A 72089-nucleotide genomic window follows, 5' to 3' on the forward strand; every position below is an offset into this window, starting at 1 on the left:
TGATGGCATGGCTAAAGGTAAAACTACTAGGGAAGATAGTTCCCAATTGAGTTTTATAAAGTTTTTTAGGAGGTTGTAGGTCCATGCTTGCTTCTTGTCTGGAAAGAAAGTCTAGAATAGCAACAACTTCCTAATCACATCAACGGTGGGATTATTAAATTAATCCTCAAGAAAAGAAAGAGAGAGATATTAGCAACTAGAGGCCTCTCACTATGATTAACTAAAATTACAAATCATTTGCCAAAGCCCTTGCCTTGATAATTCAAAAGAAGATGGATAGTTGGATACTACAATATCAGAAAGGATTTAGCAAGAGGAAGCACCATCTAGAGGCAATTGTTAGTTTGTTAGAACGGTTTTAATATGCCATTGACACGAACCAAGATATTTGTTTTCTCAATGTATATGATAAAGCTTATGACAAGCTAGGCCAGGATTTCCTCATCCAAATGCTTTCAGGACATGGGCCCAGCTTCATCTCTTTTATGAAAACACTTCTCACAAATGCCGTAATCAAAGTCTATGTCAATCGGGAAATGACTCAGCCCTTCTTGCGGGTGGACAATTAGACAAGCTTGCCCCATTGCTACCCCTCACCTTTTGCTATTGCAATTGACTCTTTTGGATGGCTACTTTAGGACAAAGTGCAAAGGGGTATCCTAAAAGATATTGAACTTCTTTTGGGAAAAAACTTAATCAATCAACAATTTGTAGATGACACAAATCTAAGTCCACGAACATTTATCAAGATGTTCAGAGGTTATTGATTGCTTAGAACTCTTTACAGGGCCTTAGGATCAATTATTTATTATCTAAAATCTAGGTATGTGGCACTTAAATGAGGGGATCCATGGATTTTAGACCAGCTTGTTGGCATTCTAGTTTTCTTACTCCCCAATGGTTAACTTATGAGTGCTCGGCACATTGTGAGTGAACCATTAACCCAACCATGTTCCACGCTTGGACGAAGATGCTTAATCTTGCAATCCTTAGTGAGTTGTGTATGTGCATGATTGGGTGTGATGAAGGCAGATGCCGACAAAATAACTCGGATGTCGAGGTTGGTTTTCTGAAGGTGAAACCATATGATTAAGTTATTAATAGTGGAACAAATAGAATAAACCAAATAGACAAATTGCAGTAAAAGCCACACTTGTATTGAAGGAAGTCTATTACAAACCAGGCCGCCTTGGCTTGAATTAAACACTCAATGCTAGCTCCTAGCCTAGCAAGCTAGATGAGAGAGAGAGAGAGAGAGAGAGAGAGAGAGAGAGTTTTTTACTTTATAGGAACAATCCCAAGATGCACACAGTAGGTGTATCCGAAGTCGACCACAAGGATCGAACACACACACACAACGACATGAACCAGAGCCTCAACCACCAAGACCCACATGGGTTTTACAAAACTTGATGGGGAAGGATGGCTTATACACGGTGAGAGAGAGAGAGAGAGAGAGAGAGAGAGAGAGCATGAATCACAACATGTCACTCGACTCTTCTTTGCATGTTAAAGTGCTTCTACTAGGGTACTATAGAACCAACTTCTAAAGCTAGTACACTCAGCTCATTAGACTACTACTCACCATTGGTCTATGGCCCTTAGTTCTAGATTGTCTCTACTTTAGACACGAGGTCACTGCTTTGTGTTGTTATTACTGCTTGCTATTCAGAAGTTAACTAATGGTCACTACTTTTGTTGATGCCCGCCATTCAAAAGTTAACTAATGATATGCTTCGCCTGATCGCCAATCACGATTGCCATCCACTCTTGCACCTGTGTTGGTAAATCTTCCTGTTGGCCTAACCTAAGTGATGATCGGTCCCTCATGGTTCAAAGCTCCCTTGAACCAGGCATGGCTCAAATGATGATGCTCAACGATTGAATCCTTGAGGTCACCATGTAGGATTGCACCTTTGCAGTGGGGCAGTAGAGGAAGGGCCAGCAGAGGAGAGACCAGTAGAGGAGGGACTAGGGACGTCACTTGGAGGAGCTAAAAAGGAAGATTTCTTGGGTGATGGGGGATCAAACGGGTTGAGCCTTTGGTACTGATCCAAGGGAGGCCACGAGTACAAGTCAACCGGAAGGCACTCAGGGTCCATCAACTAGTCCACCAACCAAATCTCAAATAGTGGGACCTCGATGGGATTAAAACTCACTCTAAGAAAGTCTGTATAGCCACCTCAAAAACTTATTCCAAAAAAGAGACACCTGGACATCCGTCTCAACAAAAGTGGTGTGGGTATGAGACCCCACATTAGCTTGGGACTTGCTGGCTATGCTTTGGTGTGAGGGTATCTAACAGTATCAGGGCCTACACCATGTGGTTTTCTGCTAACTTGGAATTCCCTAAACTAATCACCATGCTTCTAGTACTGGATGTCAATTTCTAATGATCAGTTGGGTTTGAGAAATAGTCTAGGAAAAATGTAATGGCCCGGTGTGATCTGCTACCGAGTCATCATTGTCAGGATCCTTTTTCTTAGGAAGCTTCTCTAGATGCTCATCTAGTGCATTGAGGAGCCTAATGCTAGATTAAAGTTGGGCATATCACACAAACTTTACTTGGATCTGCTCCTTCTCTGCTTTGAGGCCCTCCACCTCTTCCATGGCCTGGTAGAGCTGTGTTTTTGGATTAGAGGCTAGCCACTTCATCCTATAACAGGCCTATAATCTCTCCAAGGGTTGTTAGTCAGTTCAGGCCTTCTGTGCATCCTCTAGTTCTAACTATAGCCGAGCAACCTTGGCTGCCATTGTGACTTAGGAAGCTTGCGTGGGTAGTGCCAAGCTTCTCTACCTCACTCTAGAGACTTCTGTGATCATGTTGTAACTCAGTGTGAGTGTGCTAAAGGTTGCTATGATTTTGAAGCATCTCATTGTAAGCATTATTTTTATCTCTATCTACTTTTGTAAGCTGTGCCACTTTGCACTAAGGACACTCTGTTGTTGCCTTAGCATGGTCATGTTCTTCTCAAAAAGCCTCAGCAATTGCTCCCAATATTGTGCGTAAAGAAACAAATTGTGGGCGAGCACCTAGGGAGGGAGCTAGTGATTTGCCAGGTAGTCTAAGAACTGGGCTACTGTGAGCACGTTCTCCCTTAGGCAATGCCACTGGGTTTTAAAAAGTGGCATACCTATCATGATGATCATCCCGGAGTAGCATGGGTTCAAGATGGAATGGCTCAGGTGGAAGCAGAGTTTGAAGAAAATCGAGAGGCACCAATGTTGTAATGGAGCTAGTGGTGACCACTTCATCTAATTTTGGCTCCGGTTGTGAGACCGCTCCTTGATCATGTTGTTGGGGCTCACCAAAGGGCTCTTGCACCCATTGGTCAGACATGGACTTATCTGCCTCCCAACCACTCGTGGCTATCGAGTTAGACTCAACATTGTCTTCTGGCTTAGAATTTCCACTTGAGAGGAGGAGCCTCCATTATCATTATCTCCACTATGGACTTTTTCTTGCATCTACACGTGCTCCTTGGACAACTTCTCACTGCCTTTGTCTTCAAACCTTTAACCACTACTCTCTTCTTTGGCACTGTTGGTGCCAGTTGGCCCTGCACCACCACCAGGTGTTGGAATGGTATTCGACCACTACACTTCATCAGAGTGAGCCAACGATGTATCATGCACAAATGAGGTCCCAGTTTACAATGTTCCTAGCCCATGATCATAGCCTTAAGTTGTGTTTCAATAGCCCTATCAAAGGTAGATAGATAGTCCACCTCTTGGCTATCCTCCAAGGTTGAGACGATACACACAATGTACTGCCAGGGCACATAATCAACATTGTTCTTTAAGCCAATGAACTCTAGCAGAAATCTGTAAACTACTTGAAGGCCTTCATATGGGGGGAGGAGTAGTTGTCTTCCTCAAAGTAGTAATTACAACGTTCATTTGTGGCAACGGTCCTTGTGCTGCCAAAATCATCATCTAAGAGACTTCTCCCAACAAATCTATAAATAAACAAACATGCACATCTTGGATTGTGACACTGCGGTCTTCATTGTAGGAGTCTAGTATCTTTTCCACCAAGGCCTCGTTCCATCCTCTACCCGTGGAATCTTAGCGAACTTTGAAAGTTTTTGGCACTTCAGGATCCCTTTGATGACATTGTTCAAAAGGTCTGTGATGGGATGAGGGGACACAACCTATGAAGTCGCCCTGTGCCTCTTTGGATGAATAGTTAGTTTGGGCTATGCATTCTCCTTGATCACCTGGATAGTGTATATTGCAATGAACGAGAGTAGAGATGGGAGTGAGGGAAAGGAAACCTGAGAGGGATATAGGAATAATGAGGAAGCGATGCAAAAGGGAAAGAGGGTAGAAATCAAATGCAAGTGTAAGTGACAAAGACGACGAAGAAATAGAGTTGAGTGTAGATGACAAATGGCTAAAGATGGACATCTAGTCACTTGAGTGCTTGCATGATTCAATAACATGCCCCCTTCTTGGTATGATCAACAAAAATTAATGCCCTCATATTCCCCATACTGCCACATGGCTGCATGCAAGTTATTCCCTCTACCATCACTAAACAGCTTACTGGCATACTTTCTAACACACATGGCACAACCAAGGTAGTCTCAAATGAGTGACTTGTATTCGAGCCCTGTGTTATGGAGGAGCTTGTTGCTTGTTATGGTTTTACTTTCTCCCATTATATAACTTGGCGAACACATTTTCTTGCAAATCCTCAAGCTGTACGGTCCCATTAGGAAAAACTTCAGTTAATATATAGGGTCCATTCCATTCAAGCTTGAAATTTGTTTTAGGGGTCCCCACCAGCTTGGCATTATACAATTACACCAACATACCTTTTTTCAAGTGTTTAGTAACAATGTTCCTATCATGCCATGTTTTCCTTCTCCTCTAAATCACCTGTGGTGACTAGGCTGCTAAGAGGTGTTGTTCATCTAGGTGGCTTAGCTCATGCAATCGCCCCTTGATTACCTCAAATTCACCTAAGTGATGTTCAACTGCCATTTGGAGACTAGGAACAACAATTTCCAAGGGCGCTACTAATTCCAACCTAAAACCCATTTAGAATGGAGTTAAATTGTGGTGACCTTAAATGTAGTTCGATAAGCCCATAGAGAAGCATGAAGCTTAGTATCCCAATCTCTCTTATGAGGCTATATGGTCTTGGTCAAAATTAATTTGATAATCTTATTTATAGATTCAACTTCTCCATTACCTCATACATAATAAATTGTAGAGGCTATGTGCATAATCTTGAACATATCCTTTAGCAACTCCATAACTTCATTCAGAAAGTGTAACCCTTGATCATTGACTTTGTATGGGGCACTCGTATTTGTGATATTTTCAAAGACAAACTTAGCTATGCTCCGAGATGAGTTATCTCAGAGTGCCTTAGCTTCTACCCACTTGGTAGCATAATTAGTAGCAACCATAATATACTTACTTTGTGTAAACCTACTAGGCTTGAAAGGGCCAACAAAGTCCAATCCCCATCGTTGGAATTCTTTCCAAGGATGAGGGGGTTTGTAATGGCATAGACTGATTTGGCAAAAGGTGGCCAATACATTGGCATACAGCTCATCTTTTCAAGCCTTGAAATACATCAGGCAACTAAGTAGTCCATTCAAACTTGGCATCCTTCTTAGTTAATTTATATAATGGGACTATAGTCTTGGCAAACTCCCGATCAAATTCCTATAGAAACTGATAAAGCCTGCAAAAGAAAGTAATTGGGTTAGATTCTCAGGCTCTAGCATTTGCTGAATGGCATGAATTTTACCTGGTTTGGTTTGGATACCATCTTGTGAAATCACATGCCCGAGCAAAATGCCAACTCGGACATAGAAAAAACTCTTATCTGGATTAAGAAAAATTCTTGCTTTCCTACATCTCTAAAATCCTTTATCTAGAAAGCAGAGATGATCTTTATCTATAGAATAGACACATAAATCATCCAAATAAATGGCTATAAATTCAATTAGATAGTCTCACAAAGTCTCTACCATGAGCTTCTAAAAGGTTAATAGTGCATTTCTCAAACCAAAAGGCATCATCCGGGTTGCATAAGCACCCCATTCTCTATAACAAATGTATTCTTAGATTGATCTTCTAGAGCTATAGTGATTTGATTGTAGCCATTGTAACTAGTACCCATCAATGAATACATTTCATGTCCTGCAACTTGATCTAAGATCCCATCTATAAATGGTATCAGGTACAGTTTGAGCATTCAATTTTCAGTAATCCACACATACTTAAAGTTTATCATTTTTCTCGGGAAATACACAATGGGAAATAACCAATCGCTATAGCATAAATGAATGACTTCCCAAAGAAGTTGATCTAACTCAGCTTTTATTTACTTAGCATAATTTGGATCTCATCTATAAACGGTATTGGAAATGGATCAGGTACAACTTGAACATTCAATTTTCGGTAATCCACACATACTAAGAGTTTACCATTTTTCTTGGGCACTACACAATGGAAAATAACCAATCATTGCAGTCAATAGCATAAATGAATCCTGCCCAAAGAAGTTGATCTAACTCAACTTTCACTTAGCATCATTTGGATTCATTCTACACCTTTGCCGCTAGATTGGTTTTGCATCTAGTATAAAAGGAATTCTATGTTGACATAACTCAGGGGGAACTCCCCGAAGATCAATGTAATTCCAAGCAAGAACATCTTTATACCTGGTGAAGACCTCTTTGACAAGTTGCGCGGAAGAAATATTGGCACTTACCACCACCATTGTAGGCTTATCATCCGTGCCAAGATTGAGTGCTTGAGTTGGTTATGGAACTAGCTATTTAGTTCCAAGATTGAGTTGGTTATGGAACTAACTGTTGGTTATCATCTATGCCAAGATTGAGTTCTTGAGTTGGTTATGGAACTAACTGTTTAGTTTCAAGGCGTGTGATAGTGACTAATGTCTCTACCAATTCTCTTTCTCCTTCAATGTCTTCACTGAAGTTACTTGAAGACAAATCTTTATGTTTTCTATTTGCTCAATCTTCAATTTCTGCTTCATAAACAACCACTTACAAAATATCAATTTCACCCACAAGAAGGATTTGCAATGCATCAAGTGTGACTGCAATTTCCAAATCTTTAGGCCAACAACTGCTCGGTACCTTTTGCGGGTTAGTCGGGGAATGCACACATCTGTATCATCAGTCTTAAGGATCATTTCCTTTGACCCCCAATCATGTAGTACCTTTGTACTCTTAAGTCAAGGTCATTTTCTTTTTAGCATCAACATGAGACTTGAATTCACCTGATGGCTCTGACACTCCCTTTAGAGACAGTTTTGTCCTCTGTGATCACACATGGTATAGCTACTTCTTGACTTTAACAGTGATAACTGGTACTTCTTCACCCACCACAGGTGTGTTGATGATAGGAATAGTAACCAAAGAATCAACCTCCTTTAGTTTCTCTTCAGATTCCTTGTCTTGTGGGGCAAAGTATTCACAGTAATATGGGGCTATCAGCATCAATAATGTAGTGATGATTTTCATACTCTTGAATATTCATGCTTGGGCTAGCTCCATACTACAAGTTGATGGAGCACTCAGTTCCTATTCCACACTTTGTTTATTAGACTTTAAGGACTCACCTCGTTTAGAGGAGAGTGGTTGAAACCACTCAAAAGGTATTTCAACTACCAGTTCCTTGCCCTTTAATTCCTTGACAATTTTAGCAGCTATCTTCTTTTGTGCCTTCCAATTAACATCTTTGTCAAATACACCACTATTTGTACAGGTTACAGAGCTAGACCCTTTGACTTGGTAACCACTTGGGTTTTCATTGTGTGGTGTAACTTGGCTACGACTGCTTGGCACTCTGGATCCACTTCTTTTCGTGAGCTTTTCATTCCATATTAGTTTTAAGGAACTTCAGATGTTCAGCCTAAATTGGATAGTCAAAATGAAGATGATTCTCTACACAACAAAAACCTCAGATCTTTGAAGGATCTGGATTCTTCACCTTACCATTTTTACCTTTACCTTTATGCTACTCGGGATGCGGTGGTTTGCTAGTTGGTAAGCCGAGTATCAGTTGTCACCTAATTGGCAGATACTTGGCAAGTTTTGCCATTGAACCAACAATCCGATTCATCATTCCCAAAGTTCCAAGTGTCCATTCCTAGACCAATTGCTCCATTTTCATTACTGCCTGGCTTCCCTAGAATGCCCAATTCTTTCAATGCCTTTTTCAACTTGAACTTGAGCTTATCTTTATTTGCTAGTGTTTCTTCAATGTCACTATCTGCATCCTTCTTCTTTATCTTACTCTCAAGGCCTTCACTCTTTTCCAGAGCTACAACTCGATTAAGAATTTCCTCATATGTCGTAGTTGGATTTACTATTTTTGACTTACGCAATCATTAGGAAAAGGAGGAGTCCACTTTGGGGCTTTTTAGGTTAAATAAAATATAGATATCCTCTAATGAGACAGAAGCAACGTTACATTAGAAATGCTTTTTTTTCCCAAAAAGATAGACTGTCTCTCTCTAGAGATGCTTTGAAGTTCTTGCTCTTGTTTTCTAGTGTTTCATAAATGCTATGCCAAATCACAAAATAGATAAACTGACATTTTAAAATTCTCGCTCGAGCATTTTTTCTATCATAAATGCTACCTCCAAGGATCCAAATGGATTTCTACTATTTTAGTGTAGAATTGTGGTTTTGGCATCTTCATTGTGTTAAAGAAGGCGCAAACCCAAAAAAACTTTTATATCACTAAATTTGGTCTCTCTAAGGGGTCAAAATGACCAAAATAGGTGCCTGATAGGAATGTGCTTAAGCAAGCGATTTGGGCACTTTGCCTAGGGCCAATTGCCTAGATTGCCTTCTTATGCACAGATGACTTTCTAATTTTTTGGTGCGGAATTTGGTGGTTTTGGCATCACGATTGTGTCCAATTCGCTTTCTTAAGGACACTCCTGTCAAGCGCTTATTTTGGTCATTTTGACCCCTGCTATTACAAGAGGCCAAATTTGGTGATTCAAAAGTCATTTAAGAGGTTTTCACCTCCTCTGGATACAATGGTGATGCCAAAACCACCATTTTTCAGCTAGGAAGTATTTTTGGGCTCTATCCAACAACGAAAAAAAAGTCAAAATTTTAAATATTTCTGCCCAAGCTAGCAAGTCCTCTTAGAAATGAATAATCTGACCTTTCTTGTAGCTTCATGTTCCTTAAAGCACATTGAAGAAAAAAATTGTGTGTCCAATATGCATAACTTACCATGCAAGGGGCATTTGTGACTACTAGTGAAAGAGATTTTCAAAATTAGCACTCCCTATCTTTGTGATTACTAGTGAAAAAGATTTCCAAGATAGACATTTGTGACTACCAGTGATCCCCGATTCCTTGCTCCCAGATTGCAACCATATAAGCATTTATGACGGCTTTCTCCAATGGGGCGCCATTCTACCTTGTATGAACTATAATCATTCACTATCAAGGTTTACCATCCTCCTTGAGAATTGATAATGAAAGGAAGTTACTCTTTTGGAATTTCAATTACATCAAGCCTCCATGTCTCTCTTTCCAAATTAGGGAAAAATAGTCTTTCACTTCCTTGCCCATCTCTTGTGTTGAAGAGCTACATAATGCAACGAAGAAAACATACTATCACTTGCAAAACCATGGGCCTTCAACATTTCTAAAGGCTCCACAAGTCCTTGCGCAAGAGAGGACATGCTTGCTATCATGGTAAAATGCTAGTGGGGTCTTTACACATCGACATCAAACAAGATATACATACAATCCCACCGCAACCTCCATTATCAAAATTGTGTGGATAATATGTAAATCTATTCTTCTTATTAGTGCATCCAAGTCCAATAGCAAATCAAATCCAGATCTAGTCTTGAGGATATTTGTCTAACCCAACATCACTTTTAGCCATCACCTACCATAGCACCCGCCCAATATCTCTATCGATGGCTCAATAAAGTATCTAAATATGATTCTATGCACCAAGTTAGGAAGCATCTATGTGCACATTCAATCCCAGACCTGATTTGGATGTTTTGAGACCTTTAAGAAAAAGCTTCTTGATGTTGTTATGGTTTCTTTTTTTATTTTAGGTTAAAAGGCATATGGATAAACTTAACAGCTGAAACTGAAATTCAAAGCCTTGCAAAATTAAATTTTGACAATTACATTGACTTAACATTTGAGTGCATTGAACCCTAAAGTTGAAGGAGGGAGAGAAAGCAATCTAAAAAGGAGAAGGAGAATTGCTCTCATGCTTTAATAAGTAAATACTGGGGCTTCTATAAGAGGCATATGCAAATGTAGGTAGTACACTGTAGTCTTTTCAATTTTTGAATCATTAATTCCTTCCTAAGCACCTTTGTGTTGTGCTGATAGCCTTTCCATCCTCTAGGTGGCTTGTAGTACTATAATTTTCTATACCTATCTTTTTAGATGGAAATTTTTTTATTTTAAAAATGTTTGACAAGAAACATTGTGGACTTTAATCTTTATGACAATATTTTGCTAGATTAGTAGAAGTTCAGTCACGGTTTATTAACAAATACAGGGCACAAGATTTAAATAGTTGTAAATAAGACAACAAGATCACAATGTTGCATGTATGTTCTAATCCCCATAACAAGGAAAGTGGTGTGCACCCAAACTTTACATTTCTCTGTTTCAACTAAACAGAAAATTAGGTCGACATTTGTACAAACCACACAAATTGGAAAGCAAGCCTACACAGCTTTTCAAAAGCTCACTTCCTTTGATGTAAGCTGCAAGGACTTATGAGATATTAAACCATAAACTAATCTTAGAAAAGCCACTACGGGTTGTCTAGATCCACATATGATCTCAACTACCTGATGTAAGTCCCTCCCCTATAACAGATTTGATATACATCTCTGCAATTGCAGCATTCAATGCAGACCCTGTAGCCAAGGTATCCTCATCTAAGCGGAAGTAAGGTGAGTGAAGCATGTGATTTCCTCGAGGATCTTCATTCCCCACTCCAAAAAAACACATAGCACCTGGTATTTTTTCCAGATAGAAAGAAAAGTCTTCCCCACCCATTGTGGGTTCAGCCGCCAACACGTTACTTTTTCCTAGAATAATACTTGCAACTTTTTCCATGTGATGATACATTTTATCATCGTTAATTAAAACAGGTAAGAAAGGATTACTTTCAAAGTCCAAGAATGCCCGGCAGCCATGTACAGCAGCTTGGTTCTCAATAACCTGCAGGGAAGTCATAAATCACTTATATATAATATGCCCTTTGCAATGTTCTAAACTTGCAGCTAAAAGAAAAGGCTAATGGATTATGGAAGAATCCAAGCACCATGAACAAGAAATAATTCAGAAGATCAACCTCTCCCTAGAAAAAATAAAAGATTATTTCTCAGAAAAGGGAGGGTTGCAGCAGCACGTCCAGAAACCCACCTCTTGTATTCGTTGCCTCAGCTTATTCCATCCCTCCTTTGAAGTCGTGCGAAAAGTGCCTTTGATGGTCACTTCCTGCGGGATAACATTAAAAGTATCCCCGCCCTTCACAGACGTTACAGAAACGACCTGTTCAAAATCACAAAACAATTTCAATGGACGGGAAAGTGTTCTAATTTCATGAAAAAGGATTTCCTGAGCCAGTAGTCTATTCTTTTGAGAATATTTATAAGAAACCATATCAGTTCAAGTTTTACAAATTCGAGCATACTTCCTCTTCATTAAGACATACAAAAACAGCCAATGACACAGACTGTAGCGAACCAAATTGAAAGCTATTCAAGATGCTTTCAGCAATCTTTTGTTATGTTATGAATGGCACTAAGGGAACATTGAGAGAAAAATTCCCACACAGTGCAGGGTGGGAAGCCTTTACAATCATTTGTATAGGATGTATGGGCAGAGAAGAGGGTGGGAGGGGAAGGATGGCAAGGGTACAGAGGCAAACGAAAGGAGGGGAACTGAGGTGGGTGGAAAGGGATCTAGGTCTCTACGACCTGACTCTAACGATAGCTGTCCTCCCTTGGCTATGCTATAGAGAACCAGGTATGGATCAATATACGCAGCTCTAAAGAGAGCTCCGAGAGACACTCCTGTTCTAGAAAACTGGCCGAACCATAGAGAGTGGTGCACTATAGATCTAGGGTCTTCCTAATCCCTCATGCCAACATTCAGATGGGTATGTCAATCCCCTTGATCACCCCTCAGATGTGACACTGCCTAAAGCCACTCCCCCATCTGCTCGGGAGGCATCACCATGTTGATTGTACAGCCAACACTTGATTTGGAGATGGGTTACCCTCCCGAGTTGAAACTGTAGTCTGACCTTGTTTCGAAGTAAAGCATGTTTTTAAGGACCAGTTCAAGCCTCATCAATAAGAGCTACAAATGGTGTTCCGAACAGACACGTCCTGAGTGAAAGTGGCACAGTTTGTCTGTTGAACCGTCCTCGGAGGGAAGAATGGAAGAGCCGCAGCCTCTGATAGTACCAGTCGGACTGTTTGCTTGATGGAGGGCCAAGGGCATCATAATACCATCAAGCTTTCCCTGTCCCATTTCAAAGGGAAACGTCAAGACGATCCAGATAACCACATTATGGAGTTCGAATCAGTCTGTACGGTCAAAGGAGTTCAAGATGACGAGGGATGGATCAATCTATTTCCTTGTATGCTCAAGAGGAGCACTATGCAATGGTATGTGGGAATGATCATTTCACGGACTGGGATGCCCTGAAGTTAGCATTCCTGCAAAGATTCCAGAGAGGATGGTGTAGTCACTTCAGAAGCTGTACAAGATCTGGCAGGGCAAGCATGATTTGGTGGCGGATTTTGCAGGGAGACTGCAGATTCTCCTGCAGCAGATCAAGAAGGCGGGGAGGCCAGCTGATCAATTGTGACGGGTGTTTATTGCAGAGAGTCTTATCCTTGCACTGACGAGACTGCTTGGCTTATCAAAAGATGTGTAATGAATTGGGAAAAAGGGGCCAAGTTAGAGGTCCTTTAGGTGGAAAATGTGGAGGGACTATATAGGTCTCCATCCACCCCCTACTATGCACTTTTTGATGTGACTTCTAATCCTATGTACTCTCCCTTTCTCCTTCCTGCCTATGCTCACTCACTCTCTCTCTCTCTTCCCTACTCCCCCTCAATCTCTCCCTCTCTTTCCTACCTCATTCTCTCTCTCCTACCCCTTCTCCTCCCTTCTTCCCCTATCTCTCTCCCCTTCTGCTAGTCTATCCCCCTTTCTCCAAATCTGGCCATACCAGCTATCAATTGCGTGGACACTACTAGCGACCAAAAAGCCTCCATGCCCACCGGTAGCCATCCATCGACGGACCAGCAGCCTTGGTGACGAATTAGCTGCTCATCCCGTTTCTCCGTTGCCTGTCCCTTGCCGGAACACCCATGCGGGCCTTCCATACTACCACCGAGGCTCGTTGATAGCACCATCTTCAACGGCGCCGTCTGTGGGAAATCCAACATCATGGTCGCTATCCTAAAAGCCCCCCTCATCCACAAGTTCCACTTGTGGCGCCTCTTCGCCTTGCTCTGTGCTTTGCCGCGCCTCACGTCATTTTGTCGCCGTCCCTCAACCGTCATCGCGCCATCCATCAGGCTAAGGTCAACCGTAGACTCAATTAATTCCTAGGTTAGCTTTACTCTGGGTTAGTTTTGGGCTAGGTTAGTTGGTTGGGTTAGATTTAGTTAGTTTGGTTGGTTAGCTTAGTAGTTGGGATTAGGTTAGGTCAACCTAATTGGGGTTCCATTATAGGGTTAGGTTGGGTTAGACTAAGTCAGTGTCCTAACTATCTTAGCAGTCTTAGGTTAGGAGTCCTAACAGCCCTAGGTGACTTAGGCCCCCCCCCCCCCAAAAAAAACAAAAAAGAAAAAAAAACAAGAGGGTAAAAAGTTCACTTTTCAACCTCTTTTTAGGGGCCTTTCACAGCCCGTTTCGAAGCTTCTTCGACGACCTTTCTTCCGAGCCTCTCCATCGACATTTTCGTGTTTCCACGCACTATCTCAGATGCTCATTACGTAGGGTTTTGCTATCCATTTCTCCTTGCCTACATTCGAGCTCCTCTCTCTAGGACCAGTCACCATGCCACCGAAGCGTGCCCCAGTGATGAAGTTGCTCAATATGAGCAAGTGCCTGCCACAGGCAGCAAGATGCCATATGCTAAGCCATATAGGTCATTTGATGCTAAGCCAAGAGCTAAGCCAAGTGTTGGACTTGAAAACTCAGAATTTAAACAACACACGAGGGCTATTATGGACAGCAGAAAGAGGGCAAACTTATGCTTTAAGTGTGGTGAGAAGTGGACTCTTGCGCATCAGGAAGTTTGCAAAATGCGTAACAGTGGTACTGCAAAACTCAGCATGATTATTGAGATATCGGATGATGAGGATTTGATATATGCTTTTGAGACTTTGGATGCCACTCATGATGATTCAGAGGGTGCACAAATCATGGAATAAGCTCCAGATGTTGGAGCCACGAAGGGGGCTAATTTTCCCTTTGACCCCGGTGGTGCTAATAAACATAATATGCATTCTGATGACACTCAGCCCATATGTAACATGCGAGGCAGTTGGCCTAAAGTCTTTCATGTGGAGCATTAGGTTGCTATGCCTTTTCTTGCGTGAGAGGATGCAAATGGCAATGCTCCTGTGGACGAAGAGGAGATCTATTGGGATGCGCAACAAGCCATTTATGATATCTCTTCTCATGCCTTGATGGGTGCCAAAAGTGTTGAAACTGTCAGATTGAAAGAACAAATTAATGGCAAGGCTGTTCACATGCTTGTGGACAACGGTAGCACTCATAGTTTCATCAATTCTAAGAACTTACAGAAGGTGGGATTGATTGCTACTGAGATTGATCATGGGCTGAGAGTAGTAGAGGTGGCAAATGGACAGCATTTGGTCAGTAAATTTTGTTGCCAAGATGCAAGGATCAAGCTCTCTGAGGATTATGAACTTGCTGGGGATCTCTTGGCATTGGATATGGGCCCAATAGATGCTGTCCTGGGCTGCGATTGGCTGAAATCTTTGGGTAAAATCAGCATGGATTTAAAAGCCCTATCACTCAGCTTTATCCACAAGGGTAGAACTGTAACACTGCATGGCATTGCCACTCCTAAATTGCACGTCATTTCAGCAAGGCAGTTAGCCAGAGAGCTCAGGAAGTGCCCTCTACGCATTGAACGTGTCAGTATCTCAGGGGGGTAGCATTCCCCGTGTTGAGGATTGTGATACGCAGCAGTTGCTATCGGAGTTTGGTGATGTATTTGCTGATATGCCATCCCAATTGCCTCCCAAGAGGGATGTGGATCATGCCATTGTTCTAGAGCCTGGCAGTAAGCCCATTAAAAAAGCCCCATACCGTATTTCTAAGGTTGAGCGGGAGGAAGTGGCAGTACAGGTGCGGGAATTGCTTGAGAAGAACTTTATCTCTCATAGCACTTCTCCTTTAGCCTCTTCGGTGCTTCTGGTGAAGAAGAAGGATGGATCATACCACATGTGCATTGATTACAGGGATCTAAATAAGGCCACTATCAAGAACAGGTTTCCAATCCCCAGGATAGATGACATGTTGGATGAACTCAAGGGTGCTTAGTTTTTCACGAAGATAGATTTGAGGTCTAGTTACTATCAAATCAGGGTGAAAGAAGGAGATGAGCACAAGCACAGAACGAGGCTTGTATGAATTCAAGGTGATGCCTTTTGGATTGACTAGTGCACCGGCCACCTTCCAGGCATTGATGAACAAGATATTACAGCCACTTCTTTTCAGATGCGTGTTGGCTTTCTTTGATGATATCCTCATTTGCAGCAAGGATAGACAAGAGTACATTAAGCATGTGAAGCAAGTGCTGGAAATTTTGAGGATGCATCAACTTTATGAAAAGCCAACAAATGCACTTTTATGGCAAAGGAGGTTGAGTACCTAGGGCATATTGTGAGTAGACGTGGCATTCGGCTGGATCTTGCAAAGGTGAAAAGCATCAAAGATTGGCCACAGCCACAAAATCCCACTCAGTTGAGAGGATTTTTAGGTCTTGCTTCCTTCTACAGGCGCTTTATTCGCAAATTTGTCAAGAGGGCAGCTCCTCTTATTGACGGTGCTTTTAGGTGGTCAAGGGAAGCACAATGCAGCTTTGAAGACCTGAAATTTTCTCACTCATGCACCTGTCTTGGTATGCCCTGATTTTTCGCGTCCTTTCATTGTGGAGGCAGATGCCAGTGGTAAAAGGATTTGGGGCTGTTTTGAGGCAGGAACACAGAGTAATAGCCTTTGAAAGTAGGAAGTTTGATGCCAAAGAACTCAATTTCCATGTTTATGATCAAGAGATGCTGGCTATCTTGCACGCTTTCAAGAAATGGCACCACTTTCTGTACGGAAGTAAAATTAAGGTGAAAACTGATCATAGGACACTCAGATTCTTCCTCACCTAGCCAAATTTGTCATATAAGTAGAAGAGGTGGTTGGCTGCGGTCCAATCTTATGATTTTGACATTGAGTACAGAAAAGGGAAGGAAAATATGGTTGCAGATGCCTTGTCCAAGATGTGGGCTTGCAATTTGTAAGCTCTCTCTACCATATATCAGGAGTGGATTCATGGCATTCAGGAAGAGTATATGCAGAATTCTAAAGCAGCTCTCATATTTTCAGATTTGCGGAAGCCTTCTAGTCAAGGTCATCCGGATTTCAAATTGCATAACGGGCTGTTGTGGTGCCAAGACAGGATTTATTTAGTGCCAGACTCAAAATACCGCTAGCTGGTTTTGCAAGAAATGCACTCCTCTCCCATGGCTGGACATTCACGTATCACCAAAACATATGAAAGAATCAAGCAGAGCTTTACCTGGGAAGGCATGTGGAGAGATGTGGTTAAATACGTGGCTGAATGCTTGCCTTGCCAACAAAATAAAGTGGACAGCAAGTTACCTGCAGGCCTCTTGCAGCCATTACCCATTCCAGAGGGGGATAGAATGACAAAACAGGCCCATTTCATACCCACTAAGACCCGGTATTCAACATCGCAAGTTGCTTGGCAATTCATTGAACATGTCTTCAGTGACAGAGATGCAAAGTTTATGGGTCACTTTTGGCAGGAGATATTTACAGCAGCGGGCACTTTACTCACACCTAGCACTGCTTACCATCCTGAGACTGATGGACAGTCGGAAAGGGTGAAGGAGGAATATTTGAGGCATTTTTGTCATGATACTCAGAAGTCTTGGAATAAATGGTTGTTACTTGCTGAATTTTGTTACAACAGTACCAAGCATCTCTCCATTGGCATGAGCCCGTTTGAGGCAATGTATGGATGCAAGGTTGGGATGCCGTCTTCAATTGGTGACATGGCTGTGAAAAATCAGAAAGCACGGAATGACTTGGAGAGGATGGATACCCTTCTACAGTTGGCAAAAAGGAATATGCAGGATGCCTAAGCCAAGCAGAAGAAATATGTGGATGAACATAGGAGATATTTGTCTTTCAAAGAGGGAGATTATGTGCATTCTCCGTAAAAACCGTTATGCCTTGCTGAAAGGTAATACCAACACAAAACTTGCTCATCTATGTATTACGGTCCTTACAGGATCATCCGCAAGGTTAGAGAAGTAGCATATTAGTTGGAGCTACCCAGTACCTCCAAGATCCATGATGTTTTCCATGTGTCTTTGCTGAAACCACATGTTGGACAGCATGTCCATGTTCTTCCAGAGTTGCCACCTATGGATGAAGAGGGCCACATCCTCTATGTCCAGGAGCGCATCATGGGTTCCAGAGACCCCGTACTCTCGAACAAGGCCTACATAGAGTATCTTATCAAGTGGTGGGGACTCCTTGAGGATGAAAATTCATGGCAGCTAGAAAGCATTATCCAAGACCAACCCGATCTCCTACTAGATTGATTAGTAGTTGATGTTGCTGCACTTTTGGACAGCCAAGTTGTGAAATTTTGAGGGAAAATTTCTATGGGAAGGGATGGCTGTAATGAAGGGGGAAAAGGGGCCAAGTTAGAGGTCCTTTAGGTGGAAAATGTGGAGGGACTATGTAAGTCTCCATCCACCCCCTACTATGCACTTTTTGATGTGACATCTAATCCTATCTACTCTCCCTTCCTCCTTCCTGCCTACGCTCGCTCACTCTCTCTCTCTCTCTCTCTCTCTCTCTCTCTCTCTCTTCCCTCTCCCCCTCAATCTCTCCCTCTCTTTCCTACCTCATTCTCTCTCTCCTACCCCTTCTCCTCCCTTCTTCCCTTCTCTCTCTCCCCTTCTACTAGTCTATCCCCCTTTCTCCAAATCTGCCTCTACCCCCTTTTCTACAAGATGAGATTTCTTGATGTGAACCTGGAGGACCAACATTCTAGGCTTGGATAGCCTATGCCAACCACAATGTCTCACTCGACCTGATGAATCTCTTTAGACAAAGAAGGGAGGGTGTCAATTGCAGCAATATCATTTCAACCTTCTGACTTGTGGTGCAGTTATACTCATCAACTTTTATATTTCATTGCTGGTTTTGGTCAACAGTTTTGACATTTACTCCCCAGTTTTGCCATGTTTAAATCATGAACTCTTGTATATATTTCTTTTCATGAATATAACATACCCATTATTCTCACCAAAATAGAAAAATAAGCAAATATTCTAGAGTTTAACTCTAGAAGGAGGTGATATCCTTTGAACCCACTACATTGTTATAACTTCTTTATTTTTCTGACACACTCACTATGTGAATCTTGAAATTATTGTTGTTTTATCATTCAATTTAATAGCTATTAGAGTTTCTAAGTATTCAGCAAGTTAAAATTAAAAAAAAAAAGCTTCAACTATGACATCTCTAGACTGTATATGTTGACCCTCCACAGAGAACCAGTGTCAAACTCTAAGTCCAACAGTTGCTCCTGTCGCCATATTGGAAAGAGCATCCCAACCAACGCTACCTCTTGTGAGCAAAGAAAGTAGCTCAATGCCTCTGAAACAAGGAAAAAAGACAAGATGTTGTCACAGATGCTCCTCTCATGAATAGGGCCAGTCTACGTGTCATGGATGCTGTTACATAGGAGAGGACATGGGCGTAAGCTCAAGGCCTTGGTGAAGATTTAATAGACTGTGTCTAACAAAGTGTTTAGTCTCCATAGACAAATGTGAGTCCCATCTCCCCCCTTGGGGATCATGTATACACTTAGTGAGATAGACGAGGGCATCTAACCTAAGTAAAATATCTCCTAAAATGCAAGGCAAAGTGGCATGCCTATCAAGGCCTCACACATCTCATTGTTTGTGAAAGTGCCACAATCTGAGGAGTGGGCTCCTAGTCTAGGAGCTGCTAACTCTAGAAGAGGAAGACATCTCCACAATCTCTCAAGGCTTCTCCAAATACATTTGACATGTCTAGTCTCTGCAATGTTGAAATTGAGTCCTCACTTATCTAGGTCCTATGGTATGAATTGTCACATCATCCTATTCCACTATTGAACCCCATCTGGCCCAAGACGAATGATATGAATACTCATTGCACCTAGCCTTTGTAGCTTGCAGCTCCAACCTCACACACTCGTACTAGTCAAGTAGCCACCATGACTTTGGTTGTCCTTATTGCACCTCATCCCTCCTATAGTCCCTCCTCCATCTCAGACTCGACAAAGATCTCATTTTTAGTGAAACCTTTCTTCCAAAGGGTCACCAAGCCTCATCTCGGACAGCCGCATCCTTGTGTGTTGAGATTTGAAACACGAAAATCCCAAAGACTCGCCTATCTCCCTAGAGGTCAAGGCAATGATCCTTCATCCGGGAAAGGGTGGCATCATAGAGTAAGTTGGCAGTGCATAGCAGCCACAGGAAAGAGCAATGGACCGTGATGCTTGCTGATCTCTAGATGAGGGCCCAGAAGATTGAGATGCCGGGTGATTGGTCGGCCCTTCAAGGCCAGAGCTTATGACTTGAGTATGGAAACAAGACTATTTTCCATATCACTTTTTCACATAATAGGCCAAGGCTTGGGCACCTCAGGTCTCCCATGTTTGGGGGATTGTCACCTCAACATTCAAGTGAGCATTCTTGTATTGAACTAAATCTGGATTTCCATGTCTAGATCTATTGAAATGGAGATAGCAAGGTTGGTAGGCTCTCCTAATGAGAGTGAAAGCACTACCGCTCAAGTCTAGCAAGTGTGGTGTATCCCCTACTCAATCGAGACTGCATCGTTGGTTGCATCGTGGAGATCACCAGAGAAAAGAACCCCCAAGTATGTATAGGATGCAGGCAACCTCTAACGGTAACCATCCAGCATAAATTGCTCTCTGTGCATGGCTACTTAGGATGTGTTGAAGATAATGACCTTAGTTTTTCCAAGGTTGACCTTCAAGTCATGTGTCTCATAGAAGGTATGAAGTGCATCCAAGTGTCACTGGAGACCCTGTGCTGAGGATGAAAGTAAGACCACATCATCTGCGTATAGGAAGATCTGAATCAAGGAGCCGATGTGAGAGAACAGCCTGCCCCCCCTAGTGTTCCAACGAAAGTTTCGATCTTGTCTATGTGGAGACGAAACAAGGTTCATGATAAAGGGCAACATTGCTTGACCCCAATAGTGCTCATGATCTCCTATGTCCACCCTGCACTTGTCCAAACCCTGCCTGAGACCCTCTCCTAGAGTGTCATAACAGCCCCAAATGACCTCCTGGAGCATAACCCAACTCCTTCAAATGCCCGATGAGGCAAGCTCTTGGCATTGTGTCAAAAGCTTTGCGGAAATCCACAAAGCAACAATAAACCCTCTATCTTCATGCTCTGACCTCCTCAATGACACCTTTGAGTGTGGCTATTTGATCTACAGTCACATGATCATCCCCAAAGTCTGCTTGTCCTCGATCTTGAGTCCCTGCAGCTCCATAAACTAACTAACCTCTGTATCGAGTACTAAAGCATAGAACTTAGACATAACATGCCCAATCATAATGGTACTCTAGTTTTCTAGGCTCATGGGATCCCTTGACTTGTGGATGGGATTAATTGTATTAAGGGTCCAAGTCTGAGGAAAACAGGTGTAAACCACTTCATTGAAAAGCTTCGCTAAGATCAAGGCCATAGCATTTATTCCATATACAATGAATTCAATACGTAGTCCCTCATGATCTTTAGCCCGGTCACTCTATGAAGCTTTAAAGCTACATGTTTGATACTACCGGCTATGAAAAGACTGCAACAGGTAGGACGCGTTCAGTATGAGAGGCCAGGTGATGGCTGGTAAGGAATGTCATACAATATGTGTACATAGGAATGCCATAATTGAGAGTGCTCTTAACAATAGAAGCGAAACAAAAGAGGGTGAGAGAGATGGAGAGCCAGAAGAGAGCCCCACAAGTTTTGGTGGATGCAGAACACCCTAATCTTCTATGTCATCCATATATATATATGTGTGTGTGTGTGTGTGTGTGTTTGAGTATTATACATAACCGGGGTTAAGGCAGAGTGGCCTTTAATCCCCACAACCTCCCCATGTAAAGGCCGATGTGCCTTTAAGGGAGAACAACCAGTGGACATACTATCCAATGCCCATCAATACATAACAATACTCAAACTGCTAACTAGGTAGACTCTTCATCAGCCTATCAGCACCGTTATAATGACCTCAATGTGTTTGATCTTTGCATATAAGACCGGATTTCGTGCTAGATGAATACCACTCATGGAATCACTATGCAATGTCGGTACACCTGTATGAATCCCCAAATCTCCCACTAGCTGATCAAGCCATATAGCCTCCTTACAACCCTTTGTAGCTGCAACATAGTCAGCCTCTATGATAGACAAAGCAACGCACTTCTGTGCACGAGACATCCACGACACTGCACCACCTGCAAAGGTGAACACATAATCAGAAGTGGATCTCTTGCTATCCACATGCCTTGCATAGTCTGAATCTGTGTACCCAAGTACACACATCTCCCCTCTGTCAAAGCAGATGCACATCTCCTTGGTACCCTTCATGTACCTCATGATACACGTAACTGCCTCCCAATGCCTCTTTCCTAGATTAGCCATATACCGGCTAAAAACTCCCACTTCAAATGCAATGTCCAATCTAGTAGCTAGATGCATAAGAAACTTTGGCCATCATGGCACTCTCCTCATCTGATTTGGGAGAATCTTGTTGACTCAATTTCACATATGGAGGCAATGGGGTACTTACAGCCTTCCCCCCCTTCATATTGAAACACTGCAATACTTTTGTAACATACTCCCTCTAAGAAAGCCAAAGGAGTTTCCTACTCTGGTCACACATGATGTGCATACCAAGAATATGACCTGCAGGCCCTAAATCCTTCATGTCAAAGGCCTCAAGAAACTTGGCCTTCAATGTATCCGGCTCATAATTGTTTTTTCTAGCCAATATCATATCATCTATATAAATGCCAGGAGTATCAGGCTATTATCCTTAGCCCTTTTAGTGTAGAGGAAGTGATCAATTTCACTTCTTCTGAAATCCTGGGACTGAATGAAAGCATCAAACTTCTGATATCATTATCTAGGCGCTTGCTTAAGACCATAGAGACTCTTTTTTAGCTTGCAAATCAAATGTTCTTAGCCCTTTTCTTCAAAGTTGCAAACCAAATGTTCTTCGCCCTTTTCTTCAAAGCCTTCCGACTGTACCATGTAAATTTCCTCATGCAGATCTCCATGCAAGAAAGGTGTCTTAACATCCATCTGCATAAGCTCCATATCCTCTACTGCCACAAGTCCAAGTACGCATCTAAGTGTGATCATCTTCACAACCGAAGAAAAGATCTCATCAAAGTCCACGCCCTTCTCTTGCTTGAACTCTTTAGCAACCAAACGAGCCTTATACTTAGGCACATCATCACCTGTGACCTTCATCTTGTATACTCATTTACATGGCATTGCTTTCTTTCCATGTGGCAAAGAAACCGAGTCCCAAGTCTTATTTTTCATGAGTGAACTCATCTCTGATTGCATAGCATACTTCCACTTGCACTAATCCTCGCGCATCATAGCTCTCTATAGCAAGAAGACTCCCCACAATTAGTAAGCATCACATAGTCTATCCCAGGGACAAATCTCTCAGGTGGTCTAGATACTCTAGCTGATCTTCTCAAGGGCATTTCAGCTTGTTGTCCCGCCTGCATATCAACCACATTTAGCTCATCATTTCTACTAATAGATGATTCATCATTTGCCCTTGATTGTGTATCTATGGGAGTACTTGGTGGCACCATTTCCTACACATTCGGTGCATATACAACTTACTATCTATCGATTCACATCTTGGAAAGTGATTCTCCTCATTTCCACATCCCTCATGGGTATCTTATGCAATCTTCTTCTCATTGAAGACCACATCACGGCTTCGTATGATCCTCTTTGCTTCTGGATCCCAGAAACAATAGCCCATCTCTCCACTTTTCCCATAACCCAAAAAGATGCATTTCCTAGACTTATGATCTAGCTTCTTACGAAGCTCTTTTAGCACATGTGCATATGCCTTACACCCAAATATACGCAAATGAGAGTAAGAGGGGTTCTTGCCACTCTATGCCTTTTCAGGAATACCACCATTCAAACTCATTCAAACTCATACTAGGTGATCTATTGATCACATGTATTGCAGTCTTCATTACCTCATCCCAAAAACCACCAGAATGACTTGCATTGGAAAGCATACATTGCAACCTTCCCTTAATGGTACGATTCATTTGTTCTGCAACTGGATTTTGCTCTAGAGTACGAGGGGACATGAGCTCCCTCTTGATCCCACGTGTATCACAAAAATGCTGAAAGTCATGAAAGAAATACTCTCTACCATTGTCAGTCCGTAGGCATTTAAGTCTTCTACCTGACTGATTTTCAACCAAAGCCAATCATTTCTGAAATACCTAGAACACATAGCTCTTCCGAGATATAGCATAAGCCCATACTTTCCTAGTTGCATCATCAATGAATGTCATATAGTATTCAGTCCCACCTAATGACCGTGTAGGCATGGGACCACATATGTCTGAATGCACCAAATCAAGCCTTTCAAGCTCTTTCTTTCCCCTTCTTTTATGGATTGCAGTCCACTTCCCATAGAGACAATACTCACAAAATTCAAAGTCTAAAAAACTCAAATGCGGTACATAACCCAAATGGCATAAGAGTTTCATTCCCTTTTGGCTCATGTATCCCAACCGGCAATGGGACCAATGCCACAAAGAAGTACTTGGCAGCTCGGTTATAGCAACAACATGATCAGACACACTTGATACCTATAAGGGATACAATGTCCCACACTTGGCATCTCTTGCCAAAACCATAGAGTCCTTCTGAATTTTTCTACTCTGAAAGCCAAAGGTGGTCTGAAAACTGGCATCGTCTAGCTGACCCGCTGAAATGAGACTCTTGATCAACTTAGACACGTCTCACATTTTTCAAAACAAATGCAAGCAAAAGAAAACTTTATGTCACCTACTCCCACTATGTCACATACATAGTTATTTCCAAGATGCACACAACCTGACTTTCCATTGTCATAAGTAGAGAACCATTCCCTATGGAAAGTAACATGGAATGAAGCACTAGAATCCAAAATCCAATCCTGAGAATATGCATCATTTGAAGTGGTAAGCAACTTTGTAGGTAGACTAGACATGAAGAGAATGTCATTGTCACTATCATTATTGAATATATTGATCTCCTCGATCTTAACTTTTTCTTTGTCCTCCCTTGGACTCTCTTCCTTCTTATTTGCACCCCAATTCGTATTATTTTTCTTATCCTTTTGCTCTCTTTTTAGCTTGTAGCAATCATTTTTCATATGGCCCTTCTTGCCACAATAGTAACACTCAATTTTTGATGCCCTGGATTTGCTACGAGACTTCCCTCTTTCTTGAGACTTTCTCCTAAACTATAATCTATCCCTTTGTACACTTAAGGCTGCATCTTGCTTGTTACCATCCATAGAATTTCGTCTAATCTCATCGGCCAATAAGCTACCTACAACATCATCAAACTTCAGTCCTCTACCAGGTACAAAGTTACTGACAGCTATACGGAAGGTATCCCATAAGGATGGCAATGAACATAAGAAAAATATTGCCTAGTCTCCGCATCAGAATTCAACCTTTGAGCCTTAAGCTGGTTGAAAATAATATTGAATTCATTCAACTGAGAAGCAATGGAGACTCCTTCCTTCATCTGTAGCTCAAACAACCTCTTCATGAGGTAAACTTTATTAGAGGCACTTTCCTTTTCTTCCACAAATCTTCCGTAGTCTGCTCATTTACTACTGTGAAATAGACTGACTCTGCAAGATGAAGTGTAACAGTAGACTTTGCTAATGCATCCAACTCATTCCAATCATCCTCATATATATTTGCAGGCTTAGCTTCAATCCCTGCCAAGGGTTTAATCTGCTTCTTTTGAATAAGCACATCCCTTATCTTTTCTTTCCACAAAAAAAAGTTTGTCCCATTAAACTTTTTAATGCTGAAAAACTCTTTTTCAAACATGAAAGAGGATGCCATGATACAAATAAAGCGAAATCTCAAATGCTAGTGCTTGCAAGAAAGAAGCACACCAAATACCAGGTGCACCCAAATATGTTTGCCACAATGGAGGGTAATATCACTAAAAACTCAACACTCAAAGCATCAAAATGCATCTGACTCATGTGCATATACTATGCATCCATATGAGCAAATTTGGCCCAAAAGAAAATGTCAACCTGCAATGACAAAACAATGGCAAACCCAATAGCCAAATGCCTCAAGCATAAACACCATCCATGGACATAAGCATCAATAATGTCTCATCGAAGAGAGCATTGCACTATCAGTGCATCAATTACAATGTATCAAAGCTATCCCTCAGCATAAAATAGCATCTATGTGCTAAATGTCCATCAATAAAGCATCCCACAAGGCAATCTGGGCCTATCAGCGCATCCAACAAGAATCACAATGCATCCAAATGGCTTGTAAAGCATCCACTGCAATCCAATGCAAATCATGAATGAGTGCACACGGCTCAGACTGCAACCAGAGTGATCTACATAAGGTATATCCAAGAAATCACTGCTTCACGGCAATAATTGCTAGTGAAAATAGAATCGGGGATGTCTTAAAACATGGGCATCACTGCATAATAGGACTCAGTAAGAAAATATGCAAATATCTCTCTTCTACTAGAACTCTTAGAGAAAATCTGAAGTAGAAGACGAATTCGTAGACACAAGAGTATCACAAATCTGCAAAAGCTCCACGGAATCACCCAAAAACTTGTAGGTAGAGGTTTTAGCATGTTCCTAATCCATTGGAATAGACGAAATCTGAAATGGCAGCCTGTGCGAGTGGGTCCAAATCACGGGCATCTGGACGCAGGGAGAACTCAGAGAGACGAAACTTCTCTAAATCTCCACGGAATTGCGCAAGAGTTGACAAATAGGGGTTTTCAGGCCTCTAGAATGCAATGAAACAGACGGTTTTGAAAACCGTGGTCCCAATCACCGGGTCCAACACACGGGTTAAAAAACGTTTTTACAAACAGATCTGTTTGTAAACACCACTGGAGTGTGAATGATGAGCAACACAGAAGTTTTAGGACCTCCTGAGTCCACCAGAACTAATTGATCTGCGAATGATTACTTCAAACTTTGAGTTCCAACACATCAGACAAGAAATTCGTCACTGGATCTCAAAACCATGTTTTTGGCTCAGAAAACCACCCAAAAGCTTGGAAAACCACTCTAGAGACTTCCAAAACCACCAACAGGTTTCCATAAGGTTCAAATACCACCTAGGCAGCTCAAACAAGCACCCACATGCTTCCGCAAAGCATGCCACCAACACAGCTGTATGGATGCAAAATGACCTCTCGGGCTCAGCTAGACCACCCACAAGCGTCAAATAGACTACCCGGGCTCTGATACCCATTGAGAGTGCTCTCAACGGAAGCAGAATGGAAGAGAGAGAGAGAAATGGAGAGCCATAAGAGAGAGACACAAGTTTTAGTGGGTGCAGAACACCGTAATCTTCTATGTCATCCATATATGTGTGTTTGAGTATTGTACGTAACCGGGATTAAGAGATAGTGGCCTTTAACCCCCACAATAATGTGGTGTCCGTAAGAGGAAATGGGACTAGCCACTCAAGAAAATTCCACCAGAAGTCCTTAGATTCATTAATACATAGAATGTTTATTAACTCCTGTTCAAGCGAACAAAGGCCTGCTTCGTCCGATAGAAAAGGCAATGACAAACCAGGCAATGGTACTCATGTATTGTCTTTGCCTCACTAGGAAGGTGATGCCTTAGTCTCGAATCTAAGTTGACATTGTACACTCATCATCATACCAGCCATTGAAGGATGCTAAGCCTAGAGGTGGTGAGTGAGTGGAACGGATGATGTGTGTGAAAGTGAGTAGGGCAGCCTCATGTAGAGAGCGAGTGATCACGGTGGCTTGATCCTCCAAAAGCGGTATGTCATCAAGACATGTGACTAGAGTGGAAAGTCATGCAGAGTATTCATGTGAGAGGCTATGATCGAAGTGTATGTTGTGATATGGTGTGTGTGTGTGTGTGTGTGTGTGGACGGTGTCCGGATGTGCATCAAGAGACAAGGGATGGATATACAAAAAAAGAGATAGGTGTGATCCACTCTTGGAGGTGGTGGCGAGACAGAGAAATCAATGATATGCAAGGTGAAGACAGGGGATCCCATGAGATAGTCAATAACACTAGAGCACATCCCCCCCCCCCCTCCAGACGGCTGTGTGGAAAACAAGTGAAACCACTCGAGGAGGGCCATTGATCTAGACCATTATAAATGACAAGATCATGTATCCTTCCCATGTCTAAGATTGCATGCCCGTAAGATGTGACTTGGGCTTGCCTATCTGCGGAAACTCAAGACATCCCTGCCTCATCTAAATCAACCTATGGCAATAAGATAGAGTCATCATGAAAATCTAGAAGCAATACATCACATGTGCCTATTGAAGTTCCCAACAAAGAGAACTTCCCCACGGCTCGAGAAATCCATGATGTTCGCGGATAGGGCTGTGTATGGTGAAGTCTCGGCATCCTTGCATAAGTCTCAAGCAAAGCGTGAGGCCTGGAGGGGGAGTAGCATCCTGTGATGAAAAAGCTATTGTTGAAAGGGGAGTCGGACCCAAATCCACAGAAATCTAGCATGTGTGTCATGCCTCTCGACGGATATTGTCCTGATGAGAGATTATCTATATAGTACTCACTCCACTTGATTAACACACTCCACCTATCTCCTAAGTCTCGTTCCAGTATGTTGCCTCCCACATGTACCCACTGACGGTAGCAAAGGTCGCTCTTGGCTCTTATGAGTCTCTAGGTAAAAAGCTATATCTCGTTCTGTGTAAGACTAAGAGAATTCCCTGGATCTGGCCGCATACTTACCGCATGGTACCATTACACCTCTAAACATTGCAAGTCAAGGTCTTGGTGCCATGAGTGTCATAGATCATGCCCCCCTATATAGAGGAGCCACCAAAAACCCTTCAAGGTCTTATCAAGAGCCACCCATCTCAAACCATAGCCCACTTTCATTCCTTGCAGGCAATGTCCCGTTGTTGTAGAAGGGTGTTCCTCTCCTCTACCTATAGAGAGCCGATGATAAAGGGCCACTCTTGGTTGAGGTCTCATCCTATGCACCAGGCTCCATCAATGATGATCAATCCCATGCTCTGGGACTCCAAGGGTGGAAACCATGAAGCTGGATGCATCCTCAATGGGAGTGGAGGACATGAGTGGGATCCCCTGGACTCTGATGTTGAGAGTCTTATTGGCCCTATGCTACTGCTCCTAGATGAGAGCAATCGATCATATAGATGTGGAATGCAAGCTTGAAAAAACTTGAGCAAAAATGAACATGGACTAACAATCTTTATACGGGACAATAATGGAGACAGCAGGTTCAAAAGAGTTTTGGCTCATCTCCAAAGCTTTAAACTAAAACTTCTGTCTTTCAGATGATTTTAGTAGTAGGACCTACTAAACTCAGAGTTAGTAGATGTCACGAGAGGGTCTGCATTCTCTTTGGTCTTAAGCCCTAGCCTAAGGAGCTAAGAACAAGCCAATTGGCTCTCTTATGGATGCAGAGATCTCTTTTGCATGGGGGTACGTTCACCTTTAGCTTCATATGGATTCCTAGAGGCTAGACCCCAACGTACTTGGACTAGCACGTGAAGATTGATACTTCCATGCAGCGGCAAATCTCCCCTACTCGGGAGAGTATTAGATGTCAGCTTTTATATTGGAGCTACCCCATCTTCTCACTTGTAAGGAGAGCTTTGATGAGCCAAGTTCTATTAGCCGTAGCCTAGCATATACCCTCATATTGGTGTTTTCATCAGGGGTGCATAAGCCAACTTAGGCAACCATCTATGCTCATGGACTGGATCCGTTGGCATATGTAGTACGTGTGTCAAGCTAGTATAGGGGTCACTGCTCCTTTTCCATTCTTTGCATCTGTGGTATGTGTGTCAAGCTAGTATAGAGCCCTAGAAGCTCTTTCTACAACATGCTCTCAAGAACAGTTCATGATGCAACAAAGTCTAGTGGTCTTATCAAGTGGATCCTTTCTTAGGTTCCCTTAATGACGAAGAATTCCCTTATGCTCCAAAGTCTGATGTCTAGTGTGGCATGCTACCATTTGCAATGTGGGGGGGAGATGCTCGGGGAAAATAGAGTAGATGGGCGCACTAGGATAGTGGACCAGCCAGCTCCCCTAGTTCTTGAGCATGATCACGTAGCTACACAAGAAGGAGAGACTCAATAGCCTCTCCCAGCTACAATGTGCCACTTGCTGGCTAGCTGAGATCGACACAAGCATTCCAGATTGTCGAAGGAAGGAATTAGGTCCCTCCCTATCCTATTCTCAAGGACATGGGTGCCCTTGACAATGAGGGTAACCACAGCAACCTTCCAACGTTTGTTAGACTCTTGGATGGACAATACTTCAGCAAGAGCTTCTCTTGCAACAGCAACGCATAGAACACCTTGTCATCGGAGCAGATCTCATGGAAGAGGACTACGGTAATCAACAAGGCAAAGTATTCTGTTACTACTCCAAACCAACCATTCTTTAGTGCCAGTCCTATTGGATACTTTGGTAATGAGAGGGCTGCACCCCAAGAAGTGCAATGGGACGACTTAGGGGAGTTGTTTCAGCGACTGGTCCCCTTAGCATGAGATGATGTATACCACCTACATTTGCATGTGTCTCCAGCTCTTCTTCTCTCCTCGGTGAGAGAGAAACATTGAATCTAGCAATAGGTCCCCAGAGCTCCTCTCTGGTCCAACTTTCCATCGGCCCTTGGATAGAGCAAATGTGGAAACATGGCACATGCCATTGCTGCCATTCTTCCAGGAGAATATTTAGCACTCTTTGGTGATGTCATGCAGCTCAACTTACATGGAAACACATGCTCATGATTATTCCCTGCTGTGCACCACAAGTGTTCATTTGGAACATGGATTGTAGATTAAAGAGGGCCTTCAGGCTGTCCAGTGCACAGCCAAAGCAAGCTCCCTTTGGCTACTAGTAAGTGCAAGCGCTGGGAACAAGTTCGCTTAGGTCACATTGAGTTGCCCAAGGACAATCTATGGGAGACAATGGCCAGCATCACCACTGGTATATACAGGTCACCCACTTCAGTCTATTGATGGGTGGCCAACAAACTCGTCCAAATGCCAACTTCATGATGTTTAGCTAGAATTACATACAGTCTATGCCTGTGATTGGAACATGACCAGGAGGCTTCTTGGCAGACTACGTGTCATGCCCAATATGTGGGGATACCATAAGCAGCGAGATGGAACCCTGAGACACAGACCACCTATCTGTTCGTTTTTTGTGTTGTTCAGGATATCTGGTTATTGAATTCAAGGAGTTATTTTTCTTAGAGAGAGAGAGAGAGAATCTACACTGAGAAACGAGAGTGTAAAAGAGATATCACTTATTATGAAACAGACGATGGCCACATGCAACTATAAATGCAAAAATTTGAAGCAAACAGAAGAATACTAAAGAACCAAAAGGGTAGAAGCACAAACTTGACTCTCGAGGGGATTTGTCTCGCGAGAGACAAGCTGCTGCAGGCTCACAATGATAAACGATGATGCCACAATAGGATCTGCAGTGAGGTGAGGAGAGGCAGCATGCCCACCTTTTCCTTCTATTACTGCTTTAAATACTCCTGTCGCAGCACAAAGTGCACCAGGTCTTCCAGCTATGCTTCCAGAAGGAACCAAGGGGTGGACATGCATACCAAAAATTGCTTCAGCATTTCCAAGGGCTCCATCTTCTACCATGCGTTGGGCTCCTCCACCCCCTTCTTCTGCTGGTTGAAAAAGTAATCGGACAGTACCCTGGAATACAAAATCAGAAAATTAACCGTTACAGATTTATCTTGGCAATGGTCACATCACCATTCAATGAAACTCTTCATAAACATTTTATATGATTCAATAACGATACAGAAAACTTAAGCTAAAGGGGATATTCCAAGACCCTCTTCATGCCTGAGATTGACCAACTTTCAGAACAGACTTGATGCCCTTTACATGGAAAGCCATACTTGACTCACATCTGTCTGTGAGTTCCAGTACGTCTGAACAATGTGGCCGAAAGTTATAATATGACAAACTGAGAACATTGAAATCCTATGAGAATTTAATTCACAAACCCCTCCGAACTGTCCTCACCTGATCTTAATCCCCACACATAATGTACATATTAAGGCTGCAAACTAAACCCAGCCCTAACCAATATTGTAGAAGATTCATAGGCCTTTGTGCTTTCCTTTTACTTCAGTTCTGGCGCTGGTCCTCCATATCAAGGAATTTTCCTTCATTTCCTCTTCCTTTCATTCCTTTTTTGGGTTAAGCGAAGCAGTTCCATGCACAAAGTTTATCAATTAAGCTGTTCAGATTATTTCCTGGCTTACCATATCTAATAACTAGACCTCATCATAGCATTACCTAGCATTATTGAAATGGAACAACCTTGAAAATCACATGAAGTTGTAGATAACGGGCAAAGAAAGCAGGGTCATGTCAGAAGTGCCAGGATCAAAGAGCAGAAATTCATATGGTGCTAAAAGTCCTATTCTAAGAGTAGTTTAACTAAATAAATGATTAGACCTTTGGAGAAGAATTGTGTTGAAACCACCTTTAGAAAATCGAGTCCAATGGATCATTTCCAAGAAAAACTCAAAAGCCTCCTGAACATAGCCATGGACATGCAGAATCTAGCAGTTGCAATCAGGTTGTGCACTGGATAAGTCAATGCTAATAATATAGAACCAAGAATTGTCAAGTTAGCTGCACTTGTAAAACCTATCCTGCTACTTGGCTCAACTCGTACCCTCTATACTCCCCTCACCGCCCTCTTCAACGTTCCCTTCCTAGCCCATGCCCTCCCTGGCCATCTGACCCCCTCCTTTAGCAAAAGAAAATGGGAAAGCGTAATTCCTGGGAGCTCTCAAGGTAGCCCAAAGTTGCTTGTCCTACTGTTTCTTCTCGCCCTTGATGTTTCCTTTGTATCCTTCCATTGCCTCTGGTTGTCCAATCACCATTACTCATGACTGACGCATGACACATGCACTAGGAGGAACAACTAATAACACACGCTGCTTTCTAGTAGCTTAAAGCTCTTTCACAATCCTTGACTTTCCAACCTGGTTAGTCTAGAAAATTGCCCTTTTGAAAGAAGAAAGTGAAATTTTAAACCCATAGTCCTTGAAAAGTACGGAAGGACACTGCGGGTAAGAGACTTTTGTTACGTCCTGATTAGTATGCCTTAATCAACCTATAAGTGGTAAGATTCCTTTTGTAACGAGTTAGCAACCTATCAAACTAGTTCATAGTGTATTAGTATTTCCTGTTCATCAAAGTTCAAGTATGAAGTGGAAGTCTCTTACGAGGATGAGGCACACAGCTACCTACAACAGCGTCATGGGAAGTGGGCAGTCTTAATGCCCTGTGCATAGAAAGAGGTGCTTCACTGCGCTCCCGGTAGGTCCCATCCTTTAGCATTCTGATCCCCACCAGCTGTCGGTATTGTTCTGCAAACAGCTTGCTTTCTAACGCAGCTGCTCTAGTTAAAAATTGAATGCACGGGTGAGTGGGATGAAGTGAAAATGGGCTGAAAAGGGTGAGGAAGAGCAAGCTGGGCTGAAAGGAGTTGAAGTACTGAGGCTTACGGAGGGCCCTGATACAAATTTGGCAAAGGGGTAGGACAGATCCAAAAATTTAAGGGAAGAAGGGGAAGACGTGGAGGAAGAAAAGCATCACCATCACTAATTTTGCCTAACTTCCACTTTTATCATGTACTGAAATACGGTACTGAAAGGCCAGCAATACAAGCTCTAACAGCGTTGTCTCACAAGAGCAGTAGCGAATAGCCAGGCACGCATATGGAAGGCTTCTGCAGGATATCTAGTTGTGAAGTTGACTAAAAAAAGAGGCACGTTGCCTTCCCCAATGATAGCTAGGACCCAATATTCAAGATAAGGAGGCTCCTTAAGGCCCTATGATAACTTTAGCCTGAGGTCAATACACGTCTAACGATTTTGCAGGCCCCTCTACTCAGAATTCTGGTAGACCGATGATATTTGGCACGCCCTCCAACAGCTTTAGAGGAAGGGATCATTCAGAGTAGAAAACATACGTGAATAATTTGGGTTACTCTATTCAAATTTATGTTTACCATTGCTTCGCGTACTCCTGGCTCAATTCTGCGGCTATTCCTGGTCAAGAGGCGTCAGCAACTAGAATTTGGTTCAATTAACGACTGCTCGAAATGATAACGGCCAGCAGTTGGAATCACAAATTGCGACTAATCCTCGTCCAGTAAATGTTCTCAAAATGAATTCCAATATGCTTTTAAAAATGCATGTTGCGCTGACTGTATAGAGCGTGCTGAAGTTTAGCGCTTTTAGTACACATTCCCATGTCGTCGCACCTGTAGTTTCTCTCGCCTACTCTGCAGTAGTTTTGCGGCCCCTAATAGCATTGTCACATGCGCATCGTGTCCGCATGCGTGCATTTTCCCTGGCCGCTTACTTTTGTGCTCCCACTCAACCAATTCCTACAACAATTCACAGCCGAAGAGGATCAGACAAATCGATCGCTACGTCAATCATTTATTCTCTTAATTCATGTTTAATAACTGTCTTGCGAATTTGAGGTCGCGATTCCAGATCACGACTTGTTTTTCATCGTAAGATATAAGACGAAAGGCGATACAAAGAGAAAGTAGAAAGGAGTGCATTCAACCAAAGAAGCCCATGCTCCGGCTATCAGAAGAACGAGTTTCCAGAATTCGAGTGTCAAATGCAAATTCAACGCTCACGTCAAGGGGCAGAGCGTCCATATCAGCGCGGAGCGCGACAACCGGAGCGCTACCAGAACCAATGGTGGCGACGACGCCAGTGGTTGCGAGAGGCCATTCAAAGGCGACACCCATCTTCTGGAGCTCCTCTCGGATCAATGCGCTGGTCTCAAACTCTTCGAATTGGAGCTCAGGGTTCTCATGGATGCGACGTCGGACGGACTTGAGCCAGGCGACGGAATCGGGATGGTGAGCGGCATCGAGAAGCTGGGAGCTAATGAGGGAGGAAGGGTGAAGGTCCAAGGGGAGGGTGGAAGGGGAGGAGGGGATGGGAAGAAGGAAGCAGAAGGTGATGGTGAGCAAGAGAATGAGGTCCATGGCTATGGCGTGTTTGAGCTCGGGTGTGTCATCACATGTTTAAGTAGAAGAAGAGGACGACGACCACGAACAAGCCCAGAGACGGAAACTCGAGAGTGACCCTTGTGTGTGTGACGTGTGTGTGTCTGTGTTTTTTTTTGTTTTTTTGTGTGTTCGTGTGTGTGTGTTTGCTTTTGTCTCTGTGTGTGTGTGACTCAACTTGAATTTTTTTAACTTTACTCTCGCCCCTCACTTTCTCATTAGAGTCTATCCCTCCATCCAAGTCAATACACCCAAAGATAAGAGTCACCCTTGTAAGCAACAAGCCTACTCACCAAGAGCCTACTCACCAAGAGCAATAGAAATGTTGGCGCACGCGTGTGCGCACACAGACACACACACATAATGAGAGAGAGAGAGAGAGAGAGAGAAGGGTTTTTCACTTCGTGGAAACAATTCCCTACAGTCAAATATGACTCATCAAAAGTCAATCCGAGGATCAAACACACAACACACACAACGACATGATCACAACACGAGAGAGAGAGAGGGAGAGAGTATTCACAAAAACATTAACAATACTAGTGATACCAATTTGCACCGTCATCCTCTTCAGTTGACTACCTGCATTCCATTCCCTCAAGGAGCCCCTACTACTTGTTACACAATCAACAATACACTCTCTTTGTAGGTTAGTGGCTTTGTAGGCGTTCACCCACCTAAGTTGGTTGCCCGTGTTCTTGATTCCCTCAAGAAGCCCCTATTACCTATCAGGCTACAATCAGATGTGCCCCTTCTAGATGGCCATGTGTGTGTGGGTGGGTGGGTTAGGGGGGGGGAATTTCAAATATAATAGAGTCAATGATTACTCCAATATTAATATAGGGGGGAGGGCAACTCCCATCACATAAATTTTTCATAAGAGAGATTTGAATGATCTCTATAGTCCAATAGTCTTAGGTCTACCTACCTCACACCGCAAGTAATGAATGTTGAGTTGCTACCTTCCTTCTCGTGAATGCAACTTGTCTTCCGAATGGCATATATGCACTATAAAATGATGAAGAACGAGAAAGAGCCATTGCATCATGAGCAAGCAAACCCAAAGAAAGACCCAAATTTTCATCACATTTTCAGAAAGAGAAGGAAGGAATTTCTTATTATGAGAGAAAGTAAAGAGAATATTCTAATAATCAAGTAGGACAAGAACTAGATCCTAGGCATAAAATAGAACGCATGGTTTTGAAATCTCACCACCATTATCCATTTTGTATTGATTACAATAGAAGCCTAGGTCTTTTTAAAATCTTTTTATCAACATATATAGAGTGAAAGCGGGTGGAAAGAGAGGGGGACGAGGTTTATCAGGGATATTTCGACACTTAATATTAAAACAAGATGGGATATAAATAGTATAGGTAGTAGACATCTAAACAGTATAGGCAGTATATAAACAATATAGGCAGTAGACATCTAAATGATCCTCTCAAGGTTGATTATCACCAATAAGCTTGTAATGAACATATAGTCCTCGATCTAATTATGTGCCATTCCCCATTTCCCATGGCTTCCTTCCACCTTAAGGTTTGTATGTGCATTACAAGCTCACTCATGACGATTGATCTCGAGGATGATACTCCCTATGTAAAGCCTTATTGTTAACCCACTTGCATTCATGATATGGAGGGTGTTGACTGAACCTTATTTTTTTTTAAAACATTGATATCATAGCAATGGATGTCCTTAATATGTTGCTACAAGGTCCATGCTTAGTTGTGAAATGTTTTTACCGTGCTAATATGAATTCTACATAAATGCTTGATATTAGAACCTATGGGGGTGGGAAAATAAAAATATTGTAAGTTTCGGTGTACCCATAATTGCCCTATTATTGCCTCTAAGATACATGCTAATATGCCATAACCCATGTCCTTTTTTCTTCAATAACTGATGTCTTATCAATGGCCCCCCATGCTAGCTATGGTGTGCTCATCCCTACATTTGGCATGCTCTGTGCACTTGTTGACTTGTTCTAATGTGGGTGTGGACCAATGGATTTCTCTAATAAGCCTAATGAGCTTTGTCTTTTGGTTTTTGCATGCTTTGTATAGGTCTTAAGAGTGATAGCATAAAGATTAATTGGAAGTCATCATTTCTATTTCTCGAGTGGGGAATGTACAAAGATAAATTTGGACTTAAATATAGATGCATAGGGTTGATCCTTCAATCAATCTCCTTAGCCAAATCTAAGAAGATTTGAGGTGTTTCTCTTTTATAAGTATGATGGAAGTCCCATTCTCACATCGTAGCTTGCATACTTATCTATAGCATTAGCATTGGTACATGATTGAATCTATATAATATACAAAGACAAGAATTATTGCTTCCTACCAAAAGCCACTGGTTGCTAATCAAACATATAAAATAAGACAACATATACTTGAAAAGTTCATATCCTTCTTTCCTTTAAATTATTTTGCTTCCACCGTCATGGACAAAATGTCTTTTCTCAACCCTTTTTTAATCGGCCTTCCCTAGGAAAATTTGGGCTTGACCTTTGATACGGATGTGCTACACAACATATGTTTTGTACTTAATTCAAGCCTTCATGGTGGAGGACAATGCAACATTATGTTCTTTGAGTTATATCACATTGGCGATACAAATGTCCACATCTTGTGGAAAGCAAAGTTTGATGAGAGATGGAACGTGGCACACCCACAAGATCACTAGACTTTGCTTTACTAATGTGGGATGAAATAAGTAACCTATCATTGTCATTTAAGTAGGATTTCACATTTTTTGTACCCCTCTTGAAGGTTATTCATAGCTTTAGCTAAGTAAATCTTTGTAATGTAAAAATAAAAGAATTATTTCTTCCTACCAAAAGTCATTGGTTGCTAATCGAACATCTAATTGTAAAATAAGAAATACAAATAAAAAGTTTTTTCAAAAGACGGTTATTGTTTTTCCTTCATATTCTTTTACTCGCATCATCATGGGACTTTGTACACAATGTCCCTTTGTCATCCTTTCCTTAATTGGTCTTGCCTAAAAAATGTTGGAGTTGACCCTTAATATGGTGTACTACTCGGTTTAGAAGCAGCACATAGTAGAATAACTAATCGATTATCCATGGCACATGGGAACATGGTGCACCACCAATGCAACAATAATCCAAAGAACACAACCTCACATTGTTCTCCACCATGAAGCCCTAACTTGAGAAGAAAATAGATGTTTAGCAGCACACCATACAAAAGGTCAACTCTAACTTTTTTAGGCAAGACCAATTAAGGGAAGGCTGATGAAGACACATTGTGTATAAACTACCCATGATGATGGGAGTGGAATAATTATATGAAAGAAAGAATTCTATGATCGTTAGAAGAAACTTATTTATTTTGTATCTTTTTTATAGTTAAATGTTCAATTAGCAACTAATGACTTTTGATAGGCAATAATTCTTATATATAACAGAGCTTTAATCATGCACCATTGCTAAAGCTATCACAAACCTTCGAGATGGGTGAAAAAAATGTGAAAGTAGAGTTAAATGACAATGACATGTGGCTTATTCTAGTATGCATTAGTTAAGCAAAATCTCAAGATCGTGTTGATGTGCCACTTCCCATATCTCATGAATGTTTTGCCTTCCACAACATGGACATTTGTATGGCATATAGCCCCTCACATTGTCCTCCACCATGAAGTTGTGAGTTAAGTTTAGAAGAGATGTTGAGTAGCACACATCCGATATCAAAAGGGCAAGTCCAACTTTTCTCAGGCAAGACCAATCAAGAAAGGGTTGAGAAATGACATTGTGTACAAAGTGTCCACGATGATGGAAGCAAAATCTGAAGGAAAGAAGGGTATAATCTTTCCAAAAAACTTAATTATGATGTGTCTTATTTTAAATTTATGCTTGATTAGAAACCAATTGCTTTTGATAGGAAGCAATAATTCGATGTGTTTGTCTATTATAAATATTTTATCATGCACCATTGCTAAGGGTATGATAGATAATCTAAGATGTGAAGTGGGGCTCCCATCATATTTGTAAAAGAGCAACACCTCAAATCTTCCTACATTTGGCTAAGGAAACTGATTTACGAATGTTCAACCCTATGCATCAATGTTTAAGCCCAAATTCATCCTTATACATTTCCCACTCAAGAAAAATAAATGATGAAGTTTCACTTAGCCTTTATGTTGTTTATTTAAATTTATCCTTATACATTCCCCACTCAAGAAAAAAATTGATGAACTTCCACTTAGCCTTTATTTTAAGACCTATACAAAGAGTGCATAAACAAAAGACAAATATGGTTAGAATTGTAAGGCCAAATCCATTTGGTCCACACCCACATTAGAACAAGTCAACAAGTGCACATAGCTTGCGAAATGTTAGAATGGTGACACAACAACTACCATCCATGGGCCTATTGACAAGACATAAGTTATGGCATATTAGCATGTATCTTAGAGGAAATAATAGGGCAAGTTATTCATACACCCAAACTTACAAAATTTCCTTTCCCGCCCTTGTTGGTTCTAATATTTAGCATTTATGTAGAATTCACCCTAGCAGTAATAACATTACACAACTAAACATGGGCCTAGTATTGACTATATTGAAGACATCCATTGCTATTTTTAGCAATGTTTTCTTTAAAATTTTGGTTGAGTATTAACATGACCAATGCGTTTATGCCAAATATCAATATCTGCAACTACATCGGTCCCATGTGCAAACATTGCTGCACTCAATTCAGGCATGTCTGCATCCAACGTAAACATCCTGCCCTTCTTCTTCCCTTTTGCTATCAAGCGACCTTTATTTTTCATATCCTCAACAAAGCATCCATGAGGATTAAATCTGACCTGCAAGCCCTGCTCAACTATTTGACTAACAAAAACCAGGTTCTTGGTGATGTTCGGAACATGAAATACATCAGACAGGTATTTCTTTTTCCCATCCTGCATAGACAAAGGAATTTTACCAATCTGCACAATAGGATGTGCAGTATCATCACCAATCTCCACAAATCCTGGTTTTTCCATTTTCCTTGCATCCTGCATCCATTCTACATGACCTGTCATGTGGTTTGACGCACCTGAGTCAACATACCACACATCATTGCTTTGTCCTGCACTTGTCACAGAATCAATTGGTCATGTGCTGCACCATAAACAAATGCTCATTTCTGTCATCACCCTGTCTACTAGAGGATACATAATTGCCTTGCTGCAATTTTCCATTCATAATGTCATTCTGCTTTTTGTAGCAGTCTTTAGCCATATGACCCATTTTACCACAATAGTAGCATTCAACATTGCTGTTTGCATTTTGGCACAATCATAGAATATGCAATACTGATAGACAACCAGTACATAACTTTTTTGGCTCTCTCATGCCAGCCTTTAAATGCCTGCATTTCATGTTGATTGGGAACATTAGGAAGAATTGGTTCGTCTTCATTTCCTGTAATGAACCCCCAATAGCCTTTTCCCATAAGGAAATTCGTCATTCTAAACTTCCATGCTTAGAAGTTGTTCTTGTCAAGCTTTTCAGTGACAATATGTGAAAGAGAGTCGGACAGAACACTACAAAAATTCTGTTACTGCAAAAAACACAACTTCTGCCTCACAAGGCAAATCTGCAAAACTGACGAAAGTGGTATTTGACCACACAGTCACTTCCTAATGACGATTTTGCATCAACATGCAATAAGAATGATACTGTCACTCCCAATATCTCTGCGCATAGGCATACGATGCAATTTCTGCGGCAACTTTTCACCGAACAATGGTCGCACAGCCAAAACAGGCCACTTTTCTGAGTGCTTGTGAAAAAACTTCCGCCACCAAAACGGGCCCCGAAATGGCCTCAAATCAGAAAAATAATGTCACTCTCGCCACACCGCAAAGGGCATCTCAGTCTGAGACAGTGCACTCTTGCACTTTCTGGCTGTGCTACTTGCAGAGATTTGCTCCCAAACTCGAGAAAGGAAAGCAACACTGATCCTCTTACTAAGACACTGCAAACTTGGTTTGCTTCCTTGAGCTCCTTACCACGAACCGAGCTTTGATACCATGTGAAGAGAGTGGGAGAGAGGTAAGGAGTCTCACTTGCAGCTTTCTCACATACACAATGGGGGAATACACACAAAGGTGGAGGCTGAAAACAGTTTCCCTCTTCTTAGTTGTGAAAGCCAAAAAACTCTCTTATAAAAAAGAATAGATGAATCCTATATGTGGGTCTCAAACCAAACTCAACTAACCTAGGTGGCATACTAACTGAGCCACTAACTAGAGTACATAAAGATAGCTGTCATCCAGCTATTATTCATGGGCAGTGTACCAACCGCATCTGCAGCTAACAAGTCGGTGACATAAATGCACAACGGTCACCCTGGCATATCATGAGTGGAGCTCGATATCTCAACATTCTTTTCATATGAGTTCATGTTTCAATTGTCACCTAGCGATCGAAGGCCACATTCCATGGAAGCTAGAAAAAATCATTGAGGCCTATGAGGTGAAGCCAATTGATTGTTGCTAGTGGCCATTGATGAAGGGTTGATCTCTACCCATTCATCTTGTTAGCCTTTTCTTCTTCACCATTGGCTCTTTTCTCTTGTCAGCAACGTTGCACTTTGGTTGGCTAGAAGCGGATGTGTCAATTTTACGAGCAAAAACCTATGAGCAGGTTTATCCGAGCGTGTTTTTCAAGAGATATAAAAAATTGTATTTCTTTAGGAAACATGGTTTTTACACTTTTATTTTCACTAGAACTAGATCCCTTTATCATAAAAACATACAAAATTGTTACTCATTCAATTTTACATATCATAAATTTTCTTCTTCATATTAGACGTCCTTTGTACCCATGTTATTACCTTTAAAAAGTTTTGAAAAATTATTCCTTTAAGAAACATCCCTCATAACCACTCTCAATGTAAACTATGTAAACAAATTACATATGCTTGCAAACCGTGAACTTTCGTTTCTCAACCCTCTGGACAAAGTCTGCACATGTGCAATGTGGAGAATCACTTATAGTCACATTGTAAGTGCTACCTGAAGGAGTTGTTGCATGGTTTTCAATTTGAAAGACAGCCTTCCTATTCTAGTTAATGACTTGCTCTCGCACAACCACCACTTTCAAATTCATTGCCTTCGTGATCCTATCATTCACTGTGCAAAAGAAATCGTTCTTCTTTGTATTCCTTTTCCCCTTATTGTGACCTCACCTATGTTTAGAGCACTATCTGACACCACATTATTGGCCTACACTTCGTGAGCCTACAACATGTATCCTTCTTTTTTCAATGCATCCACTTCCTCTTGGCTCACGTTAGTTCCATTATCAATTGGCCATTGTTGTAGTGGCACTTTGGGTGGATTCACAATGTTCTTGTTTAGACGCCACGTATGAGTCACATCATCAGTACAAAACCACATGAATTGCATTGCCTTACCCCCACTATAAGCCCACTTTCCAAAGAATCCTGGGGCCACAATGTGAGTCCCTTGCCTTACCCAAGGTGATAGCTTATGTGAATATGCTTTTCCACCCAAAATTGCACCAATTGGACAGATGATCTTCAAGGATGCCCAATGTTTGATTCTGGTGTCCTTTCCACATTTACATAATCAATGTCTGGTCTATGTGCCACATTCAAAGAAGCCTTAAGCCAATCTTTGACTGGTCTTTTTCTTTCTATAACTCATCCCCACCCAATCCTTTGTTTTTCGCAACCAAGAAAGCTTCATCGACAACACCACAAATAATATTTGCAAATCCTTGTTCTGGAATTGCATCGGGTTTACCAAACACCACCCACCTTACAGTTTTTGCAAGCTTGGTCCCATCCCAATATGCCTACCCTTTATGTAAGATGCATAACGGGCACTTTGTAGAATTGAACCAACCATATTACCAACACAAGCTTCGTGTAGTCCTATTTGAGCACAATTCGACACAGCAGCCAAGCAACTGCCATTTTGGATTTAGTAATGTTTACAGTAGGCATGTTTGCGTGCTTCTCTTCTCCCAAAGTCTGCAAACAAAAATAAATTCCCAACTTTGTTCAAAGAAACATTTGCATCGTAACTCATTTCAAACTTGGAAACCTTCAAGATATGTAGTGATACTTACAACATTCATACATGATCCCTAGTGAGAGTATCTCACATGCCACCATGACAACCAACTATCCAAGGCAGGAAACCGTTGGGGATATGCAGTACCAGTTTGCCAGAAGGCTTTCATAACATTGCATTTTTCCTTTGCATCTTGTTCATGCTCTGCTTTTCTCCATGACTCGCATAGTTCTATATGCCTAATTCTTTATTCGTCGACAACTATGCCTTGTTTGCTATGCTTTATTAAACTATCTTTAAAAATGAAACAAGCAGCTTCTTTCCCTACCTACCAAGGGTATACATTGATCTTTCCCATAAACTTGCAAAATTGCATTCCAATTGGCCATGGCCTCATCCGCCATGAATCCATGGAACTTAACATCCATCACACCATGGTTTTTCATTTCAAGATTTAATATCTCCCAAATTTAATATTTTCTATGACATCTTCCACTTTCATCTCACAAATGGCTACTATCTGTAGACTTTGAATATTACACCAACAAAGAGTTACTTAGAATCACCCAAAAAGTTAATATTAAAATTCATTGAAGGGTGCTCAATTTGCATGCCACGATTCATACACTTGATCTGCCATTGTAGGCCAAACACGCACCCTTTGCACACACCCACGATTGTTGCAAATCCCCTTCCTTTAGCATCCTCCTCACCAAATCAACACCTGTTGATAATAGACATTTTAAAAATGCAACATCTTTCATTGGTAGTATCCATCAATTGCCCAGGAAACAAGGATGCAAGGAAGTTTGCATATTGGCACTTTGCTTTTAGGTTTAGGACATAATCAATTGAATCGTTAGTTGTATTTGAAGCCACTTTAAATGTCGCAATCCATCTCCAAAGTCTACACAAAGACAGTTGTCCTCAATCTTTTTTTATGCAGCATGGATAAAGAAAATTTTCAAAGAGAACAAAGACCCACATACCTCCTTTTGATTTGTCAAGGGCTTCAAATGTGATAGCAACTCACCAAAGGCTCCATTGTTCCCATCAACTTTGTGGCATTGTCACTTGCAAATATCATGCTATTCAATATTATATCCATAGCCACCTCTTTCTAGACCCTTTTTTGTCTTGCTCCAAGGATCTTTTCACCATAAACCTCCACCAAGTGACATGCTCAATGTGTTCCCCCTTTTCAAGTTCATGACTATGGTTGCCCAAATGAACAATAAACCTTGTGTACCTCACATCATATGAAATAACATAATATATTCTAGATGCATATTCCAATTCACTTAGCGGCCTTTGGTTGCAATGAGTATGTTTTCTCTCCTCTAACCCTACGCTCTATCTCTCACCTCTCAAATTTGATTGGCTGGCATCCTTCCTCACTTCAACAATAGTAAGTCCAGCGTTCACAATTTTTTTCCAAGATCCTCCAGGCAAAGTGTTTTTGAAAACCAAAAAATTTCCCCCTCTCTCAGCATAGCTCGCCGGCGAGCTATGCTGGGTAGAGGCATTAGATTTTGCAGCGTTCTCTTTTTTGGTGACAGGGCTCTGCGGTTGTTCTAGGTTTCTTTGATTCCATCCCGTTACAGTACGAGGCCTTCATCTCGTCGACAGGCTTGTTGTTAGACATGGTACCATTGAAGAGGACGATCAGATTGCCAGGACGGCCAGATGTTGCTTCTTGATCTTGTGGCATTTGGCTGAGAGAAAGGTGAAAGTTGCCGCTCGGTCTGCAACAGGCAAGCTTTGCGTGCCGTTCACATGGATTCCAGTTGACAAGATGCTACGGCTTGCCCACAATAGTTTAGCTCCGTGGCAATTGCACGGGAAACTAGGAAAGCAGAGGATAGAGGGATGTAGAAAGAGAAATGCAAAGCCTATTGGGGCCTTTACTTTTTATGAATTAAAAAACTTTTTCGCCCTCCCAGCATAGCTCGCCAGGGAGCTATGCCGACAAGGGTTGAAAGATTTCATCAAGCGAGTCTGCAGGGATTGAAGGCAAAGCTGGAATGTCGAGAGCTGTGGGATGAATGAGGAATTGAAGCAGTGGAAGAGGAGAGGCCTCGACTTGCAGCCTTCCACAAAGGATTGGAAGCTTTGGTAGGTACTTTTAGTTCCGGTACCATTCCTTTTCTCCTCTGATAAGACAGTAATCCCGAGGGACTTGGGGACTCCTGTGCTGAAAGGGATGATGGATTTGGGGCTCCTCTGCTAAAAGGGCATCATTTGGAGCTAGACGTATTGCAGGCTTGGATACATCTCAATCCATTGTTGCTGAAACAGTTGGCAAGGCCGTTAGTATCACCCAGAGCAAAGTTCACGGTGTCTTAACGTAAAGATGCTTATTCGGATTGACAAACGAATTCAGAAAAGGAAGGCTCATGCGGACGGACCCTCTTATGGATTGTCGTTAATTTGTTAATCAATCCCAAAATCTGCACTATCGTTTTGAAATGAGATCTCCCCATTCAGATACGGGTTGTAATCGTACATGGGTTGAGATGCTTGGCGAATAGCTCCTTTGGATCATATTTGAAGGTCTGTGTGGTGGAGAGTACCCACAGATAGCTTGCGTTGGCTAAGAATACTTGCCTTGGCTTGCTTTACTAAGAATACTGCCGCTTTTCATGTACACTGGGATAGCTCCTATGCTTGAGCGCTAGAACAAAGCTTCGACCCAGATCGTTCCAAATCAGTCTACCCTTTTAAGGCAGCCAAAGGCACTGGCTTGATGTAAACAAGTCTTTTCGAGATTCTGGCATTCGCATTTCTTGTTCCATCATGTTCGCGGAAAGGAAAGTAGCTTCCGTTTCATCCCTCAGACCTAGAATGTCTCCTCCCTCAACTGATAGATAACTGGTCGGGACACCTCCCAGCAGCATAGGATTGGCAAATTGCACGATCTGATGTCTCACAGTAGAAGCAGTAGTGAACGGAGAAGAGAATGTTGGATTTGGGCGAGGATCGATTGGATCAGTCATGAGAAGAGGCAGGGTACACTTGAAGCCACCCATGCTGTTTAAGCTATTGGGGGCGCTGGGTATCGGGGTTAGTGAAGATGGTGGGAAGAGGCTCTACTAAGAGGGGTCCCTGAAGTTTGTTTTAGCGAAATGAAACCTAAAATGTAGTATGCTTTGAGAGCTTCTTGGGATGGGGAAAATTCTTTTCATTCATTAAAACTAAGGCCCCCTCTCAGCATACCTCTCCCGCCGGAGGCCGCTATGTTGAGAGGGGTTGAGATATTTCAACACCACCGGTGTAAGAGGATACCCACTCCACTAAAACTATGATATACACGTCCTTACTAGTAATTCATTTATCATGATGAACATTCTACCAGACCCTTTTCTATTCTCCAAACTCAATGGCTTTCTGGTGCCTCGCTCGATGGCTTAAATAAAACCATGTAGAGAAAGAAATACATGGGTATTGCAGTTGTTTTCAAAAAAAAAAAACCCTCCTAGGCATAGCTGACCGAAGAGCTATGCTTGGAAGGGGGAAATGTCTTTGATTCATTAAAATAAATCCCCCTCCAAGCATAGTTCACCAGCGAGCTATATTGAGAGGGGCTTAAAATTTTCAATATCAAGATCAATCATGGTCTTAAGACTATTCTTAGATCCAGACAAGGTCTTCTTAGCATGGTGTTTTTTAATTGACATGTCAATTGTATGGATTTTTTATCAAGTGCTTGGACATGGGGACTAAAATTTTGAGCCACCTCAAGTACAGCTGGTCGACAACATATGTGGAAGGAGGATGGAAAAAAGTGACCACTATAAAAAATTTGACCCTCTTCGGCATAGCTCATCGGTGAGCTATGTCAGAGGAGGGATGGAAAAACTTTGGTAGTATTTCTTGTTAGGCTGCCTCTGAGGTTGGTCTACTGCTACATTAAATTGCGATGAGGTCTGCCCATACATTCTTCCTTTTCGTGCTCATCAATCAGCTTTGGTCGTTGCAAGTTAGCTCTTTCTTCTCGTGAGGTTAATAAAATATGTTAAACTCTCTAGTTTCTTGAGACTGAAGTATCGATTACAGACTTTGATCAATATATGGTCTTTGTTTGGGAGTGATTACGATGACGTGTTTAGTAAGGTTGGGATTGATATTTTGCACCTGCCATTGGTGAAGGTGTGCTCTTGTAGAGAGAGGCTATGTTTTTGTGTTCGGGAAAGATCAAGCCCTTCTAAAAAATTATAACATCAAGAAAACCACTAAAAAAACATTGAAAATTGTATTTTTTGCAACATCCTAATCTGTACTTCCTCCATGAATTACAACAACATAACATTAGAATTGACCTAGTGGTCCTATAAGAGATACAACGTCTGCAAACAAAATCCTCATGGACTTTTGAAAAAAGAATCTCCAAACGCACACACATATCTAGCTTTAGAATACAAAGTCTTAACACGAGGTCCTTCCCTTGCCATAAACGGGATTTCCTACATTTAGAAACAATCATGAAAGCAACAATCCTATGTTTACAAGAATCCCATGCGGACCCAATGACTGACGTAACATTGGCAGGTCTCCACGACATCACTACATCAGAAGGGCTAGGCCTCAGCACATACTTTCAACAAAACATCAAACTTAAACATTTGACTAGCGTATACAAGCACGATTACGAATGTCTTCTCGTAATACTAAACCTACCAACTCAAAAACAAATAGCAGTAATAAAGGTGTATACAGGAATAACGATGGAAGCGATGCAGAGGGAAAGAGGGTAAGTGCAAGTGATAGAGACGATGAATATATGTAAAACAAGTATTTAAAACCATAGAATTTGGAAGAGGTTTAGCATACTTGCTTATCTTTGTTAACAGTATGTAATACTTTGCAAAAGCCTTAAACAAAGTTTAAGGCTTTGCACAAAACTACAGTATCATTGATTCCATATCATTTTTCTAATTTAGCAACCACCAGATATCCATAGTATGAATCCATGATATGGAATACATATTTCTTCTGAATATTTCTTATCACATACTTCTTTATTTCTTCTGATACACCATGCAGCATGAATGTAAGAAAATATGAATTTGTGTGGCTTTAGCCTATGTGCTTGTCCCTAATCCAGTAGGATACTTTGACTAGGTAGACTTATAATTACAACCCTTAAATTCACCTATTTCCCACATAGAATCAGTCTCTTCTTTCAGATGCCAGATAGGGCTAGATCCCTAAACCCTAAACCTTAAACCCTACCCCTATAGCTTAAATTCTAAATTCTAATTTCCAGATCCTAAACCCTAGATTCTAGACTCTAAGCTCATGACCTTGTATACTAAACCCTAAACCCTAAATCCTAAACCCTAAACCCTAAAATAATAATCATAAACCCTAAATCCTAAATGTTAAATCCTAAATCCTAAACCCTAAATCCTAAATCGTAAACCCTAAACCCTAAATCCTAAACCCTTAGCCCTAAACCCTAAACCTTCAAAACATAATCATAAACTCGAAACCCTAGACACTAAATCTTAAATCCTAAGCCCTAAATCCTTAACCCTAGATACTAAACCCTAAACCCTAACCCGAAAATACAACCAAAATTTAATGATTTTTTTCAATTTGTGCAATAGGTTTGATATATCCCCCAACCTGTTGCAAGTGGAAAAAGTTAATGTTGCACTTAACCTATTGCAAAAATTAAGAAATTTTCTTGATTTGTGCAATAGGTTGGATGTCACCCCAACCTATTGCTTGAGCAACAAGTTGGGGGATATATCCAACCTGTTCCACAAGTTAAGAAATTTCTTGACTTGTGGAATAGGTTGGATATATAATTTCTTGACTTGTGGAACAGGTTGGATATATCCCCCAACCTGTTGCTCACGTTGCCAACCTATTGCTTGAGCAACACGTTGGGGGGTATATCTAATCTATTGCACAAATCAAGAAAATTCTTGACTTGTGCAACAGGTTGGATATATCCCCCAAGCAACAGGTTGGATATATCCCTCAAGCAACAGGTTGGGGGATATATCCAACCCTGTTGCATAAATTTAAAAAATTCATTAAATTTTGGTTGTATTTTAGGGTTAGGATATAGGGTTTAGGGTTTAGGGTTAAGGATTTAGGATTTAGGATTTAGGGTTTAGGATTTAGAGTGTAGGGTTTAGAGTTTAGGGTTTAGGATTTAGTGTTTAAGAGTTTAGGATTTAGGGTTTAGGAATTAAATGTTTAAAGTTTAGGATTTACAGTGGTTAAGATGTTTTGGTATTAATTGTTTAAAGTTTAGGATGTAGGGTTTAGGTTTAATGCCTTCTCTACTAGTTTTGATATAAAAGCTATTAAGTAATAATAAGCTCAATGATTATTTATTGTGTCTTTTTTTGAGTTGCTAATCTATTTTTGTACATAAAACAGATAATCACCTTAACAGAGGGTATGGATGTGGTGTTATATAAGAAAAATGAAGTGGTGGCTTTTGGACGAATTCATAGTCTTGATCCTATGAATGTGTGTAATTTCCAACAGTGTGGTGAGAGAAGATGTGTAGTGATTATCACCAACGTTGTAAATCCTGAAGTACATTTAAAACATCCACATGGAAACTTTATAACATTGGGAGATATCTGACAATGTGACATATTTGATATGCAAGCACATAGAATGCTCTGGGACTAAGACAAAATTGTTCCAAAGACATACTTTCAAGATATCAAGAAAACTTATTTTGAGGGGGAAAAGGTAGAGATGTTATCTTGCTCCGGAGAAGTTTTAGTAATTGGCAACTTCAAGGGCTATGCTCAGAGTTTTCTCTATATACTGGAGATAATTAAGTTGACTAGTGCAGGTGTCATTCAAAATGCAATGGATAGTACTTCACATCTAGATGTCCATAATACTACGTCTCATCTACAAGTTCATAGTACTTGTAAATGGGGGTTAGCTTTCTTGAAATCAAGTTTGCCCAAGACAATTTCCTTCAATGTCATGGAAGACACAACAGAATATTATCAAAAGAAAAGAACTATAACACAAATGGGATCCAAATTGATAAGAAGCTATAGTAGTGATCAAGAGTATCATAGTGGCATGCTCACAGGTATTGAGGACATTATAGTAACAGATGTTGATGTAGAAAAGGTTTCTTGTGTTGCAAGTGACTCAAATATACTCACTGGTATAGAAGACTTGTCTTGTGTTGCAAGTGACTCGAACAGGCTCATTGGTATAGAAGACTTATCCTATGTTGCAAGTGACTCGAATAGGCTCACTGGTATAGAAGACTTGTCCTGTGTTGCAAGTGACTCGAATAGGCTCACTGATATAGAAGACTTGTCTTGTGTTGCAAGTGACCCAAACATGCTTTTACTGATATAGAAGACTTGTCTTGTGTTAAGAATAATAAGATGGGGCCATAAAGAAAAATAAATGCAAAGATCGATGGGATAAGTGATGCAATAACAGGAATTGATGATATTAGTGACAATGATCATGATGTTACCACTCGAATGCAGGGCAAAGGGGGCAGAGAATCTGAGACTTGTCATGTTGTTCGTAATATTGTTGCTAGCATGCAGAGAATGTAGATGGGAGAATCTTGAGTTACGAAGGAGAAAGAGTTTAACCACAAAATTCAAGAGGCATTGGCAACAAATTGACATCAATGAACATGTCTACGAGATTGCCATTTCCAAGATATTATAAGGTATCAAATTATTCTCAAGGCCACACATCATTTGATTATAGAGATGAAGATTTAACGGAAATGGATTTGAGGTTTGATGGTCTTACAACTGGAAAACGCAAGACACTATTTACAAAAAGAAAGTATGTGAGTGTGAAGAGGCGAAGAATCATGGCATCAATTCCAGAACTAAAGAGACATGTAATGTTATTCGAGGAGACTCTGGAAAGGATGCTTATGCGAGTTCGTTGCAAGAGACTTTGCATTAGAAAAGTTGGGAAAGATGATTGTGCAGCCATACGCCTTGGTATTTGGAGTAAGACAGTGCCTAATAGACATAACTATCTTCTTCAAGAGTTTTCATGCTTTCTTCATAAAGGCACTAATCAAGATTTGAGCACAAGACACCAGGATGCTTGAAAGTTGTATGCTTCTTGGAGAGAGGAAGCTATTTCACATGTCGATAAGTCCATGTGCATCACCATTGATGGCATGGACCAGAATACAACTTTACCACCACGATATAGATGTATCCCATCGGCATTGGAGGGAAAACGTGGACTAAAAACATACTTGTGTGGAGTATTAGTACATGGATACCGAATCTTTTGTGATGTTTGGATTGATAGTTTGCATGACCATGATAACCAGGTTGTTACATCAATCATGAAAGCAATAAGAAAGGTCAGAGATGCTTGCAGATGTTTACCTAACACATTGCGAATACAAGTTGATAATTGTTGGAGAGAGAACAAGAATAAATACATATTTGCTTTATGCTCTATGTTGGTTGGTTTGAAAATATTTGTAGTGGAAGTTGGCTTTCTTCTTGTCGGCCATACACATGAAGACATAGATCAAATCTTCAGTGTTATCTCTGGTGAGTTGAAGTCAATGGATGTTTTGACAATGGAGGATATGCTATTTCGAATTGGGAAAAAAATTAGAGGGTCTCGCAAGGAAGAATCAGAAGTGGCTATCTTAGAGAGGATGGTAGATTGGAGAGCATTCATAGAGCCACATTTACAAACAGGAGATGATGCCCTAATAGGACACACAAATCCACACTACTTTTGGTTTCACATGCATAACAATATTCAGTGATGCAATGGAAGCACTACTCAGCAGATGGAGATAATTTATGGAGCGAGTCATATGCTTTATTATAAAACGTATAATTCCATTGGAGGAAACTAGATTTGTTGTTGCAAAAAACCAATCAATTGACATAGATGAAATGAAAGGCTTGAAAGCCTTCATTAAATATCTTCAAAGTATGATGCAAAAATATCCTTTGGAATCAACTAAGAATTTGGAGACAATTAAATCAACTGAAGCACTTATCCAATCTTTAGAAAGACAAGAAAACTTAATGAGCATTGAATACTGTGAATCCTTTTGGCCGGAACAAGCTAGGTCACCAAGTTTTTCTTTGGATATAAATATGTTAGTAGATATGGAGAAAGTAGAGGAATGCCTTTTACCTCAAAAATATTGTGGCAGGAAGGGAGACAAACCCTTACTAGAGTTTACACCATCTAATGAGATTGAAGAGGGTCTATTTATTGTTGCAGTTTGGGCATCTCTGATCCAGGTTCAGAGTTGGATGACCAAGGTGGCCCAATTTGGGTTGCAAAGGTTGCTAAGATAGAAAGGGATGACAAGGCAACTCCTATAACATTCACAGCTTTATGGTGTGAACCAAAGCCATCGAAAAATCTCCCGAGAAGATATACAATAAAACAACTCTATGAGGGATGCTTGCAAAAGAAACGTGAATGAGGTTCCAAGTAATGAGGGATTAACAAACGTGGAAGTCAGTAGCATTATTCATTGCTGGAAATCGAGGACACGAAGTTTTAAAAAGAAGCATGGATACAACGTTGAAAAATGTATCACAATCTCTGATTGAAGTCGTGTCCATATTAAACATCATTTGGCAAGACTTGACCCATCAAGCACAAATACATAACATGAATCTGATGACTTTGAACAAGATTCAGATGCATAAGATAATGTTTTGTATGCTTTTTTCCATACAAAGGGTGTATCTATACACCACCAATAAGATAATGTATTGTATGCTTTGTTTTAAAAAAAAAGGGTGTATCTATACACCACTTATATATTGAATTCAACAAACTCTTTTTTTTTTTTTAATTTCAAAAAAATGGTATATCTATACACCAATTGTATGTTGAATTCAACAAAGTCTTTTCATATCGTGTCATATTTTCCTTTTATCAGCATAGTGTTAAAATTAAACTAGAGTTAGGAGACTACTATTACTATTATTATAGTTATTGGATGGGGGCACCATGCACAAGTTTGGGAATTATAGCTTCATTGAGCCATATTTTTTAAAATTAGAGGTCATGACTTGATGTTTTAGCTTAATAAGGCCATATTTGTATATAAGTGACCCATTTAGTGCTCTAAAAAACCCAAATTTTTAGCTCACTAAGTGAAGTTGAGTGGAGAGGATATGCTCTAAAAAAAAGTCCAAACCAGGAGAGAAAGTCCAAAAATTTTGAATAGTATGTTACACCCCAAAAATCTAAAATCCCAAAGAGAGAAACTATGCTAAAAAGCAGATCCAAACCAGTGTGGAAACTCATCCTCATGAGACACTCATCCTAAAAAAAGAAAGAAAAGCCACATGCATGAAGTCAAGAATATTCACGGCATAGTTTCTCTGTCCGACGTTCGCCTTAAAGGTTTTCTTGGATTTTGCAAAAGGACTGAAGGAGAGGCCTTGCTGCCGAGCATTAAGGTCATGTAAGTCTCGGGACAAACATGCAATCATGACCTCATCAATAGATTCAGACCACCCTCCACTTTTCGCTTTCTCGGTGTAAGAGTCTTGGACCTGGGAGACATCCATAGCAGGGTCCATCTCATAGGTCACAAGAAGACGTGATACCTTGGGACGTGGGCAAGTAAGGTAATTGGTATGTCAAGAGCATACGGGCACGCCCTAGGATAAGACGAAGCACAGAAGGAGCTCATATGATTCTTGTTCTTAGTCTTTAAAGTTAAGGTCATAATGGATTCGTCCTTTCAAGAACTTTCAAACGAGTACCTAGTTTTGAGTTGATCTTGACAATGTCTTTTTTGTTTGTTTTCTAAATTCTCAAAACTTCAAGTAAGTCAGATGTTGAAAAATCTGAAATTCAAATCACATACTTTGGCTCTCTGGTGACAACCACTTATGTTTTAGGACATGGGTGGGGGGCCTCTCAATGAGAAGTTTTACATAGCTTTTTGGGAGCTCATGCCTTACCAAGGTTGGGTTTGCATTCTTCCAGAATGTGCTTCCTTATCCTTATATAACATGTTGAATTTTTGTCAAGCTCTCTTTTCTTATTATAATAGAGATCTAAAATTTCAAATTTATATTATCAAGATGGCCACATGGCTGCCATGTGAAATCTCTCGAAGTTCTTCGAACCACTATGGTAGCTCGGAAGAGGTGAGAACAAAAAAATGGAGCAGGTCACTGAGTAATATGTAAGATAGCACATGTAACCAACAAAGGGCACTTGTATTTTTATGGATTTATATAAAATATACATACATAAGGAGCTTTTTGATTCCATACATAAGGGACAAAATAGACTATAACAAAAAAAAGAGGGGAATGACTGAACTGCCCTCAAGTAGTCATAGCATGGCTCTAGTCTGCTGACCATCCTTCTTCACTCAAATGGTCTACAGTCATTCAATCATCCCACTTTTATCATCTCCAAATTTGTAGAAAGGCTGTATAAGGTTATAAAAATCCACTAAGGTATGGGAATTTTTTAATACCACTGATTGCACGTGCTATATGGGGTTTTTACATAGTGACTCCCCCCCTCCCCCCTTGCACACAACATTTAAAAAAAAGGAAAAAGACCTCTATTAAGAATGAGAGACTCTCCTTGAGAAAACGCAAGGGAGAGAAGCATAATGTAATACATGAAATACACCCTAGAAGGGCCAAAACTAAAATCCTAAATGAAGCACTGCAATAACTAAAGTTTAGGTTGAAAATGCCATCTCAACCCTATAGGTGACTCTGAGAAGAAAGGGGAGACATCCATTCCCTGAGAAATACCGCCCTTTTGGTGGAGGCTATTTGTGAGGACCCCTACATCCTCACCCATATGGCCATCAAGGTATGCACTATGGCTACCTAAATATTGGCCAAAATATGAGCGAAATGAGCTTGGGAGACATTCAAGGTCTCTATACATCTAGACCTCCAAATGTTCCTAGTTGTTGTGCTCGTTATTTCCTCCCAAGACATATCCACCGATGCATGTACAGGTCTATGTGGAAGTATCAAAACATCTCCCAAGGCGTGTCCACTGATGCGTGTGTAAGTTTGTGTAAAAGTACAGGAACATGATTGAACTACATCTTGTTAGATCAATAGAGCCCAAGAGATCTCATGTCTCTCATATAGAATCTAAAGGAAAATCCAAGCTACCTATCCCGAAGTCATAAAGAAAGGACAATGTGTAAAGGTGCTCAATATCTTAGGAATCCCTTTCCAAAGAATCTACGCCTGTCTATAGTCCCATAGGCAATTTTGAATGGACCCCTCAACAAAGGAAATGGTACAAGTAGAATCTATGACAAACCTTGACCTCCATTGCTTCGCTACAATCCTTGACGTCCATTGCTTCACTACAATCCTCCATGTATAAAAAGCAAAAAAAAAGAGTGATGTTTCTATTCCTAAGGGATTTCTAGATTCATTTCCAAAAGCATTTTTGCAAATCCATTAGAATTGTGAAAATCCTTCCAATGAGGCACTCTAGTGGGTCTCCAACCTCTCAGGCTGTTGAGCTGAAATTTCCTGGCATTACTGTGTATTGAAAAAAGGGGAGGCTCTTCTCAAATCAATCCATGAGATCCCACTGCAAATACTTAGCTAGTACCCCTCCATAAATCCAAATTCTCCAAGAGACTAAGGGAATGTGTTCTTGGTCAGGATCTAGATACCATCCTGAAATGTGTTCTTGGTCAGGATCTAGATACCATCCTGAGTGATTGTCCAAGAAACTCTTCACCACATGACCTAAAACCGTGACAATCTGAAAGGAAAAATGCATAAGTATATCCTTATACAAAATCCAAGAGTAGAATTGCAAGTCTTTGGCCACTATGCATAGCCCACTAAGAAGCTTACCAGAAGGAAAATATGTTATCAAATATACTTTTGCCATGCACAAGTCCCATTTGAATAGCATGGATAAGGTTTGGAACAAGGGGTTGCAAACGAAAACTGATGGATTTGGCCAAAATATTATAACAACTTCCCACGAGAGTGATGGGCCTCCATTGGGAGATAAAAATTCATGCAACCTCCCTTAGGGATGAGATGAATGAGACCCTATGTGAGTGAGTCATGCATAGTACCAAAGTCTATAGGCTCTGGAGGGCTAAGGTAAAATGATCCCCAATCATATCCCAAAAGGCAATAAATAAGGAAGGTGACAACCCATCTGAGCCCAACCACTTGCCCTTACGCAATGCATAAACTGTAGTATGCAATTCCTAATTGGTAAAAGGATCATCAAGCATAACAAACACGTGTAGTTTCACTAATGCAAGAACATCTTGCCACACACTAGATCTAGCATCATCTCTAGTTGGTGTCCCAAGATCTACAGATAGAAGAGGAGCATAAAAATTTGTAGCTATGTGCAAAATGGCATTAGGATCTATTTACAAAGCAATCATTCGAGTCAATAAGCTATGAAATACTTTCTCTACCATGGCTGGGGCCAATCGTAGAGAAAAGATTCCTATTGACTCCACTTTCCATATGTATCCAAAAGTAATGCATGCATGAAAGGCATACTCTACTCTCTTATCTAGCAAACAATGCTAATGAGACCTTGCTATAGCAAGGTGCTGATGAATCCAAGCAGCATTACTTTGTTTTTTATCTTCCCTTTGTAGGACTACTAGCTACTGTCCAAGTCCCATCTCTTGTCAAACAATATCAACTCTTCGGGTGCTAGAGATAGTGTAATATAAATCACTAATACCAAAGAGGGCTACTGCCACATGAGAAGGAGATACTACTCCACCCTACATGTGAGACACCCAAATTTGTAAAGCATCCCTTGTTAGGCCCTCCTTTGCATATAAAGCATCTAGAATTCTGATACTAGTAGATCGACATCTTGATTGAGGATGAGAGATAGCCACGAATATAGGAAAATGATCCAAGGTGGAGACACATGGTTCCATGCATACTCCTATGTCCAATGCCCAATCATCCACATAAAAGCTATCTATCCTTGCATGGATGGGAATACACAACCTCTTGGGTGACCATAAGAATAGGAGTGAGTGTGGCAAAGTGTAAAATGCATTATGTATCCAAGCATCTTTCCAATTGAACTAAAAAAGGCAGGCACCCCAAGCTTCACTTTCTAGCAAATGGATGCATCCTTTTCTTTTCCCCTTTTTATCTAAAGGTAATTCCACCATGTTGAAATCACCTCCAATAATCCATGTTAAGGGTAATTCCCCATTTTATATGCAGGTAATTCCACCATGTTGAAATCAACTCCAAAAATCCATGAGTTTGCAATGGAGGACTAAGAGAGAAGTTCTTTCCAAAAAATTACATGTTTCAACTCTATTATTTGGGTATACAAATTTAGAAGACCAACCTTACAATCCCCAATCAACAAAATAATGATACCATGTCCCACCACTAGGGGAAGTATATATGTTGAAACTAAAAATGCAAGATGAAACCTCATTTTTTTGAAAATAAATTATGGAGATTATTACTTACTACATAGTCCTTAAATTTAAGTGCATATTTTTCTTTCATCACACTTAGTTATCTTACCCAAGGCTCCATCAAACTGCTAAAAGACTTGTCATCAAAATCAGTGGGGAAGAAGGGAAAGTCTATAGAGATCTATGATGGTTGACCTTTCCTGTCAGATCCTAAGGTCAATCGAGTTCCAATCAAGTTTTAAAAATAGTGGGGAAGAAGGAAAAGTCTATAGAGATCCATGATGGTTTACCTGTCCTATCAAATCATAGGGTTAATCGAGTTTTGATAAAATATAGGTAGGATAGCAAGGGTGAATGAATGTGAAGTGGATTCCCATGGAGCCAGGCTTGAGGAGAGGGTCACTTTGGGTCAAGAAGAAGCCATGGCAAAAGCCTACCATAGGAAGCGAGTGTTTGAGAGAAGAATTAAGGGCAAATGCCTTTGGAGGATGCAAGGTCTAGGGATAATGTCCATCCATCTTGTGCACTTGCAAAAAAGGGACCTCAAGGTTTTGCCAAAGTGATGGGTTTAGAAAGGAATATAGATTCCACTTCCTCAAAGATGCGCATGAAGCCTTTGCATAGTAAGGGAGGGAGGGGACTCTGTGCAGGGGTAAGATCTCTAGTTTATAAGTGTTATCACATTTGTGGGTGTTGTGACAATTTTAACAAAAGGGTTGTGTCAAGGTGACTTGAGAGAGAACTCTTGAAGTAGTGCTTCTGTTAGAGTTAAAATGTGGAGAGAGTGGTAGTCTATGATTTGTATTCTATCAACTTGGGTTAAGTGTCTAAGTCATGGTAAGGGAGGATCTGTTGTCCTCGTCCATAAGGTTTTTGCTAGGAATGAACTATTTCAAAGTGGGGAAGGGGTTTTTGTTGCAGTGGGATAGGTTTGTGTTCAATGTGGCTAGTATGGTACACTTCATTTGTGCTTGAGAAAGAGTGCTGGAGGTAGTCAAAGGAGTTGATTTCAGGTAGTTATTTTATTCTAGGTGGAGATTGGAACATAATTAAAGGTCCTGATAATAAATCTCATGTTGGTAGGTCGATTACTAGGGTTTTCAAGTGATATCTAGGAAGATATATGCTTGGCATGGGGAATGTTGGAGTGTGCTAAGCTAAATGTTGAGGGTCTAGGTGGATTTTTGTTGAACAATAAATGTAAAGGTAAAGATTTTAAAGCCAAGAATATTGATAGATTCTATGTGTCTTATGAAGGTTTGTGCATGCCCTTTGGGGGATCGTATTTGATGTTGGATCATTTCCCTGTTATATGAAAATTTTATTTGCACAGTTAGAGTGGTCGGTCTCTTAACTTTTCCTTCAAGTTTAACAATAGATTTTTGAAATGTAACTTAGAATTCTAAAGGATGATGCGGGACACTTGAAAGAGAGCTTGAGTGGTGCCTTGGACCCATGTGTGACATGGGACACTGATAGTTGAGGATTTTTTCTAAAAGCCCGGACTTGGGTTTGGCCTTTTGTATCTTCAATATGGAGGGTGAATCTTTGGTATAGGCTCATGACGCATTTAGGTTGGCTCTAGTAAAGTCTCCCAACAACCCTTTTGTTGGTACGTTATTGGTGGAGGCCAACATGGCTCTTCAATCTTAGGAGCTAGAGGATGTCGAGCAAGCAAGGATTCAATCCATTTAAGTATGATTTGCTATAAGGGATCATTTATCAAAAAAAAGTTTCCCTGTAGGCAGCAAAAGAAATCTTGTAATGGATAACCAAGGAGATTAGCTGTCTTTTCATGAGTTTCAAGTTTTGAAGTTTGGCATTAGGGGAGAGTTGGGGTCTCAAAACTCCAATTAGTGTTTCCTAATTTCAAGGGATTAGAGAGTGATTTGAGGTGTACCAATGAGAGTGCTAGAAGGTGTGGGGCAATGGTATGTTGAGCAGGAGGGTGGGTAGACCTGCAGAGAGCCCCTATTGGTTACTCCCCTTACACTAGGGACCATCCAAACCATCCCCCCTCCTCTTAACCCATGTTTGACCCTCCTACCAGGTGCATCTCCCCCACATGATCCCAAAACTACCTTCAATGGGATGGAAGGGCCCTTCCGGCGAATTTTTCTTCTCCCCTCCCTCTTTCTAGGGCCTCTACCCCCCATTCTTCTGGTCCAACTTGCCAAATCACTCTTCCCCTCTTTCTCTGCTCCCTCCTGCTGCTCTGGCCTGCTTGCTGTAGCTCCTCTATCTCTCTCTCTCTCTCTCTCCCCTATCCCTCTCCTTTGCCTCTGTTGGAGCTGCTCTGTCCCTCTCCTTCTCCCTCTCCTGTGCCTCTCTTGTTGTTGCTCTGTCCCTCTCCTTCTCCCTATTTTGTGCCTCTATTGGAGCTCCTTTGTCCCTCTCCCGTGCCTCTGTTGCTGCTACTCTGTCCCTCTCCTTCCCCGTCTTTTGTGCCTCTGTTGGAGCTGCATTGCCCTGTGTAGGAGTCCCATTCTTGATGTTGCAACCTCTGCAATCATGGTGAGGAGCAAGGCTACAAGACCACGCAATGCTATGACCTCTTGTGTCTTCCACAACACCAGAAATGCATTGGATGAGTGGATCCCTTGCACCTACAGCTTAAATGACTGGATAGTGATAAAAGGGGGAACATCTTGAGTGGAAGGGGCACATCTTGAAGTTCAAGTTTAGGAAGAAAGGATGGCTCGCAAAAGTACAACATGTTTACATGGGAAAAGATATGTGGCTTCCTCCGTCGTTCAATCAATCTAGGATACCGTCACACTGTGAGCCTTTCTATCTATGCACCTTTGTCACATGTAAGTGTAATGAGTCCATTTGGAAATTTTGTGTTTGGTTTCTAAGAGCTCTTATTTATGGTGGCAAATGTTTTCCCTTCGGACTTCGAGGAATGGGAACCAGTTGAATCATTCCTAGGCAAGTTCACTGCGATTCATGAGAATTTAGGTAAGCAAATGCATGCCGGGGAGAAGTTGGCTTCCTTACGAATGAAGAATGTGTATTGGTATAATGCAACATACATTACTCCAATGACATCATCAAGCTATGGCCGTCTGCAAACCATTGCACCACCACAACTTCAAGACATGGATTGCAGCAATGTGGACTCGAGGACATTGCAATCGTACAAGGATAAGATTGCAAAGGATGTGGGCATGGCCATGAAGTTTACATTTGGATCCAAATGGGCAAGGTTATCCTGGTTTATGCCTCTGCACATTTTTGCTTCTTTATTTCAGAATATACATATGCATAGAACAAAAACTATGTGGTCCTGCAAGCGTGTAGATGAAAATGCTCTTGAAGATTTACTTGGGATGAATTGGAGAACCAAGTCAGGCGACTAAAAGGGTGATGTGTTTCAATGTCATGCATGTAAAGATAATGTGGTTATTAGATACCATTTGTCATGCCAAATATTGTATTTAGCTTTTTAGTACAAGCGCTCGAAGAAAACAAATGGCCGGTGGCTTCCCCTAGACTTTAATGATAAAGACAATACGGGGGTAAGTTTGTCTGTTGATGTTGAAGAGGGAGATGTCAAGAATGTGAATGTCACATCGCAATGGACTCTAAGGGATGTGCAAGAACACCTATTGGTCATGGAGGACGGCATGTCAGATTCCTTCTACTTTTACTTAAATGGTGGTAAGATCAGTCGCCATGTGGAGAAGTGCATGCATAGTGCCAATTTCATTCCTCTCGCAACTTTGAAGATTGCTAACAATGTGTTTGACTAGTGCAACATTTAATTTTTTGTCTGTCAAATTCTAGTTATTACTTCAAAAGATGATGGACAATTAAATTAAAATGTTATTTCTTTTAATGTTTTCTCATTTCAGTTTATGGTAAATGTTTTTTTTTAAATTTGAGGATTTGATGATTAATTTTAATTTTTAGGGTTTTGATATATATTAAGGGGTAAGAGTCCTTTTTACATCACATTCTCACTTTCACGTTTAGAGAGCCATAAAAACTCCCATCCTCAGAAGTTACTCCCTCCATCAATTGCTATTTGCCATGGATTCTGCTAGTATTGCGTTCCATGACTTCATGTCACGAACTGAGCATTTGCAGATCGTGAGGAAGAGCTATTTTTAGTGTCTGATAGGAATTTAGATGTTCTAGGCACATATATGCGAGCCAAGGATGACTTCTCAAATCTCATCCTTTACATGCAAGATAATTTCTCAAATTTTGCTTATACACTTGACCACTCTTCAAAGAGATGGGTTCCCATAGATTACATAAAGTATATGTTCGTAGAGGAACCCAAGTTTGCAAAGCCCTTGGCCCGCTTTTGTGACAACCTTACAGACAAAGAGTTTAGGACGATTGAAGTTCAAGACATCCTAGACGCGGGGATCACAAGAAATACAGGCACCAAATTCCTTTCATGGGAGATGACATTCATCTTCCTTCTCCAAGAAGGAAATTTAGAGGAAGAAGCCTCATCGTCTAGCACCCCCTCTAGTAGAACTGCTGATCTGGTCGTCCCTAGACTAGACTTGGACATGTACATCGAAGAGAGTCTTGATGATCCAACAAAGGAGATGGAAGCAACTCAAGCATTGAGCCTACTTCAAGAGCCCCTAGTAGAGCAAGAATCTGCATCGGAGACCGCTGAACCAGACTTAGAATTATGGTCCTTGTCCCCCCTCATCATCGATGGAGAAGAGTACATATTCCTCCATGACATAGAGATTCTTTTTGGACTACAAGAGGATGAGGCACTCAGAGTCCTATCGGGGTTCAATGTTGATACAAGTGTCAAAGATCTCGAGGTTTTAGGTACCGAAGACTAGATAATGGAAGACTTTCTCTCGACGACACTGGTTTCAATAAGGGATGCAGACATGTCCATATACAATGCACAACCCTCTCATGCATAAGCTTCCACCTCCAACGCAGGTCAGGAGAAAGCGTCCACCTCCCAAATGAAACATCACACAGCACCTGGTTCCATCAACATTGCAAATGAGGAAGGGATAGAAGCTGACAATGCTGTAGTGGTAAGTTCGAATAATATTTTTTATTTTGATGTTCTTTGAGTATAATTTGTTTTGTCGGTCTTCTAATGTTTGTTGAATTGTTACAAGAGACGTTGAAGCTTGATGAATTCTCATCTCGACGAGGTAATGTTCGTAGTGCATTTGGGTGAGATCATTCTTTGGCCCATTACCTTGACAAAGTCGCAGAGCATATTGTGGCCTTTCATAGCAAATTTTCTCCTCGAGGTCCTTCGGAGTTGCTGAAGTGCAAGGCATTGTCGTGCGCTATCGGATACTCCAACATTACTCCGAATGCTGACAAAGTCATGTTGGTACACCACCTGGCTGCTATTAATGCCTTTGGATCAAACATTCATGGCAGGGCATTGACGGCAATGACTATGTCTTTGGCAGCAGGAGAGGAGGATGTTAGTGCTATTGTGGCTAGATTTATATCAAGGAATCCACTAGGGGATTCAAAGACCCCTATTCTCAATGTACTCGAACTAGACAAGAAGAAAGATAGCCTGTGAGGCCTTTTGTATATTTAAACTTATATTTAAATGGATATTTCAATGGATACATGACTACATATTTTTATTATTTGTTTTAAGTTATCACTGCTCGTCATGAATTCCATTGTATTTTGTTTAAGTCGATGATATATTTTCTCCATCATTTTAATTTGTTAATGTAATACATTTGTAGCCAATTTAGTACATCACTTTCACCAATTTTGGGTATCGAAAGTTCATTTCCTGTAAAATACTGTAGGAATTTCACCGTTGCGCAGAAGGAAAAAGTGTCCGGGACATCGCTAAGATCCCAAAAAGCCCAAAACCTGCTATGGTGCGAATTTGGACATTCTGGCGAGTGTTTTGGGCTTTCTGGGGTCCTGGCAACATCCCTGGCACTTTTTTCTTCTGCGCGATGATGAAATTCCTTCAAGATTTGATAGAATTCAAAACTTACATTAAAATGATCAGTTACTGCAGTCATAAAAATGGAGAATACACAACAATGCGATAGTGTAGAGAATGTCGATATATTTTATTAAAAAAGATCGACCCTTGGGCCTTAGGTACAAGATAGTGTCTTCAAGGGCAAGGGGTGGTCTGTCCTAAGAGTGGGTTGCAAGAGAATCTAGCGCTTCAAACTTGGGCCACTTCATAGCCGCTTCGTCAGAGCCATGTCCTTGTCCATGACCGTGATGTGCTTTGCATGGATGGCACACAAGTTGGCGTCCTCGAACATAGTGGTGGTCACTTGCTTCGCAACCACTTGGAGCACCCCCATAGCTCTTGTGCTAAATCGCACGTCGTCCTTGTTTCCTTGTGCTATCTCTCGTACCACACATTGGAAGGGAGCACACGAAATCAGGTTGTCGATGGTCTTTTGAATTTGTTTGATCTCCCTTAGGACTTGCGCTCCTGGCTTTGCTTTGTGCGACTTCCTCACTTTTGGTAGAGGCTTTATAGGTACCCGAACATGATCCCACGGCCTCCTATCTACCTTGAATTTCTTTTGCTACTCTTGACTACGTTGATTCTCCTCCGAATCCTCCTCTCGCGGACGTCTTGAGCTTTGTTCTTTGGGATGGGGCTTCCTCGACGTCTGCTTTACCCTTTTCATGGGCACATGTATCATTTCTACGATGGGATGTATCATAAAAAGAGGGAAGATTGTGCTCTTCTTAGCAGTCTGTTGGCCCTCAAGAAGCCTCTCTATGTCCGAGAGGTTATCGAACACATTTTATTTGATTAGCAGACTGCTCTCGTAGAGAGGGGAAGACTGAGGGTCACGCTGAGGGTCACGCTGAGGCTGAGGTTGAGGGGAAGGCTCATGCTCTTGGGGCTTGGGAGTGGGCTCACGAGACTGAGGAGTGGACTCATGGGACTTGGGAGGAGGAGAAGGCTCATGAGACTAGGGAGTGGGCTCACAACACTTGGGAGAGGGCTCACGAGAGTTGGAGGAGGGCTCACGAGAGTCCTAGGAGACTCACAAGAGTTGAGGGAGGGCTCACGAGAGTCCTAAGAGATGCCACCGAACCTGGATAGGTTCGTGTGTGCAGATGCCACGGAGGTGGTGGAGCTAGAGGAGGAAGAGTGGAGGCGGCATCCAGTGGGTCTAGCAATTTTCTCACTCTTCCCATTGAATAATGAGTTAGGGTTTTTTTTAACGTTTTATATAGGCCCATCATGTTTTGACATCCCTTTTAATTATTTTTAGGGTTTCATCGTGCCCCTGCCCCGTCCTAACCCCTCCAACCCCCCCACCCTAGTCGCCCTCCTTGCCATTGTCCTCCCCCTAGTTACCCCGCCCACACCTGTCGCCCTCTCCCATCCCCCTCTCCCCCCTCCCCCCACCCTTGCTACCACTCCACCCCTCCCCTTGCCCTGCACCATGCCCCTCCCTTCTCTCCTCCCTCCTTCACCATGTCCCCACTTTTCCCAACATCGTGAGTACAAAAATTGTGGTCAAAATAAGCAAGATATTCAAGAGTGAGTACACAAATTATGGTTAGAATAAGCAATACATTTATTTCATATTTGTATACAATTACATCATAGCTTCTGTTGGTGGTTGGACCCATCTACTCCCTTCTCTCACTCTAGCTTGCAACCAACGTGCGACTCCTCGACTCCCTATGGATGCTTTCCAAGCACTATGCCTTCTATTCTTTGATACAATTTGAACTACTTTTGCAAGTTCTGATGCCTTTGCCTTTTCAGACTTCAAAGTCCTTCCTAGTAAACATCTAAAAAACCAGTCGAACATCTCATGCAATGCATTGCTGTGAGTGACACTACCACCATGCTTTGAACTCTGGAAGTAGGTTCCCTTGGCTCTATAATGTGACTTCTCCATCCCTTGTGTATTCCAAATGGACAAAGGACCCCAATTTTATACAAACCATGGTCTGTGTGCATAGAGAACATGCTGCAAACATGAGAATCATTTCAGCAGCAAAAACTATTTATAAAGTAAGTGCTAAATATTACGATGGTACCAAGATTACCATGTAATGCGTAATGTGCGACTCCCCCCATGCTTTCATTATTAATTGCATAAACTCTTTCATAGCCATCATGAACCTTTCATAATACATCTCATCGATTTGAACCTAACGAAGCAATTTTATTAATGCATCTATCTTTGTCCATACTTTAGCTCTAAGTTGCTACTTGAGGAAGAGAAGCCTTATAATTTGGTTGTGCATCCACACAATGCTTTCTAGTATTCCCAACCCAAACTACTTTGAGACAATGTATGTTTGTCTTTGTTGAGATTGTGGTTCGATAGGAATCTCCTTGCCTTCCCTCCACCCATTGACACTTTTACAGGAAGATTCTGTGTTGCCCCAAACATTTTCTTATCCTCCTTATGTTTGACATATCCTTCATGGAATCCCATCTTTGACAACAACTTCTCTACAATGCACCGTGCGAATACTTCTTGCGGAATTAAATTTCAAGCATAAACAAGATGCAAATACAACTTATCAAGTACGTGTAGTTCTGCGTGTAAAGTACATATGTGTACTCTCTCAAGTGGGATGAGCAAGATGGGATTCCACTTTGAATCCTTCTTATCGCGATTGGCAGCTTGTGTTTGGCTACAAGATAGAATGCCATTCTCCCATTGTAAGCCAACCTTTTGCTCACGTTGTGAACACATGCAATAAAGGCATGTGTTTATTGCATTTGCCCCTGTATCACAACCATGCAAGCACTTGAGAGTTTCAAATCACCAGTAAGATGCCATTCAACTTGAAAGGTTCCATGGCCATCGACTGTCAATGTTTTCCCTTCCTCTTATCTTCGGATCATCGATGGGATTCCTGTTGTATCTAGAACCCACTTCAATATCTCATGTCACTCTTTTGGAGTCTCAAATGCTGCAAGCCACTATATATCTTTCTCTAATTGCAATGAGAAATCTTGCTCTACTTCTTCATTCCCTTGAACAAAGACTAAAGATTTATTCATAATGCAAATGATGACTCTCTCTAACTTGTGTTCTTTTACCAATTGAGCTTCATTCATTTTGATGACAAATATGAGCTTTCCATTGCAATCTGTACAACAAAAGAGAAAAATCGTTAGGATAAACATGATATAGAAAATGAACTAAGTGCAATGCTATAATGGATTTCCTCTTACCATCTTCTCTCATGCCATAGAATTTGACCATTGCTTGTCAACTGCAGTTTCTCAACATCTAAGTAGACATTGTTGAAAGCATTCATCTCAAAGGTTTGCAAGTCAAATTTCTTTTCTCTTCCAAGTCATTGTGCCTCTTACAAAATGGTACCCTCCAAGCATTTCTCTTGCATATTGGTTTGTTTCTCGTGGTGCACGTCTGAGAGACCAAGGTGTGGGTAGGGACACTATAGGCTTCTTATACTTTCTCAAAATAGTAGAGTTGAAAATTTTAAAAACAGATGTGTAAGCTTTACAACTTACACCGACAGTATCACAAGCTGCAAGCATCTCCTTTGCATCCACAATATCCTTGAATTCCTTTATCACCTCTTCAACAACTTGCACACGTAGGCGCTTGTGTCTTGGGTCCCTTAGTATCCCAATGACATCGCTTGATTTCAATAAACTAGCTAGAGCATATGAACAATCAATATCATCCACGTCTGTTTTTCCCATCACATCTTCCATGAAGTTCCTAAAGAACACAATAAAAACTTAGTCACAAACAGTGTAGCACAAAAGAGTGTAATCTCATTGAAACATTTGATAACCAACCTTGTAGCCCAGACTCTCCTCTTTCTAGCACCACTAGTGGGTGCTAATGCATCCATGTTATGTAAGTACCTTCTTTTCCTCTCCTTCAATCCCAAAGGTGTTTCTTTCATCTTTTGCACTCGTTCTTCTGCCTTCTCTCGTTCCTTTTCTACGACTCGTTGAACTTGATTGTATATAGATCTTTCCAAGCCTTTTTTAAAATCAACTAGCTTACAGAAGGACTCTTATAATTTATGTCACTCCAAGTCCATTGCTTTGGTTTATCATGAAGATCCTGATTCTTCCTTTGAAGATCTTGCATAGAGTTATGCATTGCAATAATGGTACTATTTCCTAAATGTGCTAGCATCTCTGCTTGGGCTCTGTACATCTCGTTTGCTTGCATAGCCATTGACTGAGCATTGTTTAACCAATTGCAATAAACAAGCAACCCCGCATGTCCATTTTCAACAAACCGAACTAGCTCATGCATTGTATGGAAAGGAGGGCTCTTTTGGTTGACAGGATCTAAAGGATATAAGGATCCTTCTACCCAAAGGTTGAGATGCTTCTTTCCTTGCAAACGAAGACTGTGGATTTTGGAAGCTCCCCTCAATCCTAGACTACGTGTGCTTGCATATTCAGCCTCCAACTCTAAGTGAACCTGGTACTTATTGGAGACATCCTTGAATGGTGCCATGACTAAAGGAGTGTAGAGAAGGAGAAAGTATGGAGATGCAGGCTTGAAAGAGCAACACATAGGAAGAGGGAGGGGAGAAGGAGGAATGGGGGAGGGAGGACCAATAGTTGAACAGGAGGAAAGGGGAACAGACCAGCAGGTGTGGAGGGTGAGGAGTAGGCGTGGAAGAGGAGGGAGGGAGGAGGAAGGAGCAGGAGGAAGGAGGGAGAAGGAGCAGCGGGGGAGGAGGGAGGGGTAGGGGAGAAGGAGCAGGTGTGGAGGAGGGAGGGAGAGGAAGGGCAGGAGGAGCAGGCGTGGAGGAGGGAGGGAGGGAAGGGGAGGAGCAGGAAGGGGGAGAAGGGAGTGAGGAGGGGGAGAGAGAGGGGAGGAGAGGAAAGGGGGAGGGAAGGAGGGAGAGGGAGGAGGGGGAGTGAGGGAGGGGGAGGGAGGAGAGAGGAGAAGGGAGGGAATTTAAAATTCAAATTTTAAAATTTGAATTTTTTAGTTCCCACCTAGGAGTAAGAGTTGTGTAAGAGGTGGGGCTACTTTTGAGCTTAACCCACCCAGGTGAAGGGGCATTAGGACTTTTTGGAACCTACCTTAGCCCTCTCATTAAGACTAATCCATTCCTTATGAGGCCCTTTTGAGACCCCAATTCTCTCCTTATGGTTCCCTCATCCCAAGGTCCCAAAAGAGGGTTTCGAGTTCCACATTAAATTTCTTTTGGATTTGGGGATTACCAATTTAAAAACCCTGGTTCTATTATATTGGGTTCATTGGTTTTGGGTTTGTTTGGGCCCTTCGCTAGCTTGCTCTTAGTTTATTAACTGTGGATTCCCTTGCCAATTATGGATCCTAACTTCAAGGGATTCTACGTTCAATTAATCTGAGGTTATATTCCAGGTTACAATTTGCTTGTTTTGGATTTGAATTCTAATATTTGGGTTCCACATTCACCTACTATAGATCTTTAGGATAACTTGTTTTAAGTTCCTAGTTCTAAGATTTGAATTCACCCATCGTAGATATGAATTCCTAGGTTTTGGATTTGAATCCTACTGTAGATCTTTAGAATAACTTGCTCTAAGTTTCTAGTTCAAGTTCACTAATGCTAGATTTAGTTGTCTTGGGTTCGTTTCGAGTTTTGGTTTCACACCTTCAACACTATTGAGAAATCACCTCAATTTATGACTAATAACAAGGCTCTAAAAATGAACAATAGCTTACTATAACACCCTAAATATATGTGCAATTAGATACATTATATAATAGCTAGACGACTATTAATACCTATAAAAATATCAAAGCTTTGCATAATTAAGCACATTGAATACAAGGCAATGGAGATAAACTGAAGTTACAACAACTTCAAAAAATCCAGTAGAACCCTCAAAACCACAAGGAACCTCTATAGAATAGTGGATTGCTATTAGATAAAACTCCTTTTCTCATTTTATTAGAGTAGAGGGAGATCAATAACAAACGTGGGAAGCCTCCAAATGTCAATGAAAATAATAAGGATTTCCCATGATTTCTTTGCTTTGATAGCAAGATAGGCAAAGGCACTCTTGCCTCTACCATAGTGAAGACTAGTATAGTGGGAGGTTACGCTAGGTAGCACTAGAATTAGAATAGAAAACTCAATGTGAACTAACTAGTGGGAACTTGGAACTAGTGCAAAACAATTCACAAGATATACCTTTTGACCTAGGAAAAAATGAGTTAGGTTGGGTATGTGAGGTGCTACACATGAACAAGATAGTTCAAAACTCTTTACTGGGTTGAGCTTGAGCAAAAGACTCAACTATATGAGATCCAAAATCATCATTAAGTGTATAAAAAAGAGAGACATCAAGGCCTTTTATAGTTTTCATCTTTTTCATTCGACTCAATTGGTTAAACTCGAGAGGACTCGATGTCAAATGGTACCTTTCATTCAAAGAGCCAGAGAGATGCCAACAATGGCATCTAGAGTAGAGGTTAATGAGTTATTCAACGATGCTCGATGAGTAAGTAATATCTCTCAAGAGGCTCTACACCTGCATGAACCCTTACTATAATATATACTTTTGTAAGACTAGAATATGTCCAATCATACAAATTTAGACTTCTGATGACCAAAACTGATGTAGCTGGTTACTGCGGAGTCTCACCTTACACAAAGTAAATCGGTAACATTATATTAAAAAACCTGTATTGCATCATTCACAGCGTGCAAACTTCTCCAACGCAACGAGAACGCTAACAGTTCACCGTGATTAGTTGCACACAGCAAAGATCGAGCAAGTTTATAAGATGGAAAATGTCCTAAACTGCAACGAGCGCCTATGACAAGCTAACCATGTTTGGCAATGTCACACTAGTTGCCAATGGCATATTTGGGAAGCTCGGACATTACGTAACATAAAAAATAACCGTCTTGTCGATGATCCTTGCGGGATGTTCAAACTCATCACATCTCATCTTGAATTATCCAAAGAAGTCTGCAAGCACAGCTTGAAACAAGGGAGACATCTTCACCTCATCAACTGGAATTACTAGGAAAAAACAAAACTCATCCAACATATATCAAGGTACTGAATCGTTTCAACCAATCCTTTTGCACATAGTAATAGCGTGAGTGATATTGAATCCTTCTACAACCATATTTGCAATTGAGATAAACGCGGGCTCTTACTGCGGTCCATGTTGGGAACAGATACTAGACGACGCATAATGGGTTTATAAAAATTGTATTTTATCGGTAAAGCAAGCTTAGAAAGACAAGGCAGATGGGATGGTAAGGAGGAAATAGCATATACAAACCTTTCCAAATAGCATAGTCCCAGGTACGTTCGTTGCTTGACAGCCTTACATATCATTAGCCCCTTAAGCAAAGGTAGGATAATAGCTTCGTACCAGTCCTCGGATCCATAACAGCGTGATCCAAGTAATAGCAAGAGTGTTCCGTGACAGCGTGATCCATATCCAGATACAGCTCAAACGATACATGTGAAGAGTAAAGTCGAAGGCCCTTTCTCAAGATGACTACTCAAGCATTGGATGGGCCGACCTCATCTTCAGCAGTAACAGCAGCAGGCATATCAACATCGGCGCCGCGTTCTGTTTCAGCGGCAGCTGGTGCAGCAGGACTATCCGGGGAAGCGGTTATAATTCTCGATCTGAGGCGGCGGGGCGTGCGGCAAGGGTGATGGTGCGGGCGGCCACGATCAGAGCGGCAGGGGTGAAGGTAAGACTCTTCGAAACCACAAGCGCGCTCGTGAGGGCGGGATGAAGAAGGGGGATGGTGGTCGGGGGGAGGGGGAGGAGGATGATAATGGGAATGGAGGCAGCAAGAGGGGGGGTGGGGGAAGAAGAGAGGGTGGGGGAGTTTACGGTGGAGCTTGAGGAGGTGTTTGGCGAGCTTTTTGTGGGGTTTAAAGAGGGAGGAGGGGTGGAGCTTGCGGTGGTGGTGGTGGTGGTGGTGGTGATGACCCATGGAGGTGGGCTGAGGAGGAGGAGCAGGAGGAGGAGGGGGTTTGTAACTTTACTGCAAGCTTCTAGTGTTCCGTGAAGAAGAAGAACATGACTCGGAGACCACGACTTTTTGGACAAAATTATGAGCTTCGCATTATTTCTACGTCAGCCTTGCGTACCTTCCTTCGCTTGCACTCCACGCTTCTTTCTTGGTGTAGGTACTAGGGAATGGCTCCGCAAAGTCATTTCCATTCCTCGAAGCGCAGCCTCATGCACCGTTGAAAACAGTGCAAATGGCAATTTGGCGGTGGTGTTCTGGCCACATGCAGGCGAAGGATGGCAGCCAATTTTTGAGGTGCACAACTAATAATGGAGGTGAGAGCTTGCACAATTTGCCTTGGACTCCACCCACCAAGGGAATAGCGGAATGGAGGTTCAATAGCACGGCCAAAACCCCCCCGCCATTCTCTGTGTTGGCTAGTTTTTAAGGTGAAATTATGGAAGAGCGTGCCATTTTGGACACGTGTCATCCTCTCCTACTTCAGAGAGGGACGCCTCAACCAGTGTGCCTTGCTCAAAGTTTCACAGTCTCTGCATGTGGCCATGCCAGGCTCCACCCAAATCTGATCCCTCGGAGGTGACGGGTGAGAGGAGTTGTGGTTGTGGGGCAGCAATGATTCAGTGAGAAGTCTAAAGAAGAGGAGGATAAGGAGGAGGAGGAAGTAGATGATGGCTTTATGGACAAAAATGATGAGCTTAACTTTTTTTGGCCGTGCAAAGGGTCTTAGGGATGAGTGGATGTTATGGAAATTATATTTATGATATATCTTGCTTTGGACATTATTATTATTAGTCGAGTGTGACTATGGCAAAGTACTCCATAGGAGCACACCGGACACGACGGGGGTCCTAGTGGATACTTTGTGTGGTTATTGGGGACGCCTGACTAGCTTGTGTTTTGC

General features: G+C 41.4%; 1 protein-coding gene across 1 annotated transcript; it reads right to left on the reverse strand.

Annotated features, from left to right (window-relative positions):
* Positions 1-10602: 10602 nt before the first annotated feature.
* Positions 10603-34808, reverse strand: LOC147883504 (IAA-amino acid hydrolase ILR1-like 3). The gene is made up of 5 exons (XM_087399655.1): positions 34387-34808; positions 33997-34122; positions 31086-31400; positions 11430-11558; positions 10603-11225 (listed from the first exon to the last, which is right to left on the reverse strand). Exons 1-5 carry the CDS (start codon positions 34741-34743, stop codon positions 10842-10844), a joined length of 1311 nt encoding a protein of 436 aa, XP_087255781.1. The 5' UTR covers positions 34744-34808; the 3' UTR covers positions 10603-10841.
* Positions 34809-72089: the final 37281 nt, after the last annotated feature.

Source organism: Dipteris shenzhenensis, chromosome 28 (assembly GCF_047967505.1).
Source record: "Dipteris shenzhenensis isolate YYH24624 ecotype China chromosome 28, Dip_SZ_1.0, whole genome shotgun sequence".
Classification (NCBI taxonomy): Eukaryota; Viridiplantae; Streptophyta; class Polypodiopsida; order Gleicheniales; family Dipteridaceae; genus Dipteris; species Dipteris shenzhenensis.

Coding starts and splice junctions, on each gene's coding strand:
- LOC147883504 (XM_087399655.1), bottom strand. CDS start 34,743: ATGGACCTCATTCTCTTGCTCACCATCACCTTCTGCTTCCTTCTTCCC. Junction 34,123..34,386: donor TGGACGCTCTGCCCCTTGAC/GTGAGCGTTGAA, acceptor GAATTGTTGTAG/GAATTGGTTGAGTGGGAGCA. Junction 11,226..11,429: donor TGAGGCAACGAATACAAGAG/GTGGGTTTCTGG, acceptor ACTTCCCTGCAG/GTTATTGAGAACCAAGCTGC.